Genomic DNA, 71691 nt, shown 5'->3' on the forward strand with positions numbered 1-71691 from the left:
TGCATAGATATACTGAACAACATCCAAAGCATAATATATAAAATAACATCTACCAGAGTTTTTTCTTTGAAAGAAGCTCTTTGTGTCCATTGTTGTGTTCATCAGTACGCAATTGAAACCGATTTAGAGAGTTTGTTTAGCCGTGGAGGGAAACAACTGAAAATATGAAATGTAAGCTGAGACTCTCTAAAAATAAACAGCATTGTTGTTGTTCGGCTTTTTATTTGTCCATTTGTTGATTCACTCGAAGAGCAAGTAACGCAACCAAGTGATCAGTTTGATATCAATCTTTTGTGATTCACCGTCATATTTACATTATTAGTTCAGTACGAATGATTTGCTTTGGTTCCTGGTCAAACTTAAGCTCTCCTCTGTCTGCAGCAAACTCGCAGGCAGCAGCTTCTCCCCCCTCGCTCACATGGGTGCTGTGCTCAGTCGCCTAGTGCCTGAGCTCGGATCATACCAAAATTAGGGGGAATTTACGACGGTGCGCTCTGTGCTTCGTGTGCTGTTTTTGTTTTATACAGTTGTCAGCCAGGCATCTAACTAACAAATTACACTCCAAAAGACCCCATGCTTCTGAAAAAATGACCTGGGCGTAAGCCCAGTATGCCACCCCCCCGCTCCGCTGATGGTTGACTCCAAATCTCACGAACACTATGTCGATTTGAGAACGCAGGACCGAGACAGCGAGACCTAGATGAGACCAAGACCACTCTCGAGTATCTTTGAGCTACAAGTCTGACAGTATGACTTTATTGAATACTCCCTCTTACCACACTGTTTTGATACAAAGTTACACCCAACAGTGTAACTTTGTAAACAGAATATTCATGCAAACTTCAGGCCACGTGAGAGTCCAGAGCTTCCCACGAAAATCCAACACTGTTAATGTCACCAAAGAGGTCGTCTGTGGGTGTTTTTGATTAGCACTCAACTCTTAATCTCCAACACTACGAATGATCAGTCAGCTCAAACAAGTTCTCAGTCTTGTATCATCAATCTGAAATCATGTTCTGTCTCCCATAGTGTACGTGATCCTTCAGCACTGCTTAAAAGACTGCTGCTTGCCTTTCAGAATGAGGAGTTGCTCCCAAATGTCACAAACTGTACACACCTTGCCTTTAAGTCCTGCAGTTTTTAGTTGTCTCGTTTGGAAGGGTCCTGCTGCAGTTATCTATATACCTAGCACTAACTAGATACCCAACTGCAACTTAAGCAGTGAAACTGCTCTCCTTACACAAACCCTCTTACACTAGAGTACAGTACCAACCTTTGTGCAGCGAAGCTCAACTAAACCAACATCTTCATTTGTACAGAGGCAGTAAATCACAATACTTCTGGAATCCAGCATATCTGGTTGTAGACGTGGTGTTGGCACAGATACTGTAGTCCTTTTTACTACCAGTTAAAACCTGTGAAATTCCACCTTTTCCAGGATTCCTGCTGTTCTTTTATAATTGTAATATACCTCAGTAGACCTTATATCTCAAGCCTCAGAGGAGGATGTGAATAGACTGTAACCAACAAAAGCCATTTTTAACTAGTTTAACATTTGTAAAGAGTGAAAGTAATGTGAATCCTGCTGTTCGTAGTTTAATGCTGAAGACACGCCCCATCTTTGCGCACCTGTGAACCTGACCCCTCTGTGCTTGAATCTTTCCTCTCCATGTGCCACTAACAGGTGAGCTTCTTTGGTTGCAGATTGTTCACTTTGTTATCGTTCCATAAAATAAAACAACCCCTCGGGGCCAAATGTGTGAGGTCTACCTGTTAAGCATGTAACATGTAAGTGTCTAATATATACAAATACAGTCAAGTCCCTGATTTAATGAATACTGAAATAATGATCAAATAAAATGCACTGAAGTGTTTTGTTTTGGGTTGTTTGGGTCTTTGAAAATCTTTTCTTAAAGTAGATTATTTATATTCACCCTTACTATCCTACGTTTGACTAAGAAAGACGGAAAGCTTTGGAAGGATTTGTTCTTTGGACTCGAACAGTGTGGACCGTTTAGAGACCAAACGAGGCTCTCCCCTGTAAGAAACAGAGATGATGAGGTGGTCTGTCTGAGGAGTGGGGAACTCCAGAATCCACCCAGGGGGTGGAGTGTGCCTGCTTAACCAATCCAGAGAGAATTAGTACCTAAACAAACCAGTGCAGTGAACTTGCCCAAGGACCCTGGTCACACATAGCATTAGGCTTTATAATCAGTCCTCCTCCTTCCAGAGACAACGCTACCATCCTAAAAATCACCATTTAATCAATCGGCCCCGTGAACGTCGGGGAAACTGTGCCAGAACATCGTGTTTTATGCCAGCTGGTGTTGGTGGAAGGAATCACAGTGTTACAGACTGCTTCCACCAACACCAGCTGGCATAAAACACGATGTTCTGGCACAGTTTCAAAGGAATGTGGCCTGGGCCTGTTGAGGAATGCACTCTTCCCACCTTTTTCAAGTCTACAGGCCCGACTGGAGGACAAAGGATGGTTGCCATGGTAATGGGAATGTCCCGACCACCCTGTAAACATTCATGCTTCTCTAACAGAGTGATCCAGGTCTGGTCCTCCAAAGAAAGAAAAAGGAAAAGTAGGCTGAACAAGTGACAGTGACAGCATCCTGATTTATTAAACGGCAAATTTAACATCTTAATGATGTTATCTTAACTAAGAGGGCGGCGCGAGCAGTCACAGCAGCCCGGTGCTCTCCACAACTTTGCGGCTTTCTTTTTATTTTGTGTGTTTTTGTTTCACTTTTCCTCCGACATGCAGGAGCACATATGCAGTACAGTAAGGCTGAACTGCTCACGCTTCTAAACCACAAAAACCTGCACACCTTCGCTGACAGTGACTGGGACTCACTCCCCCCAGAGATCCAAAGTGACACAGACTCTAATTTCACCATGCCACCGCTGAAGTGGCGTAGGCGACGGAGGCACAGGGAAGAGAGCAGGACTGAGGGCTAGGCTACGTGCTAACCCACACAGACCGGCTATTCCGAGTCTCTTCCTCACCAACTCACGCTCAATGAACAACAAATCAGATCACTTTTATTGTAGCATCACATGTGCAGGTACACTGGTACAGCACATGCGAGTGAAATTCTTGTGTGCGAGCTTCACAAGCAACAGAGGTGTGCAAAATACAACAAGAACAAAGCAAAATATAAGAATGGGAATCTGAGAATTATAAGAATAAATATATGTACAAGAATGTATGCACATTACTGAATATACCAAATATGTATATATGTGTGTGTGTGTGTGTGTGTGTGTGTGTGTGTGTATAAAATAAAATATACATTATACACCAACAACACAGTTAACAACACTGCTGCCCGGACACAGAGTACATGATGGTTCAGTGTAGACCCTTCTACTTGCCGAGAGAGCTCACAGCGATCACAATAATAGCAGTTTATGTGCCGCCGCAAGCTAATGCTAAGTCAGCCACCATTGTTCCAGTGCCCAAGAGGAACACAGTGAGCTGCTTGAATCACTATCGTCCAGTTGCTTTAACACCCATAATTACCAAATGCTTTGAGAAAATCATCATGTCACACATTAAAGCTGCCATCCCTGCAGACCTCGATCCACACCAGTTTACATACAGGGCAAACAGGTCGACAGAGGACGCCATAATAACAGCTCTTCACACAGCCCTCACACACCTGGAAGTCGTAACACCTATGTTAGAATGATGTTTGTGGACTTCAGCTCGGCCTTCAACACAGTTCAACCCCACAAACTGGTTAATAAACTAAGCAACTTGAGACCCAGCAGCTCACTGTGCAGCTGGATACTGGACATCCTGAGTGACAGACCCCAGAACGTCAGGATGGGAGAGCACACCTCCTCCACCCTCACTCTGAATGTAGGTGTCCCACAGGGGTGTTACCTCAGTCCCCTCTTATAGGGCTTTGGAGCGTGATGTCACGGGAGGGGGCGTAACCACCGAAGCGCCATTTTAGCAGGTCAAGCTTAGGGCTAAAGGAGCGAAAGCACACAGATAGCATCAGCAATAGCATGCACTTCGGGAAGGGAATAAGCTGGAAAATGGGCTCTCTTTTTATCATTTCCTCACCTGGAAGCAACGTGAGGCAGCTCATGTATCGGATGTTACCAAGAGAAGGCGTCTAGCCTGGATAGCAGCTGTGAGACCAGCTGATATCCAGTTCTCTATCATCCACAGATATCTGTTGGTGCTCCACACATTTTCATTCAGGTAAGATCTAAATAAGTTCATATCACTCTTTATAGCCCATTAGTTTTATTTTCAATGCGCTCTGAGGTCATAGCAAATTAGAACAAACATCCTAATGAGTGATTTTGCAGAACTACCTTCTATTTATAGAGTTGCTAATTGTTTTTCATTATTGCAGCAAACCAGCCGATGAAATGAATGAAACACATCGTGACTGAGTTCCGACGCTACACATGGGGCACTACGAAATCCCTGCTTCAAACCACATGCTACATACCAACATGCCAATCAGATTACTTCATCCATGTCGGGGTGAAGAGGCGACCCTTCTGATGGCAAAGGTTCCCAGTGTGGCAGTAAAACCAGGGAAAATGCTCTTTTTAAATACTCTTAAAAGTCTTGTGCTGTTTATGTAGTGACAGGTTTTCAAAAGAGACAGTAAATTACAGAACGCTATAGTGGGTGATATTATTTAAATGCTGTCATGATTTTATGTGAACATTTTGTCGTTTGTAAACTATACTTGACATTGATTCTACATTGTAACTGATGTGATGTTCTACAAAGTGGTTTTAATTAAAAATAGGCAAACATTTGTTTGTTTCTTCATTCAACTTTTGAACAGTGGTATTTAGTAAGTACATTATCAGTAAATGCAAATTATTTACATGCCCCCCTAAATTAAAACATGGGTTATTCAGAACAGAACTATGCTTGGAGAAATATTTTCCCATCAGTTGATCCAACTCCTCCACAGTAGCAGGTGGGATTTTTCTGTTTTGAGGACCTCTCCTTTTACCTGTCACTACAGATGGTCTGTTTATGTTTTGATCAAGAGCCTTTTTTTGGGCAGCTGAAGAGGAGAAGTCTATCTTATGGCCAACCTCTGGCTGTATCTTGGTCACATTACCCAGCAAAACCCAGTATGCAGGTTCATCTGTAACAGTCCTTGTGCCACAGATCCTCACTGTTGCTTCTACATTAAACAGAAGAGCAGTGACGTGGGTGCAGGTCTCCATGACTCCGGCCTTACAGGTGCAGTGGGCGGCTTCAACCTTCCCTGTGATGCTCACAGTGACTCATGGCTGCAATGCTGGTTCATTTAGTCTTAAAGAGTGCAGGACCTGAAACACACACAAAGTTCATTTAAAGACAAGAACTAATGAGCCAAGGCCGACGCAAATGTGTTGTATCTACTTTATCATAAATGTAACAAAGTGTTTAGAAAGTTAGCACATACATGTCATTTTTGATCTTTTTATGTATCCATCTATAGAACGCCGCTGTTATATTCTAAATCTGCCTGTTCTCTGTCAGAAACCCACCTGCAAAAAATGAACCTAAAGTATGTAATCAATCAAAGCTTTATTTGTCACAAGCAGGTTGCCCTGCAGTGAAATGGGACCCCCCGACCTTGAAAAACACTGAAAAGTACATAACAACGGGAAGGTACAAGAGGCAAAAGAGAGACCTCCACTCATGCTGTGCTTCCATGGTAGGACAGCACGAGAACAGGAAACAAAAAACTCCTCTGCACAAAAAAGCACATGAATGTCCACAGCACAACATTGTGCTGTGGACATTGTTGTTGTCTTCACGTTAGAGATGGAGAAAGCATAAAGTGACAATTATGAATCACTTAATATGATAAGGACATTCTGCAGGTCATTAATCAATGTATAAAACCAAAATAGAATATATTTTCAGTTACACAGGACAGTGTTGGTCAAGTTACTTGAAAAAAGTAATCATTAACTAATTACTGTTTACTTCCTGAAAAGAGTAATCCTGTTACTTTACTGATTACTTATTTTCAAAAGTAATTAGTTACTTAGTTACTTTTTAAAAACACGATTTACAACCTGAATAGGTGATAAAGCGATAGATCTTTCAGCCCAATTCTACTTTTTCTACATAATCCATCATACAAAATGTAATCAAATGGAAAAGTCTCTTTTTAAAACTTGTTTTATTAGTTTTAACCTTTTAACTTTATGCATCAAGCAAACATTAGATTATATGCAACATTCTCTGACTGGAAAAAATTAGTTTAACATTTAAACCTATTTTCTGCACATTCCAGCACATAAAATAAAATATTTTTTGTGTTTACACTCAGTCTTTCAAATAGATGCAAGTAAAACACAGCAGAAAATAAATAAAATCAAAGACTCAGCGGTCCTGTTGCTCTATTTTCACCTGTATAGCAGGAGTGAGGTAGGCGGAGGTTTACCCTGGTGCAGGTGTGCCGCAGCGGTCAGTGGAAGGATACGGCAGTTTCTCTGTGAAGTTCACATTCCAGCGGCAGCGTATTTGGCGTTTGCTCGGGAGTTCAGGGGTTTTTTCGCTGTAAAAAGAAGTTTTCTTCCCACACGGTGAACAGCAGACGCAAATGTTTTTGTCACTTTTTGCGGAATCAAACTCAAAGTAAGGTCAGTACTTCCACGCTTTAAACGCTGCACGCTCATACTATCTGCAGCACGTGTTATATGATCCATTGTTGATCTGCACACAGCTGTTGTCACGAACATCGCACACGCTTACGTCACTGTCATGAGACGCAAAGAAATCACGGTTTTAGTAACGCAGCGTGCTTACTGGAAAGTAACAGTAATCTAATTACCTTTTTTGTAATAGTATCCCTTACTTTACTCGTTACTTGAAAAAGTAATCGGATTATAGTAACACGCTACTTGTAACGCGTTACTGCCCATCTCTGCTCAGGACATAAACACGGAAGCAAGGTGTATAATTAAGAGAAAGAGGTCGCGTCCAAATTCATGGGCTGCATCCTCCTGAGGACCCGGTCTACATGGTCTACGTGGGCCGGGTCCTCAGAAGGTCGGGTAGGCCGGAAGTAAACGGCTGTGAAATTGGACGGTCCAGCCTTCTGATCTGCGTCACCGCTGTCTCGGTGGAGTTTAATAAACTCGGCCGTCGGGTCCTTGCGGTCTAAAATATAACAGGACACTGGAGTAAACTCTCGACCATCTCACACACTGTTTATCAGTTTTCTGTCTGACGTTTATTCAGCTGTGTGAAAACCAAGGAGGAACCCACCCGGGGATTAATAAAGTTTTGTTTTATCTAATCTAATCTAATAACTTTAATCTCAGCCAAACCGATTTACTCACGAACAAACAAAACACTGAAAAAAGCCAAACAATAAAATTTTTAGGTTGTCTAAGTGACTTATATATTACGTTTAACCCGAGCAGCGACAGTCCGTGGTGATCTGAACATGATGTGCCGGGAGTTGTGCCGTTCTCGGCCGCATCAGTGACCCTCGAGCTCCCAGCTAGCTGTCGAGCTGGTGGGTGGCAGACGTCTCTGAAAACGTCGAAGCACTTTTGCAAATATGCGATATATATATATATATATATATATATATAGATAGATAGATAGATAGATAGATAGATAGATAGATAGAGATATATATATATATATATATAGATATATATATAGATATATAGATATATGCTTGGTTGGCAACCAATGTTAAGGTGCATTACCGCCCCCTGGCTCACAGCTCAGTGGACATTTAGATGAGAAAATATATATTTGACACATTTAAGGAAAATACTAATAAAATAAAAATAAACAAAATAAATGTTTATTAAGCAATTTTGATAGGAAATTGCTTAATTTTAGAAATGTTTTTGCTCCTTTTTGCTCCATAAAATAGTTGTTGTTGTTTTTTTAGAATCATTCAACTTAGCAGTGGGATTTACATGAAAAGAGAAACAAATTAAGTTTGAGTGAAAATGTACATTTTTTTGCACTCTCTGGTCGACTGACTCAGTGAATCAAATGACTCAAAAACCGATTCAATTTGGTGAGTGACTCATTAAAACTCGATTCAGTAAAAAGAATCAAATTTACCATCACTAGCACTATGAATTCTGGGATATGGTAGGCCATGAAGGACACACCCGACCCATCCTTCAAATTCGGGAAAAAGGAGGACGCATTTGTCGGCTGCATTCGGAGGAGTCTACGAATTTGGACAGCCTTGTACCAACTGCACTGTGGCAGTGATGTGTATTCCTCTGATTGGGAGAAAAGAAAAAAGGAGGTGTGATTCTGTTCTGAATGATTCAATATGTTGCTTGTCTCTTTGAGACTGTCATTGTTTTTGTTCTAAATAAAGTTCATTTAAAAAAACAAGAATTTGGACAGCCTTCGGCGCGTCGCTGTGACGTAATCGGTCTACAAATGCGGCCTCAGGAGGACGCAGCCCATGAGAAGTTTTGGTTGGATTATAGGGGAAAAATAAATGAGACAGGAATTAGTAGCAAAAATATTAACCCAGCAGAACCATTTTCAATTTTACTGCCATGGATATATGACAACTCCTGATTTCATTTATTACACAAGGGAAAAGTCAGATATGATCATATACGGGAAAAGTGTTCAGAACATGTGGAGATAAATACTGATGCATCGTAATTGTTAGATTATAAAGCAGGTGTTGTGTTTGTTATTCCAGAAAGAAGCTTTGTGATGAATAAAAGAATTACTGATGACCTAACAGTTTATACTGGAGAACTGTAGCAGTTTTAATCACTTCAAACTGGGTAGAGGAGGCACCAGTAGGAAGTATTTGTGCTTCCTACTGTCACGTGGCCGGGTGGCCGGTACTGAACAGGACTCAGGTGCAGAAACCCAGAGCGGAGACAGCAGATGATGCAACAATTTATTAGGTTTAAGTGCAAGAGAAAAACGTGGCAAAGACAAAAAACAACGAGACGTGGAGTCTTGGTGCGGCGTGGCCTGGGGAACGTGGCTATGGCGAGGGAATGAGGCCTGAGATGCGGAACGGAGCTGAGTGGGGAACAGTCACACTGAAGGAAGAGGATATAGGAGTTAGGTAGGTAGTGAAGGCAGCTCTGCAGTGGCCAGTTGTAAGAGCAGCAATTCTTACTTGCAGTAGGGGACCTGGAGTGTTGAGAGGGGGGTGATGAAGAATCAGGGGAGGCTGAGTGGCGTGGAAAAGCTGGCCTGAGATCCGGGGCTTCAGATGGAGTGTGATGGCAGGAGGGCAGGCAGGTGAGGCACAGAGAGATTTCCAGAATGATTACTAGGTATCCTGAGTCCAGAGGTGGAGTGTGAGCCAAGGTGGATACAGCAACTGTAGCACAAGAGAGTCGTGTTAACAGGATGAATCACAGCAAGAACTTAACGTATACGGCCTGTTACCAACATGTGTTGATGACGAACTGGCAGTGAATGAACATCAACGTGTGGTTTAAATCCCTCTGGCTTGATTGCCTGCAATAGGCTCCAGGTGTGCGGGAGCTGGAGTTGGCCCTGCCCAGGGGCGGATCCCAGGTCAGTTCAGGAGCCTTATGGAAATTCCAGCCACCCACCGTAGACCATGACACCTACTGGAAGTACAAATATTTGATTTACTGTTTTTTTTAAATCAACTTTAAATCATGCTTTTTATTGTTTTTGTTTTTTAATGTCTCTGTAAAGCACTTTGAATCAGCTTGTTGTTGAATTGTGCTATATAAATAAACTTGCCTTGCCTTACTCAGACTCTAGTAGCGCACCATTGAGCATATGTGATATGTGTTTGGATTCTAGACACAATATTGTTTTTTGATATAATTCATTTGATCTGGGTGATCGTGGCTCAAGAGTTGGGCGTTTGTCATGTAATCGGAAGGTTGCCGGTTCGAGCCCCGGCTTGGACAGTCTCGGTCGTTGTGTCCTTGGGCAAGACGCTTCACCCGTTGCCTACTGGTGATGGTCAGAGGGCCCGGTGGCGCCAGTGTCCGGCAGCCTCGCCTCTGTCAGTGCACCCCAGGGTGGCTGTGGCTACACTGCAGCTTGCCATCACCAGTGTGTGAATGTGTGGATGATTGTGCAGAGTGTAAAGCGCTTTGGGGTCCTTAGGACCAAGTAAAGCGCTATACAGACCATTTACCATTTAATCTATAGAGTCAAACATACGGGAATAGAAATACATTTTCCGTGTCGGTTTGGATGAAAATGAACAGGCTGATAAGTTTGCAAAAGCTGCAACAAGAAAAAGTCATGTAGATATGAATATAATATACAGTAAAGGTGAGGTTAAAGGAACAGAGCAGGGAAAGGTATATTATTATAGTATACAGAGAGCAGTGGGACACTGTAGAAGAAGTCATAGAAGTAAAAGAAGATATCATTTCAAGAGTAAGATTTGGTCACATAGGTTTAAATAACACTAAAAAAGATGAACAAGAATGAGACAGGGAATTGTGAACGTTGTGGACCACAGGAAACATTTGAACATGTGATGTTGGAATATGGTAAACATAGACGGGAAAGACAAATGCTCAAATCTGAATTGAAGAAGAATAGAGTTCAATTAAGGGTAAAAGAAATATTTCAAAGGGACACAGGTGGTGTAGTTTATAGGGAAATATTTGATTTTTTTTGGTTTGTTTTTAATATTTTTATTAGGATTTTCTTCATAGTAACAGACAAAGACAAAAGAAAACCAGAACTTAGCTCAGGCTGTTTTGAGGCACATACAAGGCAGTTGAGGTAAACCACAACCCCTCCAGGAATCAAAACAAATCACAGTAAGACCAACAGTCAGGCAAATTAATTCAGTTTGGGAAAGCCCTGCAACAAGGAGGATGCCAGTACAGGTCCAACGTAGATATGGGTCCCAGGCCTGTGGAAAGAGTCCAAGGTGGAGTTGAGCATACAAGTTATATATTCATTGGGAATACAGTCCGTACAATGTTATGCCAGGATTTCTTAGTTGGGATGGCTAGCCTGCCCCAGAGGAGCAGGATATTGTTTCTGGATGAAAAATAACAACTGGAACAGCCTCTTGTGTTTGCCTTAGAAAACCAGATTGTCCATTACTCCCAGTATAAGACCTAGAGGGTCCAGAGGAACAGCAGGAATGAAAATAACTGAAAGCACCGTTGCAACATCAGACCAAAACCTTAGAATTTTCCCACATGACCAAAAACAATGCATAAAGTCCCCCCCCCCCCCCCATTCACATCTAACATACAGGGGAGCGGTTTACATCTGTTTTACTTTTTAAAGAGGGTGTGATGTATGCACAATCAATACATCACACAATTTTGAACTGAAACGATTTATCTTGGTTACAGACAGATATCCTAGAGACACAGGCCCAAATCTCCTGCCAGTCTGGACCATTTCTAGAGCGGCCTAGGTCTCTTTCCCAAGCCTGTTTAGCAGCCAGGAAGTGAGGGGCTGAGCCGGAGTATCCTTTAAAAGGAACTAATGGAAATATTTGGGTTTTTAAAGAGCAATAAGTATTTATATGAGACCATAGGTGTAAAACTGTTCCGATCCACACTCCAGCCCAGAAGGTGGCGGTAATGCACCTGAAGTTTGACAAGATAGACGAAGAAGAAGAAGAGAGGGGGGGGATACCTACCTTGGCACGACACCTGTCGGATAGTTTGCTTGTTACACTTGTTTGAAAAAAAAAAACCCTGTCGGATAGTTTTTTTGTGTAAGCTGATTGGTGAACAAGTCGAATAACCACTTCCTATTGGTTTACTATAGTGACATCATCGCGCACTTATTTGAATGACGGAAGGAGCATATTTTCTGCATGAGATGTCTAAAAATTAGCAAAGTGTACATCAACAGCTGGTAACTTAAACTAAATTAACCAGCCTTCTTTGTTCACTACGTTTGCTAAGCTAACGTTCAGGGCCAACGCTAACTTGTTAGCTACTAGTGCTGCTAACACAGTCTGTGCCTGTTTGCTCGATTACAATTATATTTTTAAGTGGACGTTTATTTATCGACTTTCTACAGGAAATACTTACAGTAAGGACTTAATTTAACCACTTTAGGGAGTCTAAGGTGAATGAATGTGAATGGCTGAGTAAAGAATACATTAAACGAAGGTTCCCGAGTTGTGTTGAGACGCCAAAAGAAGAGCTTTTCACTGAAGCCCTTTGGACACTTGTTGATTTCTTTCTGCAGACCGAACCGATGAAACAGGTAAGCTACGTGATTAAAACAGCATGATTAAGGTGGTCCGAGGCTGCTGGGTTGTTGGATCGCCTTTCATACACTGCTTAGCGACCGCTCTCCGATACACGAGCTGCATTGTTAATGAAAGCTGGGTTTACGTTGAGTGGGACGTTTTTACGCGTGGATATGGACTTCAGGACTACTTATGCTTTACAGTCAAGAAATCAAACATATGTTTATCTGTGGAGCTACAAGCAGTTTCAGGTAGAGCTGTATTTGTGTTAACTGGAAAGTGTTGAACTCCGCTGTCAGTGACGGTTTGTAAATGGCCTGTATTTATTTTATTTTATTTTATTTTGTGTGTGTTGCAGCAGGAACAAGTGGAGTGGGATGACGTGAACAAACGTTTACAACATCATGGTTTTAAACCGGTGTTTTTTGCAGATCCCGCTGAGAATAAGAGTCCTGCAGGTAAGAATTGTCACTACGAGACTTTATCAAAGGTCACGTGTTACGGTGGCCGAAAGTGAACAATCGTATCAGGCTGAAGACTGTAACAACTATACATGGAAACAAAAATCAGAATTGAAGACGGCTAAGGACAGTGTTTAAAATTAAAGTGGCTCAACAATATAGTTACTGTGTTAAATGTCAATAGATTTAATTTACATGCAACTTTAAATGAAAAGAATGATTTAAATGGTCTTTTTGTTGTTTACTTGTTTATAAATTCTACTTTGAGTTTTAAGCAAAATGTTTGGCTTGTCAGTGTGATTTGATGAGTAATGTATACGGTTGTCTGTGTGTTTGCAGATTTGGTCCTTCTGGATAAGAAGTCGGCTGCTGAGCTGAGGACAACTCTGAGGGTGATGCTCACAGACTCGGAGAGAAGGCAGGCCCTGATCCAGGAGCTTGTCATGTCCAACAACCAGCTCAAGTAAGTTCAGCACTGTGTAAGAAACATCCTAAGTGGTGCTGGGATGTTATTTAGTGATGTTTTCAGTGAAACATGTTTGTAACTATCTGTTTAAACATGGAAACTGTAAATAGCCCCCCACCCCAAGGACATTATTGCAGTTACGAATATCATCTTACTGGACTGAACCTCAGACTGTCCTGTAACGTGGCTAGGAGAGCTGGGGTCTGTTTCAGTGACACGTGCAATGCTACTGCTGGATATTAATAATGTATATGCAGTGTTGTATAGACCACCTGTCCTGCTGTCATTTAACCTCTCCAACATCAGATGAGTATCAGGAACACACATTTCTTGATCCTCACAGACCAGTACAGGCATGAAATGTGAGACTGGGTGGCACACTGCTGAGATGGAGTCTGTATGGAGCATGTATGCTCACCAAGTGTCGGGCAGTTTCTGTTGGTGCTTGGCTTTTCTCCAACAGTTCAGCTCTATTTAATTCAGTTTATGTTTATAGGGCCAAATGATAACAGTTTCCTCAAGACGCTTTATATTCTCAAGCAAAGACTCCAAATTAGAGCAGAGAAACCCCAACAATCATGTGACCCCCTATGAGCAGCACTTTGGCGACAGTGGGAAGGAAAAACTCCCTTTTAACAGGAAGAAACCTCCGGCAGAACCAGGCTCAGGGAGGGGCGGGGCCATCTGCTGTGATTGGTTGGGTTGAGAGAAGGAAGACAGGATAAAGACATGCTGTGGAAGAGAGACAGAGGTTAATAACAGATATGATTCAATGCAGAGAGGTCTATAGAAGAAAGCAGTCCTACATATTTGTTTAATATGAAGGACATATCCTGGTCAAAAATGACTCCAAGGTTCCTCACAGTGTTATTAGACGACATGGTGATGCCATCCAGAGTAAGAGTCTGGCACATTCTTCTGGCTACATGTGCTCTTCTTTTCTCACCCTTTGAGATTTTAACTTGTTGATGCTGTTTTAATAATTTTACGTAGAAGTTTGAAGTCATGTTGCCATAAAGTATTCAGCGAGCCGTTCAGGGCCTTAGGACTACACAAACTGCAGTCAGCAGGTGCAGACATGCTTTGCTTTGTATGTCGTCAGAATGGAGGTTCAGGAGCACATGAGCCGAGCAGCTCAGCAGTGTCAGAGGGTCACAGAGCTGGAGGAACTGTTGGACAAGGTGAAGACCAGAGTCCAGGATCTGGAGGACCGCTACCTTAGCAAGGCAGTCCAGCAGCACAGCCACACACAGCAACTGCAGAAGGAAAAACTGGAAGCACACGTGGGTCGTTCAGCTTTTTATTTCACTGTCTTTGAATTTCCCGTTAACAAAAGGGCATTTACAAAGAGTCAAAACAAACGGCACAAGCACTCGAAGCCACAGTTACTTCTTACAACTCGGCACCAAGTAAATTAAATTTCTTTTGGAAGTCTTAGTCATGCTGAACAGCTCTGTGCATGTAAAACACTGAAAAAACACTATAGTTCATATAAGCAGATGTCTCCAGGTGTCTGCTAAAGTTTACATGATGTGAACATATTATCTGTAATGAACAAAGTCACCAAAGTTAACACTGAACCTTGAGCTGTTTCCCAAACATTTAACAGGCTACCCTGAACTCTTTAAGATGAGTGTAGGTGTTTATTTTCATCGACTGCATGTTTTCTCATAGAGCACACATTTAAACATTAATGTTATGTTTCATGTTTCAGTGGTTTGCAGTTTCCGTGTACTGGTAAAAGAAAAACCTTCTGCGTACTTTCAGAGACGGTGTGAGATTCTAGAGCAAAAGCTGTCGAAACAGAAAGAGGAGGCAACCCAGCTTCAGAGGAAACTCCATTTCATCACCAAAAAAGAAGAGCAGCGATTGGCTTTGCAGCGTCAAGCCTCCCAGCAGAGGTCTCCTGCAGATCAACAGTAAGATATTTGAAAACCTCACACACAAGATCATTGAACAGTGTGTAAAGTCTGTTCTAGACTGTCTAGGGAGGGCAGTCAGCCATACTGTTGTGCAGATCTGTAGAGGAGGGCTCATATCAAATAATACTACAACAATACCAAGTCAAAGTGAGCGTATCCACATCAGTCAAACATGGCATGTTGTAGCAGGGCCCATGCTCAAAAGTCAGGCCTGTGCCCCAGACGTGCTCAGACATGCAGACGGGAACATGCTGTGAGTTTTTGGGGAAGTTTGACTGAGTCAGCGAGGCTTAATCTGACCTCAGATTGCCTCAAATTTGGCCTCATTCTACCCCTCTAAGTCAGAGCACCAGCAGAAGAACCTGGAGGAAACAGACCAATCTGACCCAAGGTCAGTGCACGTCACATTGTCAATGCGATGTCTCGAGAACAATGCGATGTAGGATTTTCAAATTGATACCATAGTTACATGTAATAAAAACAAATCGGAGACTAGTTTGAATCCTGGTGACCTCGACTTCAAGGTCAGGGGTCAGGTTTTCTGAAAATTCAGTGAATGCAATAACTTTAAAACAAGGCGATTCTGAACCTGTTAGGAGGCTGAGGGCTAGTACTGGCTGCTGCTAGCAGTTTCAGATCTCTCAAAAGATGTCTAGTTGGATTTGTATCTTGGTTCCGGCTGAGCCACTTAAGGACATATACAGACTGGTCCTGAAGCCAGTCCTTTGTTATCTCAGCTGTGGGCTTAGGGTTATTGTCGTTTTGGACGATAAACCTTTGCCCAGGTCTGAGCTTCAGAGCCATCTGGAGGCCACTGTGCTCATTAGGACCATCGGTGCTGCAGGGATTGTTCTGTAGTCTTTCCCAGATCTGTGCCTCGATACAGTCCTGTCTCTGCGGTCTGCAGACTGCTCTTTGGACTTCAGGACTTGTGCCCTGACATTCACTGTCAACTATAGGATCTTATATAGACAAGTGTGCTACTTCACAACATGTATCCAGTCAACTGAATTTACTACAGGTGGACTCCAAGTTGTAGAAACTAAAAGATAAGCAGTCTAAGGAGCTTGGAAAGAAAAGCTTCTGGACTTCTTTAAGTTTCTTGAAGGCAAGGCAAGGCAAATTTATTTGTATAGCACAATTCAACAACAAGGTGATTCAAAGTGCTTTACAGAGACATTAGAAACAAAAACAAATAAAAAGCATGATTTAAAATTGATTAAAACAAGCAAACAAACAAACTAACTAAACACACACATTTCACACCTGTTCGCGCGATCTGAACCCTTATCGTAAGGGGAGCTACCAGTCCTTCTGTGGACGAGCTACTTTCTATTTTAAATTCCCTGAATTTAAAATACTCTCTAGACCCAGTCTAGACCCAGCTGGGGAGCTACCCAGAGCTCTAAACCCACTTAACAAACAAACAAACAAACAAAACAGTATATAAAATCAAAACAGATAAAATCAGAACAGTAGATAAAATCAGTAGTTAAATGTAAGTTTTGAAATTTAAACTTAAAAGTGTGGATTTGGTGCTTTATTCAAATGCAGCTGAGAACAGGTGAGTCTTCAACCTGGATTTAAATAAACTGAGTGTTTCAGCTGATCTGAGGCTTTCTGGGAGTTTGTTCCAGATATAAGGAGCATAAAAGCTGAATGCAGCTTCTCCGTGTCTGGTTCTGACTCTGGGAACTGATAAAAGACCGGATCCAGATGACCTGAGGGATCTGGAAGGTTCATACTGGGTCAGGAGGTCACTGATGTATTTTGGTCCTAAACCATTCAGAGCTTTATAGGCCAGCATCAGAACTTTAAAGTCTATCCTCTGACGGACAGGCAGCCAGTGTAAGGACCTCAGAGCTGGACTGATGTGGTCCACTTTTTTGGTCTTAGTGAGGACTCGAGCAGCAGAGTTCTGAATGAGCTGTAGTTGTCTGACTGATTTTTTAGGTAGACCTGTAAAGATGCTGTTACAGTAATCAAGCCTACTAAAGATGAATGCATGGACTAGTTTTTCCAGGTCCTGTTGAGACATCAGATCTTTTATCCTTGATATATTCTTGAGGTGATAGTAAGCTGACTTTGTTATTGTCTTAATGTGTTTTTCTAAGTTTAGGTCTGCATCCATCACTACACCCAAATTTCTCGCCTGGTTTGTGGTTTTTAGATGTATAGATTGAAGTTCTCTGGTGACCTGTAATCGTTTTTCTTTGGCGCCAAAGACTATTACTTCAGTTTGTTTTTGTTTAGCTGGAGAAAATTGTGGCACAACCAGTCATTGATTTCCTCAATGCATTTACCAAGAGCCTGTACAGGGCCTCGGTCTCCTGGTGACATTGTGATATATATTTGTGTGTCATCTGCATAGCTGTGATAGTTTATTTTGTTGTTGTTTATAATCTGTGCCAGTGGGAGCATGTAAATGTTAAACAGAGGGGGTCCCAAGATGGAACCTTGGGGAACTCCACATGTGATACTAGTCTGCTCAGATGTGAAGTTACCTATTGATACAAAGTATTTCCTGTTTTCTAAGTATGTTTTGAACCAGTTTAGTACAGTTCCTGAAAGACCTGTCCAGTTCTCCAGTCGTTTGAGTAATATGTTGTGGTCGACTGTATCAAATGCTGCACTGAGATCCAGTAAAACTAGGACTGACATTTTTCCACTGTCTGTGTTCAGACATATGTGTTTCACCTCTCATCTGAGAAGCTTCTTCAGTTCTAAGAGCAACTGGTGTAATAAAAGCTGGGACTCTCCACTTCCTCCTCTTAGAACTGAAGAAACTTCTCAGATGAAACACCTTCAAAGTAGGGCTGGGCGATATGGCCTAAAATTCATATTGCGATATAATTTGAAGCATGTGCGGTAACGATATATATCAGGATATATTCTTTTCTTCTGTATAACGTATTTTTCACACTATAAGGACTTAAAATCCTTTAATTTTCTCAAAAATCGAGAGTGGGCCTCATGTATGATTTCTGGTTGTGCTTACTGACCTCGAACCGATTTTGGCAGAAATCTGTTAAAAAATGTTTTAGTACAACTTTGGTAAGCAGCACTGCTTGATGGATGTCAGAGCATTACGCTGCCGTAGTGAGGAGCTTCGCGAAGTAATCTGGGTCCAAAACTCCGTCAGTTCAGGTCCCAAAGTCAAACGAACACTGAGAGTTAAACTGTCTAAATTATTTCATCTTTAATTAAATCATCAGCGTTGCTGCTTTACCAGGTGTAACAATTAAGTTTAACATCCATGCAAACAGAATTTATTAAATTTAACAGAGTTAGAAGTTAACAGGAAGTTAGCTCGCTAGTTTCCACCTAAACATTTCATACCGTGTTCTGACAGAGATTTTTTTAACTAATTCAAATGTACAGCTCTGCTATCACTTCCAACATAAATGAAGACAGAAAACTAAACAGCAGTGGCGTTTGCAGGGTTACTGGAGTTGGACTAGCTGGTATATAATGTTGTGCTACGTGACTGCTAGCGACACAGCTATGTTAGCATAACATTAGCACAGTGAAGCTGGAGGATGAAGCCAACTTTTTTTCCACACGATAAAAGTTAACGTGAGGGATTCTGGTGGTCAGGGACAAATGCAGTCGCATAGCAGGATGCTGTACACGGGCCAAACTTCAGTCAGGAGAACAACTGAGATCATTCATCCACAATACGAGGTTAGTGTTTAATATACAGTAACAACATGGGAACAGAGCAGCTGCAGAGAATTCAACATTAATGAATCAATGTTACGGAAGTGGAGGAAGCGCAGTTTTTGGCTTCCCCCATATTTCAAAAGTGCTTCATCTCTTTGCTGTGACTGTCGGCATAATTTGCAGATGATAATGGCTGTAGCCGCTGCAACGCTTTCGGCCAAAGCCGGCGCAGCTTGATGACATCATCAACACGCGCTATCGCAATAGAGCGATATAGTCTAAATCTCTATCGTTGGCCAAATTTATATCGTTTCTATCGTATATCGCCCACCCCTACTTCAAAGAAATCCAGACCCTTTTCTTTCCGAGCTCCTTAGACTACAATGACCTGGATGACTGACAACCTTCACAGACTAAAAGATGAACACTTTTGTTAAAGTTACATTTATTTATTTTATGAATTTGCATTTTATGAATCCAGTTTCAAACAAGGCTGACAAAATGTGGAGCCAGTGAAGGGCAGTGAATACTGTAAAACCCTTGTAGGTTGTACTGTGAGGGGAATCGGGTGTAAACATCTGCCAAGTCAGTTATGTGGTAAAGAGCAGCTTGTTCTTAAGCAGCCTTGGGCCCTCTATGGCCCACTGTGAGTCCTGGTATCAGGAGGAAGTGTTGTTATTTATTTATATAACAGCGAATCACAACAACAGTCGCCTCAAGGTGCTTACTGTTGTAAAGCAAACACCCCACAATAATACAGAGAAGGGACGGAAAACCTATCAGCAACCGCTTTGCTGATTATTTTGATAGTTGACGAATTTGCCTAATATTTCTTCAATTAGTCGATTAATCAGCGATTATCTCAATAATAACCGTAGGGCCCAGGCCCACTGTAGGGCCCCGTGCCCACTGTAGGGCCCAGGCCCACAACTTAATTGTTGTGACACGTGTTAGAAACGCAGAGAGGTGTGCTCGATTTGCCACACGGAGCAGCGCGAGAGTAAAGAGATGATGAGATTTGTCAGTTGCAGGTCTTTTGCCCACAACCGAGATGACAGACCTTGCCGACCGTACATACAATACACAAACATCACATTGGGGAGACAGGTCAGGCTAGGTAGCGAGGAAAAAAAACATCAAAATGTGTAACACAGAAGGATAATACAGGAATGCACAGATATCAACACACCACAGCACAATAAACACAGACAGCAACATGGGAAAGAGTTCCAGTGTGTACATCTGATCTGGGACCGCTGCAATCTTTGACTGCGCCTCCAACTGACCCGATGTCCACATCAGAGGGGAGGTAAGCGTTGGAGGTGGCGTTGGATCCGGGGTAGGGAGGGTGATGCATCAGTGAGTGCTTATCAGTATCAGTATATGTGTGCGTGTCCATAGTAGGGCTGCCACAAACCATTATTTTCATAGTCGACTAGTCACCGATTATTTTTGCGATTAGTCGACTAATCAGATCATCATCCACTGGACGTAAAACGTACAGCTTATTGCACCAGCAGCATCTGCTCTTATATAACTATCATTAGCTTACAGCTTTAAGTGTTTAAGGTGCTAACTAAAAATAAAGCCAAGATGATAGTTTAATGAATTTTAATGAAATTTGCAGATTGTTTCGGTGGAGTTTAATAAACTCCTTGCTATCTAAAATATAACAGGACACCGGAGTAAATTCTCGAGCATCTCACACTTCTGATGATCAGCTGTCTGCTTGATGTTTATTCAGCTGTGTAAAAACTATAACTTTAATCTCAGCCAAACCGATTTACTCAGGAACAAATAAAACACTGAAAAAAGCCAAACAATAACATTGTTAAGTTATCTAAGTGACTCATATATCATGTTTAACCTGAGTAGCGAAAGACGGCGGTGGGTTTGAAAACGATTTGCCGGGAGTCCGCTGTTCTCACGGCTCTAGTTAGCCTAGCCCCCGGCTAGCTATCGAGCTAGTGGGTAACAGACGTCTCCGAAAACGTCGGAGCGCTTTTGAAAATATGTTAAACGTTTATTTTGTGACCCAGAAAGAATAATAAGAGTAATATTAAAACTAACTAGCTGCCACCATTATTGGAAACTGAGCAGGGCCGCGCTATGAATTCTGGGACACAGCTTCTTCTTCTTCTTCTTCTTCGGGGTTTAACGGCAGCTGGCATCCTTGTACATGCAGTGCTGCCATCTTCTGTTTCAGTCCGTTATTACACTCTTAAATCCTGCTACTTATTCCTGCGCCTTTTGGGATCTTACAAAGCTTCAAACGACGCGTCGACTATTAAATTAGTCGTCGACGATTTTGATAGTCGACTAATCGTGCCAGCCCTAGTCCAGAGTTCAGCTGAGACAGTGTCCTTCGCCCTGCCAGGCTTAGTAAACAGTCTTCCAGCCAACCCAGGTGGCCTTGCAGGGAAAGGGAAGGAACAGACTCAACACAGTCGTTATCAGGGAGTTGTTGTTCAGTTCCAGCCTTGAGCCCACAGCTGGCACCAAGGGGTAGCTGCATTATGATGGTAATTTTTCTTTTGCAACAACTCATGAGAATTTCAAGCTGTTCTCTAACACTCCGACACCGACACTGGTCTCTCAATCTCCTGTTGGAGAACCGTGAGCTTCCCCATGATGGTATCAAACTTGCGCTCCGTGGTGTTGTCATTTTTTGCTCGGAGAGCCGATTCTGAAAACTCACAACTGCAGTCAGCTGTTCTACGATGTAACCCAATATACGCTCAGAGGTGTTATTCTGAGTATTCACGGCAGCTGTAAAGCACGAGGGAGGGGCTAATAATCGGCTCAGTCATTTTTAATGATCGTTGAAAGCCCAGATCGTAATCAAGATTAAAATTCGATTAATTGAGCAGCCCTATCGTCAGTCACACTCCATTAGAAATGGTCATGCACTGCATTGTGACTCATGATAGACACAAAATCCAATTTAAGTAGAAACTGAACTCCCACTGACAAACAAAAAACCTCCAAATAGTGTTTAAATATGAGTCTCGTGAGTTTTTTGCTGTCCAGACTTTAACCGTGTGAAGAGGACCAAAGTGAATTTGACCCCTGTTCCTGAAATTAAACAGAATTTCTGTATCCAGGAGTTCATCTCATTTCTCATTCGCAGAGCCAACTTCCTGTGGCGCTCGCCAAAACAAGACGGCACAGCTGAGATTAGCGAGCTCATCAGTGACCCAGCCAAGGAAGCCCGACTGTGTGTCTACTATCATCATGTAAGTGTGACTTGATGTGGTCTTGGGCACGTACTGCTTTGAGCCTTTTTTCCTGACATAACAGAAATATTTCTTCTTTTCTTTCCTGAAATTTCAGCTGTTGAATGAGATCAGTGCAGTTGTAACTGATCATAAAGGTCCTGTGAGAGTGCACAGACCGGACTTCCAGGATGTCCTGTCTACACTGAAAGTGTGGGCAGAGCAGCTCGATCTGCTGAAGGTAAACACCAACAACCTGCCAAACTATCTCGAGCCCTCGGTTAGGTATGTGACGTTTGCTTTGAAGATGAACTTCCTGTGCATGCGTGCTTGTACGTAGGGTCTTCAGTGCAGTTTAAAAGAACTGTCTGTCAGACTAATGCCCTTACAACCATGCGATGGTGGTTATAACACTGACGAAGCAGCAGAGGTTGGAGACATGTTGCTGCTTGTAGACGCCATGCTGGAAAATGCCTCGGCTGATGATAAGGTACAAGTTTGTTACTCTTGTTTGTAGTACTTTATCAGGCTGTTGTGTAAATGACACTGCAGGGCGCGGTGGCTCACATGTCTGAGCGTATACTTCAGAGAAGCCTGCTTATTGCAGCGTTTTCTTTCCTTGTTAGGTCCTCAGAAGCCCCACTCGACACACTCTGGAGTCCATGGTGTCTCATTTTCAGAAGCTGTTTGACGTCACCTCTCTGAGAGGAGTGTACCCCCGTATGAATGAGGTCTACACTAAACTGGGAGAGATGACCAATGCCATGAGGAACCTTCGAGATATCCTTGATCTAGGTGACTTACACACAGTGCCTAGTTATGGATGTTATTTATGCAGTATGACAGTCTGGGCTTCTATCAGCATCTCCTGGACACATTTTCCTTCGTTTGGATTGAAACCCTGAAGTTAAAAGTAACTAAGAGTCATTAAAATAAGCAAACTCACTCCTGGAGGCAGAGTAGACCTGTACGAGGAGGTACTAGTGCTAATGCCATCCATCCATCCATTCGCTTCCGCTTCTCCTTTTCAGGGATAGCTGTCATAGGGCGAGAGGCGGGGTACACCCTGCCTCTCGCCAGTCTGTCGCAGGGCCAACACACAGGGACAGACAACCATTCACACTCACATTCACACCTAGTTTGTGAATAATTTGGATTATCCAATTAACCTATCCCCACAAGCTGCATGTCTTTGGACGGTGGGAGGAAGCCGGAGTACCCGGAGGGAACCCACGCAAACACGGGGAGAACATGCAAACTCCAGACCCCGGCCTGATGGAGGAATTGATTGAACTCAGGACCTTCTTGCTGTGCGGCAACAGTGCTAACCACCGTGCCACCGTGCTCATGATAATCCATTGTTTGACTGTGGATGTGAACTGCTCGTTCTTCACATCCAAGATATTCCAAAGTACTGCACAGTAGTGCTTAATTAAAACTCTTGGCAGACACACTGTCCAGAGTAAACTAAAAACAATGAGTGTTTGGAACATAAGAGCAGTGACTGTAGAGGCCTGGACCTGCCGAACACTGCTACTCCCTGCAGGTAGCATCACCTACACTTATCTGCTAATGCACGCCTTGGCCACTAGATGGGGCCGACTGACAAAAATGAATATTTGTATAACTGTATCGTCATCTTTGTTTTTGTGTGGTTAGATTAGTGTCATGTCTCCACTGGCTGTGACTCTTTGTTTTCGATTACTAACAAGCATCTTCCTCCTGACCTTGACCACAGCAGTAGCTTTCATGCTGCTTCCATAATCAGGAGAGTCTTCCATATTACACTGAGTGGATTACTGTCATTCAGCATCATTCAGCATGAGACTAACAGGGCTGTCTGTGGTTTTGTCAGACGGTGGCGTTTCTCCTGCTGAAGTTGTGAAACATGTGTCCAGACTGGTGTCCTCCATTGAAAGCATGGCGAGGTTCCCTGAGCTGCTGGGAGACATTGATATTGACAGGTTTGCTTTTCTCACACATGAGTTGGACTACCAGATGGCAGCTGCTCAGGCCTGCTTCAATCTTTGCTCCTGTTTTTCAGCATCATCATGAAGGTGAAACAGCACGAGGAGTTCTTCCCTGCGTTCCATGCCCTGGTTACAGGAATCTTACAGACTCTAGGTAAATTCAACCAACTCTATTTATTTTATTTACAAATGACTTCTTGGTAGAAATAAATCCAGGACTCTCATCCAATATTACTGAGGAAACATGAAGATGAACAGATCGTGGTGTTTCCAGGAGCTCGCAGTCAGAATCATTGTGGTGTTGGGTGCCTTCCGAGCACTGACTCGTTGTGAACTGCTCGTTGTCATGTGATTTTAAGACGATCCTGGGCTGGGATTGGCCGAGCTGACTTTAAGCCTGAGATTTCTACTGCTGCTCTTCTCTCTGTGTGTTACAGGAGTGAGCCACCTAGACGACATCCTGCCAGCTCTGAAGGCTTTGACAGAAACAGCACAGTGACCTGATCAGCTTTTTGTTTTTAGTCAAACCTCTATTTTATAAGCTGCCTGAAAGCATGGCTGATGCTGTTTTCACCTCTGTGTGGATGATGCCAGCAGATTTTTACACTTTTGATACTTACCATTGTAAACCTGGCAGGAGTAGATGAGTTAAAGGCACGATGTGATGGTGGTGGTGCCGTAGGAGGTGTGGTCTCTGAAAATCACGTCAGTACTGTCAGCACTTGTGTTTGACATGTGTACATAGCTGTAACAAAAGCAGGCCCCAAACATGGGAGGAATAAAGCATTTGTCAGTTACTAGCAGTTTGATGTCTGTGGCGTCTTCATTTGGTTTGGTGAGCGCAGCGTCCACACACGTCTCATAGATTTATACTCCCAAGCACTAAGAAGCAAAACTGTTCCAGCTGTAAACGGACGAACGCCTCACATGGAGCTGGTTAGCATACCGTGTTACTGAGGGAAGCACAAAATGTTGCGCTTTAACACTTATTGTGTTTTTCACAGATAACGTCTCGATCAGTAGGTTTAACTGGACACTGTTTGCTGGTTTACCATCAGAATGGTTTTATTTGGTGGCAGCAGCAACGTGTAGCTGAATCATGGTTAATCACGGACAATAACCATATCCAACTTCTTAATAGCACTGAGCTGGGCTGCATTGGTGCATCATATCTTTATTCTCTTTCTTAAATAGATAACTATCATATCTGACATCATATCTCACAGTACAATAATATTGAATGGGTTGCATTGTTGTACTTTGTCATGTTTCTCAGGTCTTTGTCTGAATTTCTTATGAACATTACTTGTCATGTTCTCATGTTGTTGCTAAGGATTGTCTTATTGCACTGGAGTCACACTGGGTTAAATATTTACACTTGGGTTTTAAGGGGTATTTATTATTTTCTTCATTATTTTATTTACGGGTTGTACGGAAGCCCCAAACGCAATTTCATTGTTCTCTGACAATGAAAATAAATACTTAAATAACATAAATCCTAATCAGAATATAATCAAACTCATGAATGAGAAATGTAGTCTGAGTGATGGAAAGGATTTGTAGGCCTGACCTTTTGACCCTGACTCCCAGGAGCATTGTTATCACTGCTGTGAGAGCGCAGCAGGTAGTGTGTTATATGTGAGAAGCCCCGACTTTACCATGTACGACTGAAAAGGGGATTTTAGATTATGTTGTGATTGAAGAGTCGTGAAGAGAAAAGGTAACCCTGTGAAACTAAGAGGAGATGTTGTGTCATATTCATGTGCGACTGATTCAAGAAGAAATCATGTTGAAGTAAACTAATGATGAACTCTGAGTCGTTCTACAATAAAATTAATTCCAGTAAGGAAGACTCGAACTTTTGGAGTAATCAATGATAGAGGGACAGTTTTATTAGCCGTACACCTGAACAGTTTCCCAGGAAACAAACTGGATTTCTGCAGTTTTGAATGTCGAACAGTCTGTCTTTATTCGTTTGAATGTTTGTGGATATAATGGAGACTCTAAGAACAAGATATTACTGGAGATGTTATTGGAGATCTAAAAGCAAAATACCCAGATGACTTTACATTAGCTGGTGTTAGTTGTGGCCCTGATGAATGGTGTGGTAGTCTCCTATTTATACCATGAACACAATCCAAAGATTCTTTTAATACGCATCTCAGGACAACTGTTGCTGTGATTTGGTGCTACATAAATAACATTGAATTTAATTGAATAATAATAATGTAATTGGTGTATGGACACATTTTAACCCCATAATAAGCTGGTTTTCATGGATCAGACCCAAATGAAATTGTTGATCAAGAATTAGTTTTTGGTTTGTTACCCAAGATATTTGTTAAATGTGTCGCAAGCCAACATCTCTGCAGCTGCCATTCATCTGAATCAGAGCACTTTAACTAAAAGTAAGACAAAGTATGGAGAGAAAAGCGGGAGCAACTGAAACAGGCTGCATGCCGGTTGACGCATGCGCACTCCTTAATATAAAAATTATTGATCATTGTGGCGTCACTATTACTTTCAAACCTGGAACAGAACTAACTCTCTGACACAAATGGTGGAAATTTAACGCATAAAGTTTAAATGATGGTGGGAAAAAATCCTGTTCAGGTAATGAAAAAGTCAACTTGTTTATTTATATTTACAAAGTGAGAGAATCCCAGAGGACAAACAGATTTTCAATTCAACTTTATTTATACAGCACCAAATCACAACAGCAGTCGTCTCAGGCGCTTTGTAAGGCAGACCCTACAATAATACATACATGACTGAAGGTGATTTAAAAACAGTTCCTACTTCATCGAATTACAAAAAAGGAGAATGAACAAATGTGACGGTAAAATTATGAGCAGCCGTAAAGAAATGTAAATGTTATCAGAATATTTTCATAGCTACTCTCAGGTATTGTTTTTAGAAAAGGTTAAACTGGTTATTTGTCTAACCTGACTTTTTAAAAATTAACTTGACTCAGAGCTGAAAACGGCTCTGAGAAAATCACCAGGACAAGAACGCTTCAGCATTTTGCGCAGATATCAGAGGTAAAAACAATAAAACAATGTATACAGTGAAGCGAGAGATAATTAGTTTAAAAGTATCCAACGGAACTATTAACATGATACACCAAATTACTATTTCACTTAAAATAATAACATCTCCCTCGAAAAAGCTTTATAGTAAAGTCGTAAGAAACAGGAGGTTAGACTGTAATACATGCTGTGAGTGCGGCACAGACACCCATCAGTTCTGGTTTAGTCCCAGTATCCTGTCCAGTAAACACTGGGTGGGGTCCAGTTGGACTCCTGCGGGTATTACTGCCTTGAAAAAAGCCTCTGCAAGAGATTTTCTTCTCAAACTGAGCGATAATATTTTCCTAATGTGGCTTTAACACTCCGTCGTGGGTTTTTACGCACACAGGTACACGTGTAAATAAAAAGTCTGCGAGTATTTTAGTTTCATAAGCGCTGCCTGTTTCAAAGAAAAATGGTGCTTTGGCGCAATCGGTACTTAACAAGTAGAAGTCCAGTGAATCACAGCTGTGAGTAGTTTTAGTGGATGCGTTACAGCCAGCCCGCGGAACAAGAAGTGAGGAGAAACACCTGGTTCAGGTTACGGAAATAACAGCCAAGTCAGAGTTCCGCATAATTTCAACACTGAAAGAATTTGACAGGACAAAGTGTCCTCGGTGTGTTTGTACAGAGGACAGCAGCTGGAAGGCGATGGGAAACTGGGAAAGCTTCAGACGAGACGACAGGGAGTCCAGAAAGGAGCCGGTTGGAAAAGAGCCCAACGTACCAGAAATTACAGTGGCTGAAGCGTCGCCGCTCGCTCCAGAGAGATCTTTCTTTAGCGTACCCGGGCCTGCACACACCGGTAGGACGGGGCAGGTACTTACTGCTGCTGAGCAGCAGGCTGAGTCACAGGAAAGCCTGAGCGCAGCAGAGGGGCTTAGTGTGACCATGTGCAGAAAGTCTGCAGAGTCCCAGCACAGGTCTCCCTTTGGCCCGCCGGAGTCACAGGAGGAGGAGCGCGTAGATACGCACAGTTTGTCTGGAAGTGACGATAACAGCACCCCGAGAGGGAGTCGCAAGCATTTCATAGAGGTCATGATGAACAGCTCCCCAGGGATTCGGCGCTCTTTTTACCTGTCCCCCAGGGCTGAAGCTGACTCCACCTCTATGGTTTCCTCCACCCTGGATGAAGACAGGACAGCTGTAGCCTTGGAGCCTATGGAGCACGAGTGGATGATGTGCGCTTCAGACGGGCAGTGGAGCAGCTTGCATCGCCTCCTCACCGCAGAACCCAGCCTCATCCTGAAGAAGGATTTTGTGACTGGCTTCACCTGCCTGCACTGGGCCGCCAAGCACGGCAAGCCTGAGCTCATAGCCATGATTATTAATTTTGCCAAGCTGCACAACATTTCTGTTAGTATTGATATTCGATCCAGCACCGGCTACACACCTCTGCACATCGCCGCCATGCACGGTCACGTGGAGGTGGTCAAGCTTCTGGTCAGAACCTACAATGCAGATGTGGAGATCAGAGACTATAGTGGGAGGAAGGCCTGCCAGTACCTCACCGACAACGTGAGCGTGGAGATACGGAGCATCGCTGGAGGCTGTGAGTGCTCTGCAGGTGAGAACTCTCATCTCAGGGACGGAAGACGCTGGAGGATCTCTAACATGAAGCCCCTCAGCCAGCTGAACTCCAACGATTGTGCTTCTGGGGACAGTGAGGGCCAACCCAGGGAAATGCCCCTCTGGAGGAAGTCCTCACTGAGCAGGATGAAGCCCAAACTGCAGAAGCTTCGTGACAGGACATCCCAGATCGTGCACAGCACTTCATTCAAAGATAAAGAGCAACAGGGAGGGTCAAAGAGAGCCTCTAGATCCAGAGCCAGGAGCCACTTCTTTGGGTCAGATCAGTACTGACCCAGGATGTGGTGGAGCACTACCTATATCTCCCAGCTTATTTTCATCCATCGTTATTGCAAACGACCTTTCAGTGCAGTGTCTGCTTGACTTGACTGAACATCGTGTTGATTCAATGGGAACGTGAAAAACATGCTTTACTAGCTTTGGATTATCAGACGGGAACTTCTCTGTGTGGTGAATATATGAAGCAGCTTTCATGGTTACTGTGGCCCGCTGAAGGTTGTGGGGTCAGTGGAGGTGGACATGAGCGAGTGTACTTTTAACGGCTTTTCTCTCCTTTTAGTTTTCTTTATGAAATAAACTAAGGGAACAGTAATGATCAGCTCCATGATGTACAACAAACGCACACTGTGTGTTCACAACAGTAACTGCTATTAGCCTTTAAATCAGATCACAGACGGTGAGACTCCCTCTGCAGGCCAAGCTGGGTATTTTTATCCATCCACAGCTGACACTAAAGCCCGTGGACCTTAAGTCAGTAATCCGCCTGCAGTGATCCAGCTTACTGTGTCACGAGGCTGTGAGGGAGTGTAAGGTGACAGAGAAGCTCTGGCAAAGTGTGAGCACTTTGTGTGACCGCTGAGCACCGAGTGCACGTCACGTGATCCGTTTGGTTTACTGTATGTGAGGACAGCAGTGCTGAGGTGGAGGCACAGCAAAGCGGAACAGAGGCTGACGAGCCACGCATGTACTAAACGCCCTGCTTCACCTTCTACTCACACCCGGCATCTCATTTCTGGGAAAACCTTCTCCCTGATGTTGTGTGGATGTATAGAAGTTTTGTTTCTCATCAGTGTGTAAAGAAGCACTTCTTCTCTTAGCTGCACGTTTAATCGTTAACAGCTTGCACTTCAGCATTTATTTTTGCACGTTTACCTGGTTTAATGACACCATTTGAATGTTTGTTTTACTTATTAAATAAAACATCTGATTTAACTCTTGTTTCAGCTCAGCTTGGGTTTCCTGGTCTGAGGAAATATTCGGCTGTCCGTCTTTGTAATGTTACCAAATCCGTTAAAGCAAACTGCTGCTTCAGTAGAGATGCAGATTTTTACAAAAGCCCAGTGAGTGACTTTGATTTAGACCTTTCTAAAAACTCTTCCCTAAAAGAGTACATGCAAGAAAAAGTACTTACAACAGTACTAAGCCACAGAGTAACAACACCAATCCTTGATAGACCGAGACGTGACTTTTATTTACCATTTCAGAGATCAAATAACAGCACAGACAGCAGAAACATGGCTACATTGGTCCAAAGTGCGTAAACAGAGCAGAATGTACATAGTGTCCACAGGGTGGCGCTGTGAGCCTGTGACAGCGTCTGAGAGTTAACATGTAGGAGACGAGTTCATTACAGCAAACCAGACTAAAGCAGCAGTGATCATTAGTTTTACTAACACTGACAGGTTCATGTTTCTTTTATGGAGTCACATTCATGAAGCATTACAGTTACACTAAGTGGTCCCGTCTGTGGGTGAAGCCAACTCCACCCATTTACAGCCCGAGTTAAAGGGACTGCTCTCAGCTCCAAGTCTGACTGTACTCACCTACTCTGCAGTAAAACACATCAGTGTAGTACTTTATTGTGTACCTTTACTATTTAGAGGTCACCACAGCAGATCATCCTAACCTGTCACTATCACCTGGCTCCCACCCTCCTTCACTGCATCCATGAACTTCCTCTTTGACCCTGGCAGCTGTGTTTGTCCAGCATATGCACGTCTCACCTCTAACGTTGTCCCAGCCTGAGCAGACAATATTCATTTACACTGGCATCCATCTTGCTCACTGCCAATGAAAATCACAGCGTACTGAACTCTGCCAGCTCCACCTCCGGCTCCACCTCCAGTCATTTCAGCGCCTTAAAGTGAGTGTTGTTGTGATTTGGTGCTATATAAATAAAACCGATAAAGCATACACCACTCCTGAGGCACGCTTTGCTCCTTTAGCAGCAACATCACAGCACACAGTGAAATATAAAGTGAAGAATAAATCAGTAAGAAGTCATTTACAGGCATGAACAGGTAAAGCTAAGGCACGAAGGCTTCATGTGAGCTCAGACCTTTCTACGTCTGTCTTTGTGTGGAATATTAATCATATTAAGGTGTGGTTTAAAAACAGGCACATGTGATGTCTGGTACATATGATGGGCCATGAGCTCGGGCCTACCACAGGCTGTGGATGTAATTGCTCCTTTGGTATAGTTATCTTTTTTGTCAGGTAAAGTTCAAATAGAGGTGGTTAAAATCATAACACAATGAACACGTCCATATGAGTAAAAGTTATATATGAAATCAAGCGTATTGTTGCAAAACTTTGAAATGTTTGGCTTCTGAAACATTGTTAGATAAGATTGTCCCAGTGAGGACTGAGGATGCAGAAGTATCCAGCCTTAAGGTCAGCTGGTGGGTCAGGCCTCCTGCAGACCCACCAGCTGGCAGCTCTTTTTCCACAGCTTGGCCTGTAGTTCAGAGTCGTAGGAAACACCCGCAGACTGCGTCTTCTGGCCGTTGTACAGGTAACAGCTACCCACCCCCTCCATCTCAGAAGCAGCTGCAGCATAGACGGCTGTAGAGGCTCCCTCTGCTGGAGTCTGAGCAAAGCACAGAACAACAACAGCTTCAAAGCCTCGTAACATCTCCAAAAGTGAGTGTTTCCTCTCATAAAGATGCTTTAGAATACTTCAGCTGCAGCATGTCTGATTTCTGTGCCTGTCAGTGAACACATCATGTCATCATAACAGCATCACACAAAGTTTCACAACCATGTGGTTCAAACTGAACTGAAGGTTTAGTGCAGAACATCAGCCACACACACAGCTGCTGACCAGCAGCTTACACCTGCAGAGAGAGAGAGAGAGAGAGAGAGAGGGTGTGTGAGAGTGAGTGTGTGAATGTGTGTGTGTGTGAGAGTGAGTGAGTGTGTGAGTGTGAGAGTGAGTGTGTGTGTGTGAGAGTGAGTGAGAGAGTGAGTGTGTGAATGTGTGTGTGAGTGAGTGTGTGTGTGTGAGTGTGTGAGTGTGTGTGTGAGTGAGTGTGTGAGTGTGTGTGTGAGTGAGTGTGTGAGAGTGAGTGAGAGTGAGTGAGAGTGTGAGTGAGTGAGTGAGTGTGTGTGTGAGAGTGAGTGAGAGAGTGAGTGTGTGTGTGTGTGAGTGTGTGAGTGTGTGAATGTGTGTGAGTGTGTGAGTGAGTGTGTGAGTGAGAGAGTGAGTGTGTGTGTGTGAGAGTGAGTGAGAGAGTGAGTGTGTGTGTGTGAGAGTGAGTGAGAGAGTGAGTGTGTGTGTGTGAGAGTGAGTGAGAGAGTGAGTGAGTGAGTGTGTGTGTGAGAGAGTGAGTGAGAGAGTGAGTGTGTGTGTGTGTGAGTGTGTGAGTGAGTGAGTGAGTGTGAGTGAGTGTGTGTGAATGTGTGTGTGTGTGAGTGTGAGTGAGAATGTGTGTGTGTGAGAATGTGTGTGTGTGTGAGTGAATGTGAGTGTGTGAATGAGAGTGAGTGAGTGAGTGAGTGTGAGAGTGAGTGAGTGAGTGAGTGTGTGTGAGTGAGTGAGTGTGTGTGTGTGTGAGTGAGTGTGTGTGAATGTGTGTGTGTGTGAGAGTGAGTGAGAGAGTGAGTGTGTGAGTGTGTGTGTGAGTGAGTGTGTGTGTGTGAGTGAGTGTGTGTGAATGTGTGTGTGAGTGAGTGAGTGAGTGAGTGTGTGTGAGAGTGTGTGTGTGTGTGAGAGTGAGTGAGTGAGTGTGTGTGAGAGTGTGTGTGTGTGTGAGAGTGAGTGAGTGAGTGTGTGTGAGAGTGTGTGTGTGTGTGAGAGTGAGTGAGTGAGTGAGTGAGTGAGTGAGTGAGTGTGTGTGTGTGTGTGAGAGAGTGAGTGAGTGAGTGAGTGAGTGAGTGAGTGAGTGAGTGAGTGAGTGAGTGATGATGAATATCAATGGACAACTCACTATTTATAACTGACAGAGGATCTCTCTCTCACACACACACACCCACACACACCCACACCAGCATGACCGTACACCAGGTCTTTATATGCATCATTATCAGTATCGGAGATAAGAATTCACTCGCTGGGCCCACGTCCTCATTTTGCGGTTTGGGGAAGGCCTCGAAGGGGACTGGTGACGGCTCCTGGGCCTGGCAGATCCCCGTGTACTAAATAGAAGTGAAGAAGTTAAAGATTTGAGAACAAGGAGGGAGGGAGGGCACGTAAAGGAGAATGAACAGCTTGCAGAACTGGGGGAACCTCTGTAGATGACAGCTGGAAGGTTTGGAGGCCTGCTCCTGCTCCTGCAATTCCCAAACATAAACTCAAAAACATGAACAAAGAGTAATAATAACGGAGGAAAACCTTCCAGCTGAAGACGATGAATAACTTGGTCCTCACCCTGAACAATATCTTGGCTACTGGCTTCTTGAGCAGCTGCACCAGAGTCCACAGGTTATCGTACAGCGCCGTGTCCACCATTCCCGGGTCCACAGCATTCACAGTCACAGAGCAGCTGCTGGCAGTCAGCTGCTCCTGCAGGTAGTAGGTGAACAGGACCAGACCCAGTTTGCTTTGGGAGTAAGCACCATGGGAACTGTACTGGATCCTGGGAAGAAGAGGGTGAAGGGAGAATCAGAGTTAACCTGGCTTTTTTATATATCCCAAACTTCCCCAGAGTACTGCAGCCGGTACAGAGCTGAGAGCAGCTTTCTCAGCATCCAGGTCAGTGCTGCGTTCATGAAAACTCCGACATCCTATTATCACTCTCGTTATCTCGGGGTGAGAACATGCACTCTTCCCAACTAGAACACAAACCAACAATTCCTGTGAACAAAAACCTTAAATGTCTGAAATTCAACAGTTTTCTAAAAGGCATCGTTGCTGTGAGAGTGCTGCTCTCAGTCCTGTCTACATGTTCACACATCATCCCAGCCCATTATGTAACATACATCACAACCATGGAAACATTTAACACCATAAAAACACTTCAAAGAGTGTGTTGGAAATCATTTCCCTCGGGATGAATAAAGTATTCTGATTCTTTTAACTTCTCCAGATTCTATAAAATTCAGTCCATAGACTGTTATGCACATGGTTTTAAATGCAGCCTTCAGCTCATAACCCTCCTTTGTCTCTGTCTGTGAACCTTATTTTGTTTCCTGTCCATTATTTGACCACATCCACGAGTTTGTGTGCTCCACATATTCAGCTTATCTAGTGTGCCTGTGTGCATTACCCCGTATCCTCACACAGTAATCCAACTAAGATAAAACCTTTGAACACGTGTGCCTCGTTTTTCCTACTCAGGAGCAGTAAGAGATGCTCCAACAGGCCCGCCGCTCTGTAGGCATGCTAAGAATACATGCTGGCTGAAATCAGGAAGCACAGTCTTCAGATGTGTCTGATTAAAGTCTGCAGCTACGCTGTGACCTGCAGCAGGATGTACCTTCTGTAGTTTGTTTTTAGTGGTGTGCAGGAGCGCTAACAGTGCTAACGCTGGGATCTAGGGGAATGAAGATGACAAAGTGTTCCAGTTTAAACATGACAGTGAAGTTGCAGATTTCCTGTGTGATTATTATAAAATGTAATCACTCAAACTTTTTGTATTCTTTCAGACTCAGAGGGTTTCACACCCACTGATTGATCTTCTCACCTCCTGTTTAAGTCCTCCATGTCTATGACTCCTGCGTAATGTGTAGCAGAGGACATGTTGATGATTCTAGAGCAGCAGCCCGGTTTTCCTGACCTCTTCAGCAGATCAAGCAGCAAGTTGGTCAGCAGGAAGTGGCTCAGGTAATTGAGGCCCAAGTGGTACTCAAAGCCATCCTCTGTCTGTCTGTCAGGAACCATCATGGTCCCAGCTACGTGAAAGGAACAAGTTTAATATGTAGTAAACCGGTGCGTGACTTTGCAAAGACCATCATCAGTGTGCGTTTGTATAGCCTACCGTTATTAACCAGGACATGGAGGGGTAGACCTCTGTCCCTGAACAACCGCACAAAGTGTCGCACAGATTTCAGTGACGTCATGTCCATGAAGACAAACTCAGCTGCAGTAAGAAAAGAACAGCACTGAATCCTGACTGTCATCAGGTAACAGCAGTCAGTAGCTGCAGTGCATGTGACCTCTCGAGGTCACTGTGCACGCCACATCATACGCCCCACCATCAATAGGCAGAAATGATTGAGTTTGTCTCCCAGAAGTCCCTAAAGGTAGCAAACATCTCAACAAGTGAGGACAGTATGGAACATATGTACGACGAAGGGCTTTATACTAGTAAGCATTAGCACACATGCTCATTTCTTTACGTGTCGTTACACAGCAGGAGATGCTGGTTTGTCAGGATTTACATTTTGTATTCTGAGGGGAGGTCATGTCCGAGGTCAAACTGGTTTTAACACCCTCAATGTTGCCATGGTAATGGAGAAGAAAATGTGACATACCTGGTCCATAACACCGATTATTTACTGTTAAAGTATCATTTTTAGGAAGAAATCAGGATTATTGTCATTGACATTATTTTAGATTATCACTTATGTTTTGCTACAGGCTGGGATGACTGATACTCACCATGTGTAGGGATAAAAGGTGTGTGTGTTTTTCTGCACTGTATTTTTTGAGTTTCCAGTTAGGCTGGACTACACTAACAGTTTATTTTAACTTATTTAAGCCTGTGCCTGGGTCTACAGTCGGCTTTCATTTGCTCTCTGTGTCAACTCAGATGTGATCCTGTTATTTAGCTTTTCAGAGAGCAAGTATCACAGCTGACATTATTTCATATATGTATTTATGATGTAAAGCATTGCCATGGTATAACATTTTTATCTGAAATTTGAGCTTTTATTTTGGAAGACCCACTTCCTGTTTCATAGACAATACTGAATGAGAGCTTCCGTGTTACTGGACTTACCGGTTCCTTCGGTCCCTTCTTCGTGAATCTTCCTAACAGCTGCTGCACCTTCTTCTCTCTCATTCCCAGCTGGAGATGATGAAGATCAAAGAGAGGCTTGGTGGGCAGATATCCAGCAGCTGATCCACTCAATGCTACAGCCTACACTCGCTAACAAAACCTTTGGTACGACTGATACTAATGAACACTGGAGAAAAAGCCAATCACAACGCGTCTATCAACAGGGGAAGGTAATATTCTGGTATTTTAGTCCGTCGTCATCAGGATGATGGAGGTAATGAAAAAATAATCTAGAGCAGGGTTGTCAAACATGACGCCCAGGGGCCAGAATCGGCCTGCCAAAGACTCCGATGGGGCCCACTGGATGGTTTTGGAATATGTTTAGGAAGTTATAGATTTTGGACTTTTAGCTGTATTTTCATGGGTTTTACAGCTTTTCCTGCTGATGAACACCAGTACCATGACCATTCATAGTACACCACAGTAATTAGATAAACAATAATTAAAAGACAGAAGAATTCATGTGGATTACTCTCCTGGGCGATGAGACAGCAGAACTTTCTATAATTTTACACATTTATTTGTGAAACAGATTTCTTTCAATCACTACAGCAGCATCTTGTAGTAAAAATGAGACGTACTGTTGAAATTGGACTTAAGGGGGTTAAAGGTGTAGTTTAGCGTATTTACGCTGACTGAAACGAGGGCATCACTGATTCAGCCCACTTAAGATCAAAATGCTGTACGTGGCCTGCAATATAAAATGAGTTTGACATCCCTGCTCCAGAGTTAGGGTTTGCAAAGTTTGTATGTTAATGTCTTTTCAGAAAGAATTTATTGTTGGAATTCTCATTTTGTAACAATCTTTAATCAGTAGTAAGGTGGCATGCATTGACACCAGGAACATTTAGTTAGCCCTATTGTGCTAGAAAAGTTAAAGATTTTAAATCCAAGTAAAGCGCTCAGTTGGTCCTGCATGAACTGTAGATTCATTCTACAGGGTGGCCATTTATAAGGATACAGCGTAATAACATGGGAATGGTTGGTGATATTAAAGTCCTGTTTGTGGCACATTAGTATATGTGAGGGGGCAAACTCCTCAAGATGGGTGGTGACCATGGTGGCCATTTAGAAGTCGGCCATCTTGGATACAACTTTTGTTTTTTCAATAGGAAGAGGGCCATGTGACACATCAAACTTATTGGTAATGTCACAAGAAAAACAATGGTGTGCTTGGTTTCAACGTAACTTTATTCTTTCATGAGTTATTTACAAGTTTCTCTTTGTTCACAGCCATTGACATGTCGAAGAGGTTAACACGTGAGGAGCGGATCGAAATTGTGTTGATATCTGGTGAACGCAGTAACCGGGTCATTGCAGCAGGTTTCAATGCAAGACACCCTACGAGACCACCCATCTCCCATGCTACAGTCAGCAAACTGCTTGCTAGGTTTCGTGAAACTGGTTCAGTGTTGGATTTGCCAAAATGTGGACGCAGGAAAACTGTCACTAATGAAGATGTCTGTGAAGGTTCTCAGTCATCCAGGTCATCGTAGTCAAAGTTGAAGACGTTTCACCTCTCATCCGAGAAGCTTCTTCAGTTCTAAGGTCAAATGGTGGAGAGTCCCAGATATAAACCTAGTGGGAGTTTCCCCCCACAGAGGGAGAAAAGGACCACCTGATGATCCTCTAATCACCTGAGCCAAGGTGTGAAACTGGGCATGGGTCCCAATCAGCCAGAGTTTCGGGTGTGTTCATTGTGAAACCTGGCCCCACCTTATCATGTGATTTCCTGAGGTCAGATGGCCCAGGATGTGAGTGGGCGTTAAGGCGTCTGGGAGGGATCTCAAAACTGGATTATAGATGACAGAGAGTTGGTGTCGTAAGCCCCGCCTCTGTTCAAAGATGGTCGCTCACAGTGGACATAGATGCTTCTTTCACTCCTCTTTCAAACCATCTGTCCTCTCTGTCCAAAATGTGAACATTGGCATCCTCAAAGAGTGACCTTTGACCTTTAGATGCAGATGGACTGCTGAGTCTTGTCCTGTGGAGGTGGCTCTTCTGTGTTGTGCCATGCGCTTGTGAAGTGGCTGTTTGGTCTCTCCAATGTAGAGGTCTGGGCATTCCTCGCTGCACTGTACAGCATACACCACATTGTTAAGTCTGTGTTTTGGAGTTTTTCACCTGAAAGACAAAACTCCAGACTTAACAATGTGGTGTATGCTGTACCTCCACTTGAGGAGTTTGCCCCCTCACATATACTAATGTGCCACAAACAGGACTTTAATATCACCAACCATTCCCATGTTATTACGGTGTATCCATATAATTGTCCCACCCTGTAGATCACTTCATTTTCATTAATACATTTAGCTGGCCTGTGGGCTACACTTTGAGAACCTAGGATCTACTGCCAGTGCAGATATGAAGCATTCAGCTCCATATATGGAAAGATTCCAGTGCTGTTTTGTGCAAGTCATTCAATAAATGAATATAAAAGGTCAAAAAGTTCATATTAAACACAGCTGCTGTTTAGTTCCATAGACAACATACAAAATATTTATAGCTCAAGTGGGCAGTAGGTTCCTTTTTACATAGTTGTACACACAGTTTTTGAGACCAGAGTCCCAGCCTGCGGGACATCTGAAACAATGCAACTTTAAGGCACTGCCACAACTAAGAAAAAGTATAGAAAGGGGAACTGACTGAGTGAAGGCATGTGATCGGACATTAGCCTACCTATGATAACATGCATGCCAAGGCTTGCCAGGTGTCTTGCTGTTTCAAAACCAATTCCTCTGGTACCCCCAGTCACAATGGCAACCCTTCCATTTTGCTTGGGTAAGACTGTGTAGGAGGAGAGAGGGGACCACATAAGAACATTGCACAATCTTTCATTTAAACTCTGGCGAGGTTCAGTAACGATGAGGTTTAAGACAATGCTGGGACAAAAGTCTTCCGTGACTGATCTATTAACAGTCATCTGTAAATATGCAGCAGCAACACAGCATTCGAAGAATCAACAGAACAGAATTACAGTGAGTGCAGATAAGGCTATACACACTTTTGTAAGTCAGGTGATTTACAAGAAGCTTTTTCTATAGTTACTCAGCTGGTTTTGTATAGAACTTAGAAACATATCTGAACTTAATTATGAATGCAATGACATGTCATTCTACTTGACTGCCACTGGGAAATACAATGACCAATTACCCAGGCCAGTGACTGACATTTTTTAATAGTGTAATGAAGAGCATGACATGTGGATTTCTTAGATCAATTTTCACAGAACCTTTCTTGTAGCGCTCGTTAAGAAATAAATACCAGTTACTCTGCTTTGTTTTGCTTGTAACCCAGGAAAACAGCAGGAATATATGAAACCTATGAAATGCACCGCTCCAGAACAGACTGGTGAAATCCGTTTGTATGACTGCATTGCATTTTCAAATATTGAACATTGTTCCCATGCAAAGTGAAGACATCAAGCAGCCAGACAAGCAAAACCTTTACTCACATTTATTATCAGTCAGTTCTGCAATATGTGGACAAGTATTTACAAAGTACATAGCCTGAATGACACTTGAGGGGACAAAAGGACAACTAAACATCAGAGTATACTAGGAAGTCACAACAACTGATCGGTGAGGTAAGATGCGCCCAACTACTATCAAAGGTTTCTGTAAGTCTGCCGAGGCATTCGTCCCCCAACATACAAACCGGAAGATTTTCACATGGTTAATGAGTTTAAAATATTCTATTTTAATCTGTACCATGATCTTCTCCTAACCATTGCAATGTAGTTTTGGTACATAAATCTCAACAGCAACTGAAAATTAAATTTAACAGCAAATAAAACATTGTTGTTTCAGACTGTCTAAACTGATCACCCTAGTGGTATTTCTTAAGAGATATTTATGAACCAATAATTCAAACGTTTCCTTATCACATAATATCATGTTTAAATGTATGAAGTTTAAAGAGATATAATTAATCATTCCAACATTGGCTTGTGGTACATGCAGTGTCACTTCACTGGTGGGAAAGGAGTCTGATCGTAAGCAAGCGAGTGACGGCGACTAGATAGTTAGGCTCACCTCAGTGCACAGCTTGGGCACTGGAACCAGTTTCCTGGCCTGTACTCTGTTCCACTCTGTACTTACTCTAAATGAAAAAGAGGATGGCAGAGTGTGCTTGTAGCCCTTACTGTGGAATTTCCATGCCCACATGGGCAGCAAATGTTTTACCTGGAGAGGTGTGTTTGTGCACTACGCTCCCCCACCGAGATGTGTACAGGTGAGACCATCAAGCAAGACTTTGGGAATGGCCACAAATTTAAAAAACAAAACAAACAAACAAAAAACAGCTGACACATTTATAATAAAGACAAAACACAATATTGCTACATAAACGATAAATCTTTCTTCTGTAACCTTCCACTTCATTTTAATACAATAGAGTTTCTGTGCAGATTTTGAATGCATAAGGACATCCGCTCTGTAAAGGAGAAATGTGTTTACAGCAGTTAACTTAAAAGCTAAAGTGTCCCATATGTTATAAAGGCTGAAAACGTTGTCCCTTTATGCAACCAGTGGCTTTTCAGCCTTTAGAACCTCAGCCTTTAGCAAAGTAAATAAAGTTCTTTCAAACCTCAGTCACTTTAGTGCTGAGCCAAACTAGAGTTGGTTTCCAAAACAGTTTCAAATTCATCCTCACAGGGTTCAGGCTCATAGTAGCTCCGAGAGTTCTCATACAGGAAAACCTGCATATCCACTAGAGCTGAAGGTATGCGGTTTCTTTTCCCAGAAAGAAAAGTACCTGATGAGCTGAACAACCTATGACAAGGAACACTTGTGGCAGGAACGCACCAATACTTCTGGAGCACCTTAGGAAGTGTGGGGAACAAAGGTGCATGGTTCGACCACCAAAGCAAAGGGTCTTCATTCAGACCTAGAACCCTCTGTGACTTGTAGTTGCTCAGCTCCTCTACTACTTGAGCATGTAGCTCCTCCTGGCTCTGGTCTGCATCTGACTGGCAAAATATGGCAGCCAAAGGGTTGTCTTGAACTGAAGTGCTGGCAGAAGATTCACCCAGAAGTCCCAGTTTTTTGCAAGGTGGCTCATCAGACACCAAAGAAGAATCATCAAGGCCCGATCGCTCCGAAATCTGCTTCTCAAGGATTGCTTTGGCCTCTTCAATAATAATACTCTCAACTTTGGAGCGTTCTTGGGTGGAAAGAAAAGGCAGTTTCTTATAACGAGGATCCAAAAATGTAGCAATGTTGAGGAATGTTGCGATCTCTTGGGATAACTGTGAATTCTGTGAATATGTGCTTGACAAGACCTTGGAGATGAGCTCTTTGCTCATGCTGATCTCTTTGAGATCCCCTTCCTTAATTTTGAGGGTGGTGTTCAGCAGCATATGAAGGACAGGTCTCACCATGCTAATGGTTGGATACTTACAAGAAGTGATCATGTTTGCCACAACTTTAAAGGGCTGGAGGACTTCAATCAAGCCCTCCAACAAGGCCCAGTCAGAACCACTGAAGGTGAAATGATGGCTACTGGAACTCTCTATAAGTGTCATACTTATAACAGCCTGTTGCTCTTTCAGTCTTTGTAGCATTGCCAATGTACCAAACCATGACCTGTCCTGGTCTGTGATGAGTGTACACTGAGCAAGGCCATGTTGCTTCTGCTTTTCTCGTACTGTATACATTGCAGATTCTCTATAATGATCGACAAGCTTGCGGCAGCATCCCAAAAAGCCACTCACTCGTGGCAGCTGGAAGGCTTCAGCCATTGCATGATTGATTGTGTGTCCAAGGCAGGGCATTTCCACTGTCAGATCCAGGAGGGAGCATGCTTTCACCACATCCACCGAACCATCTGTGGTAGCCCCAATGACTTTATGAGTTATCCCCCACTTCACAAAGGCTTCATACATGGCTCTGGTGATATTCTCAGCTCTGTTGTCCTCTTGTACTTCAAAAGTTTTAAGGCATTTGTTGGTCACCGAGAAGCCAGATGCACTGTTGTAATTGATTGAATGCACAGAAAGTGAAATATACGTTCTGTTTTGTGTTTGGCTTTGCCACAGATCTGTAGCAATGCCACAATTCATAACTCCACTTAGCTCATTAAAGACCACATTTTGGGTACGGCAGTACATTTGAGGAACCATTTTGGCTGCGAGGTCACTTTTGCTTGGAGGAGAATATCCAGGGTCGACAATACCGATTAAATTCTTGAACGTAGGCTCTTCAACTGTACATACAGGATATAACCCCTCACAAATGAAGTTGATAATAGCTACTGTCAAATCATTGTGTCGTTTGTTTTCAGAGTCTAAGCTCTGCCTTAAATAGGTTTCCTGGGACTGCTGCTGTGAAACTGTAGGCTCAGTCTTTATCCGAGAAAACGCCGTAGCAAAAGCTTCCCGCATCTGATCTGTGTTGCTTTTCACAAACTCACTGAACTCTATGGGATGGTTCTTTTCAAGGTGGTATGACAAGTTTGAGGTGTTTCCAGAGTAGGCAATTTGGCTCATACATACACGACAGTAAATCCTTTTCCAGTGTAATATGCAGCCATCTGCATCTGTGTCAAAGCCAAAGTACTTCCACACTTTGCTTTTGGCACGTGGGTGTGCGACCAGATTGAGGCCTGAGCACGAAGGTCCTGAACTTTTACCCTCCATTGGCTCCTTAGGTATAAAGTCCATCAGGATGGCTTCTCTTATCGAGAACCTAACAAGAACAGTGAAATAAACATTTGATTTTGGTGATAAAAACATTTTAAGTGTTTGAGAACTGGATTTTACAATTCTCCCAACAAGTAACATGCAAATGAGCAGATAAAATATCTGGCTAAGATAGGAATTTGCATGATGGTTACCACTGATACTGAGGTTTGCACAAGTAACCCTAACATAACAATGCCACATGAGACACTACATGTACACTATGCAATCCTGCTCTCAAAACTGACAGATTTAACACTGCCTCTGAAGCTGGATTTAAGAAATAACTGTTTAAAAGTTCACATTTTTAGAACTGGTTTAGCACCATCTTGAGTTAGTACAGAATATCAGGTCACCAGGTTGGTTGGTTATTTGCAATTGATAGACCCACATTAGATTAACAAAAACTCGTTGTTGCAGCCAGGAGTAATTAAAAAAATTACCCTTTGAACACATTTTTTAGTTTTAGTATTCTTGTTTTCGTCACTAGCTTACATAAACTTATAGAAGTCTGTTAACCACAACCAACCAACTCTGTGATGTCACATCCTGTACTGGCACAGGATAGTGCCAAGCATGTTCTAAAACCTTTAAGCACTTATTCTTATTTAAGTGTCACATCTATGTCAGTTTTTGACAGCGCATCCTCCATAGTGTAAATTAACCTTTACACAGTGTTTCATGTCCACTTTAAACCTACCTTCAATAAGTCGATTATGTTGCTGCCCTTTTAGGTCGCCACCAGAAATATTAGTCAATTAAACAAATTACTCATATCTAATTTGTTTACCACATCATTTAACTGCTGGTTTTACTATACTACGGTTCCACCCACAACTATTTGGCAGCCACAACTATTTGGCAGCCACATCGTATCTAACTCAAGACCAATAACAGCCAAATGGAGCTGCAGTTCTCCAATATTTGGCTGTACAAAATAAATGTTTGTGAGTCAGAGTACTCAGACATAACCATTTAATTACAGGAATGACAAATTATAAACAGGCATATTAACATTAACCTTAAGGAATGAAGGCTATCGGTTGCAAATACTGCTAAAGCATGGCACATTTAATGTGTGTGAAATGCTGTTCACATTCCAAAGTGGCACATGTGACGTGACACGGTCAATTCACACGCTCTTCAGCCGAATCCTTCAACTACGTTCACGTTCTTGGAACCAAATTTCAAGTTTGTGTAATGGTTGTTTAGCCCTGGTGAAAATGACTGCCACAGGTCGCGCTAATTATATAAACACACTTCTCAAACAAATTAAAGGGACACTTTTTAATCAGAGTACAGCACTAAGTCAATTAAACTTCTGAGACATTGATATGGTCAGTTAAGTAGCCGAGAGGATTGTCAATCAGCTTCAGCTGCTTTGGCATTATTGAAATTAATAACAGAAAAAAATACTGTTTAACTTTGTGGCCTTCTATATACTTCCTCTTCTATATACATTTCCTGTTGGTTACTGGGACACTTTGATTGCACTACTTTAGTACTGATGACTTTTTATAAATTGAGCACAATATACACAGTTTTTTTTTCTCATTTTTGCTATAGTTTATATATAAAAATAAATACATATCAAGAACAAAGTTATGAAAACAAAAAATTAATTTTAGGTGGTTTGAAAGGATTTTGTGCAACCTTTTATTTATAAATTGAGGTCTACATCTAGAAAAATGGCTTTCAGTTTCTTTGTGGTTTTATTGCACTTTTTAGCAATTTATTTAGTTACTATGAACTAAAGTTGATAAAATTAGGATTAATAAAAAAAAAAATGTAATACTGATGTAGAACAAATTCCATCCATCCATTCGCTTCCGCTTATCCTTTTCAGGGTCGCGGGGGGCGCTGGGAGGAAGCTGGAGTACCCGGGGAGAACCCACGCAAACACGGGGAGAACATGCAAACTCCACAAAGAAAGACCCCGGCCTGATGGTGGAATTGAACTCAGGACCTTCTTGCTGTGAGGCAACAGTGCTAACCACCGTGCCACCCATGTAGAATAAATTGAAATGCTTAAATAAAAAAATAATTAAAAAAAACATAGCACTACAGCGTGTAACAATGCAAAGATAAGCTCTGGTGGCTTTTGGTGGTGGTTTTATCGTAGATGATGAAGAGTTAACTAGAGACTAACTGACTGTTGCTGTCATCAGTAGTTGGTACCAGACACACTAGTTGCTTAATTTAATTGTTAAAATTTTAATTGATGCCCAATACAGGTAAATTATTGTGTCCATCTGCCATTTGGTGGCAGCCATTTGTCACCAGATGCCACAAATGGTGAAATGGTTAATATTGGCCTGATGTTTTTGTCATATATAGCGAATATTAGCTTCCACCTTTCCTGGATGGGCTTTCAGTCATTTGGGAAGGGTTCAGAGTATAGCTGCTACTAGGGCTGTTCGATATAACCATATATATCGGATGACGATATAAAAACGTCCATCGTTTCATTCTACGCTATCGTTTGTTTCGTGGTGTCGCAAAATAAACTGTTTACGGCAATATTTTTTCATGGTTTTGATGGTCACTGTAGGGGCTGTATTAATTTCTTCTTTCTCTTATATTTAATATCACCACACTACGGACGGAAAAGCGCCTGTTTTTATGCGTTGTCGTTAGCAACAACGACGGTAACAGCATCGCATGTCCGCTTGTTTATGTTCCACATAAACCTTTCACAATAAAGCTCAAGATCCTGTTGAGACTTTTCAAAATAAACTGAATCACGTGAAAGAGCAGATTATTTACGGATGAGAAGTAAAAAAGACGCCAGGTGCTAAAAAATAAACCTCAGACTCAAACGTTAGAACAGGCTTCTCCCCGCAGCACGCCGTGTAAGAAATACAAAGAAAACAACAGCTGTTACAAGTTATGTCTAAAAACGTATCGTTTCATGCATCGGTTAAAACACTCGACTCCAGCTACACGCAAGTCGAGCTGCTCGAGATTCACAGAATTTACAGGAAATGTTACATTTCTGTGATTTATATCGTTATCGGACGATAGATGTCTGATATCGGGATATGAGGTTTTGGTCATATCGCACAGCCCTAGCTGCTACTGCTCCACATTGAAAGGAAACAGCTAAGGGTGTCCTCTTCTGGATAAGGTGTTCCAGCCCTGCATGTCCTACTGGGAGGAGGCCCCGGCGTAAACCCAGGACACACTGGAGAGTGTGTATCTGTTCCCTGGGAACATCTTGATGTTCCTTCAGATAAGATGGAAGAAGTGGCAAGAGGGAGGTCTGGGCTTCCCTGCTGCTGTCCCTGGGACAGACTTCATGAGAGTGGCCTGAGGGTCCGAGGTCCTCCAGCGGATTATGTGCTTACTGTTTGGCCCTGTGGAGCCTAATTAGCATTTGCCATAGAATTTTGGAATTGTCACGTCCACTAGTGGGGCTCTGTGGTTTTCAAAGCAGCAGCCGTAGTACCTGCAGCACTCAGTACACGTGAAAGATGTAAAAGGGTCTGGAAATACTGCGGAGAACGTGCAGCATTCGGCCGTGGGTCAGTGAGAGTTTGGTAGGGTATATCCATGGAGCAACGCACCGATCTCTACAGGCTGGATAACAGCACTCAGACTACCCTAGACCCACTGTCAAACCCTATGCAGTTAGTTCTAGGTCCCACCTGCTGCAAGGAAATGCTCAGTCTTGTGTCATTTCTATCAACCCACTCCATATCAGTATAGATTTATTTCCCCATTGAGACCTGATGTGTTTTCAAAGTGTTCCTTTAATTGTTTTGTATCATTATTATATTATGATGTAACAACAATGAGCTGAAGATTAGAAATATACATTCCCTTGAATTTTTTTAATTGAAAATTGCCGATACATTATAACTACATTTAAAAAAAGAATAAGAAACAATATTTATATTGTGCCAATATAATCTGCCCTGGTCACTCCATCTGTGACCAGCTGAGCCGGAACAATTCTTCTTCTATCCAGCTACAGTTTGCTAGCTGCCACAGCAATGATTACCCAGCAATTACCTGATAGCCACTGAACTAATAGTTAAGTGTCTAATGTTAATGTGTGCATCATCCAGGTTAACATTTATGATAACTTCAATGTTGCTGAAACGGGAGCTTTACAGACCTCTAACATTCCTCTTAAGCTGTTTGTATCAATATTGATGCAAAGTATCGTAATTCTGTATTCATTTTCGTATCAATAAATACTGGAGTAACATTTTTTTCTTGACAATCCTACTGTGTAGATGTCTAAAGCCCCGCCTCCAACCTGAGCAGTCTCTCAGATAAACTCATCTCTAATCTAGCACACATGATTACAGATGATTTATTGCAAATATCCAACAAATCTTGATTTCGTCACCAGTAACACTGATGTTCAGAACTACAATAAAAGTCTGTTTTTAAAAGTGAATATTTAGCTCATTAAATCAAAGGCCAATCAGTTTTGATCTTTTGTAATGCTGCTGGATATTCCCAAAAAAAGGAATGCAACAAATCTGTCATTAGTCACGCACTCAGTGAGATTATGTGGGTATAAAACCCAGATCTGCATCTCCAGAAACACTTCCCTCTTTGTCTTACAGTGTAATGCATTAGTGATTTTCCACTCTATGGTCACATGCTTTATTCACTAAAATTAAATTACTAACACTGCTCCTTTGATAAATGGGTTTTCAAAAACCTCTAGCTGTAACTCCACCTGTCTACATACTTTTGCTATGATTTTGAAAAAACAAATAAAAACAAACATTTTCTGGCGATGAGAAGTTCACCTGAAAAACCACCTCAGTGTAGGGAATGGAAAAATGAAACACTGGGTTAGATCATGGTGAAGTCAGCTGTGTAAGTCCACTATGGAGCAGCAGTGGTCACACGTGGCAGCTAATCACAGGTACACAAAGATCTGCTGGAGCTCACAGCACGAATCACTGGGATCCTTTCAGATATGTTAAAGTACTACAGCTGATGTTCCCCTGCCTGCTGAACTCCACTTTAACCCAGGAGTTCTGTCTGGGTTAAAAATAAAAGTTTGGATTCACATATACTATTATTTCATTACATGTTATATAGTGGTGCAACGGATCACCGTTGATCCATAATACGAACCGATCCCACTCCACGGTTCGGTACACACATGATCCGAAGATAGGAAACAGAAGAAAAACAAGTATGTGTAAGGTGGCGTGGTGGGTCTGTCAAGTGGTAGTTATGGTTAGCGCTAGCAGTCCAAGTGGAGGAGCAGAGGAGTTTAACACCCGCCGGCCAGCCTTCTACCTTTCTACCTTTAAAAACCCGCCTTCCAGCCAAATGGCTGGTAGGCTTTTAGCTAAGCTTTAGCTTCAGCCAAGTGGAAGCTAAATTGGCTAGTCATTCATATGTAAATTAGGTTGTTACCTGGGAATTCTGGAGGGAGGGGAGTGGGGGTGTGTGATTGAGGGCGTGGGGGAGCTGCTAAAAGCTGTGAACTTCCTTTTGTGTTTCATCTTGATGCATTCTCAATCATCCAGGGAAATAAATCTCCAAAAGTCACCAACTTGGAGTGTTTCAGTTTGCCATCTTAGGGAGAAATCAACACACATGGGTGTATGTCCTTTGTTGCTGAGATTTATTGATAAAAACAGTACAAAAAACCAACCATTTGTACACATATTTACAAATAATAATAAAAAGTGAGTGAGTACATTTCAACATTTTCAGCAATCACTCACAATCCTGGCACTGCCATGGTATCTGTAGTCTGCATTTACCACATGTGTATCTGTTGCAGTGAACACATCGCACAGTGGCATGATTGTTCTTGCAATTGTGTTTGACCTGACACATGGCTCTTTTTCCAGGGCTCGGTGTGGAGGGTTGTGTCCGAAGCAACTGTTCTTTTCTTGCCCTCTTCGCAGCTACATGAGAGTGAGCCAACTCTCTTGCAAGCTCCACCAGGAAGTCCACCCGTCTTTCCTTCGTCCCGGAGCATGCTTGATACAGCACATGTGCATTCAGTGCTGCCATGTCAATCATGTTATAAAACACGGCAACTGGCCAGCGCCGTGTTCCTCTGCGGACAGTGTACTCCCAAACCATCTGGTCCATCACATCCACGCCACACTTTGTTTTGTTGTAAAGGGTGACCGTGTTTGGCTTCCTTTTGGTGGTGTTATCAGTCTGAACCACGCTGTGCATGCTGCTAAGAATATAGACTGTCTTCTTCCATTTGGCTACAGATACACATGTGGTAAATGCAGACTACAGATACCATGGCAGTGCCAGGATTGTGAGTGATTGCTGAAAATGTTGAAATGTACTCACTCACTTTTTATTATTATTATTTGTAAATATGTGTACAAATGGTTGGTTTTTTATACCGTTTTTATCAATAAATCTCAGCAACAAAGGACATACACCCATGTGTGTTGATTTCTCCCTAAGATGGCAAACTGAAACACTCCAAGTTGGTGACTTTTGGAGATTTATTTCCCTGGATGATTGAGAATGCATCAAGACGAACACAAAAGGAAGTTCACCGCTTTTAGCAGCTCTCCCCCCCGACAAACAAAGAGGCAGTTGGCAGTTAGAAATTAGCAATCATTCACACACCCCCACTCCCCTCCAGAATTCTCAGGTAACAACCCAATTTACATATGAATGACTAGCCAATTTAGCTTCCACTTGGCTGAAGCTAAAGCCTAGCTAAAAGCCATTTGGCTGGTAGGTGGGTTTTAAAGGTAGAAAAGCCCACTGGCTGCTCTCGGGGGCTCTAAGTTTGAGCAGCCCTTTGCTGCCCAGCCCGACCGGGCTAAAGCTATTACAGAAGCTGTTGGGGTGTTTAGCTGCAGACGGGAGGCCGTATTCTGTTGCGCAAAACAAGGGGTTTAAACTATGATGGACGTGCTTGAGCCACGCTGTGATATCCCGTTTGCGTCCACTTCAGTGGCAACATCGTTCCAAGCATGTATGAGCAGGAAAAGTTTAAAGTTATGGCTGAACTGTCCCAGGCATCTTCTGTTACCCAACTACTACAAACGGGTGGAGCTCCAGGGCAACGGAAAGCTACGTGACCGTGACCGCTCGTTATATCACAGCAGAGTGCGATATAACGAGCGGTGTGTATTACTGTAGGGTCGACCTTACATTATAAAGCGCCTTGAGGCGACTGTTGTTGTGATTTGGCGCTTTATAAATAAAATTGAATTGAGTGGTAGATACAAAGACTGTACTGCCCCATATTGTACCATCATTTTTTTTATAATTGCGTGGAATGAGTCTTGAGCTGAATGTTTTTAACAGGCAAAAATACTTCAATAAGTAAATGTTACATTTTTGTCTTTTTTCGCAGATCCGTAAAATTGATCCGAACCGTGAGATTTTGGATCCGTTGCACCACTAATGTTATATAAATATAGTTTAGTTCGGACTAAAACAGCTGGTAAAACATGCTTCAGAGAGCCACTTCTTATGACCTCTGTCACAGTTTTAATGGGCCCAGGCTGTTACAGCTCCACAGGTTTTTCTTTGCATTTGTAAAGACAAAGCGGCTCTCATGTCACACCTTTACCACAGTGCCTATGAGCTCAGTGGGGTATGAAGCTTGTCCCTGGGGACATTAATGCACGTCAATAGAAAAAGCATAGAAACGTGCGTGTAAAGGTCAGTGCATTCACCATCACAGGAAGTGTACAAACATGAATCAGTGTAAGAAATAAAAACAAATGATTGATAATGAAAATTAAATGAACCTCCTTTGAAAACAGGATTACTCTGATGCGATCTGAGTCCCCTTTGTGTCACAGCCCGCGCAGGAGCCCACGAGGAGACGGACTCACCGTAAGAATCATCTCAGTTTAATCTCATCCCAGCATAAAACCGTTTGCGAGTTAGAAAACGCTACTTTAACTGCTGTTCAGCCGCAAACACACGCACCGCACGGCTCTGGCTGAAATCACATCTTCCTCACACTATCGATCGGAATTACGGACTAACGAGTACTTCAAACTCTCCGTGTCCTGTTCTTGCAGCTGACCGAGCAGTTCTATACCTGCAGGCGCTTCTGTCGACGACGACACGACATCAGTACCGCACATGGTGACAAATATGCATCAGGCACAAACCAGCAGACACAGAGCTGTGTAAGAGAGAAGCGGGACTGACCTGGGAGCGTAAAGGAGCGGTTGAAAATTTGGTAGAGAAGAACTTTAATTCCGCATAAGTACAGTTTGAAGAGAGGCACCAGCACCGACTGAAGAGACATCCTTCTGCTTCCCACACCGAAACGCTTCCGAGTGCGCTTCCGTTAATGAGTCCGTGTGGACGCCTCACTGGGATAAGTCTGTCAGTGGTTCCGCCCTCAAGAAGTTTTGACGCAAAGAGGGCGGAACCAAATGAGCTGAAACGCATTTTCTCCGCTAAAGCTGTGAACAGTGTTTAGTTTGAACAGCCACGTCAATGCATCTGCTGTCGTTATGTCAACAATAATAACAGTATCGGTACTTTGTAGTTTCTGATGAAGAGGCTGTGAGCGGTTTGATGGCCTTATTCAGACGGTATATTTATTGGGCCATAGCAGCGGGGTTAAAGTAGGGGCAGAGATGAGGTGCAGACCCGCCACATGTCTATTGGTATCAACATTAACAACAATGAAAATAGAATACACAATAAAACAATATGTCCCAGTGGGGGGACAGGGGTACCTTGACACAGAGCCTCTGAAGCATAGTGTGGTTTGTTTTTTGTCACATGCACTGGAGCTTCACAGACCATCACTACTAATAACTAGGTTACACATCAGCTGAATGTCAAAGTCATATTTTCCACCAGCTTAACCAAACTCGCCATAGTAACCGAAATTTCTATTCCTTGGCAGACAATAACCAGCTGGAAGAAATACAGACAATAAAAACATGTAAAACTTGCTGTATTAGTGAGGCTCAGATATTTTCTGTTGTTGCTGAGGGAGCTTTACTGTGACACAAGACTGTAATCTATCACATGATAGTTTAGACTGAAACATCTTTCTGAATGACTCAATTCTATTCAATTTTATTTAAATAGCACCAAATCACAACAACAGTTGCCTCAAGGTGCTTTATATTGTACAGTAGATCCTACAATGATAGAAGATACAGAGATATTTGTTTTATAAACGCGAACACTAAACATGGACCAATCCGATATTACGTATCGGTATCGATCCGATACTGACCTAAATTACTGGATCGGATATCGGAGAAAAATAAAAAATGTAATCCGATCCATTAAATATCACGAAAGCACCTCACAAAACTTGCAACACGCCGTAACTCGCCTCAGAACGTTAGCACGTCGGAGTAGTATGCATCACGTGATAGAGCGGCTGTGGCATGCGGGACCTGTCGGTGGTCTGGATAGCATGTGGAGCTTCGCTAGCAACCCGGCATTTCATCTCCGACAAAGTTATCCCGAGAGAAGTAAAGCAAGTGTGTAAGTCCATCTCTGAATGTTTGTAAAGCATTCCTGCGTTAAGCTTAACAAACGATATATGGAGCGACTGCCTCTCCTGCTGCTACTTCAATCATGAAACTGCTTAACGATCAGCTGATCGGCTTTTCTGTCACGAGTCTGTCTCTCTGGTTTGTTTTTGGCCCACTTTGCACCAGAAAGAGGAAACCAGCGGCTGAACAACAGCAGCACGTTTAAGCTTGATCAGCTGTTGTTAGAATGTATTTATTATTACTTTCTACTCGAGGATCTTTTTCTACGTAGCTGACGCTGGTAACTGTGCAGGGGCGGATCTAGCAAAGTTTAGCCAGGGGGGCCGATAGGGCATTAACAGGGAAAAGGGGGCACAAAGACATACTTTTCTTTCTTATTCTCATTTAAAATGTCTAGCTTTTAATAAATAATTATCTGACACCCAAAGTTTTAATTTGATGCAAAATGAATAGAAGTCCATTACTGTATATAGTGACTATTAAGTCTAATATATATACCCTAGTAAGCTATAGTACTTTTTCCTTTGGGAAGGTACCATCTGTGCAGTCTGCAGTTCTGTTGAAGAAAGATGTTGAATCTATTTAATATTTCTTGAAAAATAATTGATTTCTGTGCATTTTTTTCACACTGCATCAAATTAAGGTTGATTACGTCGATTAAGCATCATGAGGTGGAGCGTGAGGGGTGGTTCCCTATTTTTTATTTATTTATTTTTGTTGTTGCTGGGAGTTGGAACCCTATTAGTTAGGTTGCTTAATATTTATGCTAAGTACTCTTTAAAATACCAGAATAGGGAGGATGGTGTAGGTTTAAGTTTATTAGATTGATCAGTATTGCTGAACTATGAAATATTTTTTTTTGCATACAGGTATAACAGAATAGCTTTAGTGTAGTTGTTGTTTTAAACTTGAGTATGAACTTATACAAAATGCAGCAAGATATTTAAAAAAAACAGTTTTGTTGATTAAAACACACACTATATCGGATTCATATCGGTATCGGCAGATATCCAAATTTATGATATCGGTATCGGACATAAAAAAGTGGTATCGTGCCATCTCTAGTTCACACAGAAAAGCCTCCATGGACATCTAGTTTATCTCTCAGATAAACTCATCTCTAATCTAGCTCCTCCTGGTTCGTTCCAACAAAAGCACACATGATTACAGATGATTGATTTATTGCAAATATCCAACAAATCTTGATTTCGTCACCAGTAACACTGATGTTCAGAACTACAATAAAAGTCTGTTTTTAAAAGTGAATATTTGGCTCATTAAATCAAAGGCGTAAAAGGCCAATCAGTTTTGATCTTTTGTAATGCTGCTGGATATTCCCAAAAAAAGGAATGCAACAAATCTGTCATTAGTCACGCACTCAGTGAGATTATGTGGGTATAAAACCCAGATCTGCATCTCCAGAAACACTTCCCTCTTTGTCTTACAGTGTAATGCATTAGTGATTATCGACTCTATGGTCACATGCTTTATTCACTAAAATTAAATTACTAACACTGCTCCTTTGATAAATGGGTTTTCAAAAACCTCTAGCTGTAACTCCACCTGTCTACATACTTTTGCTAACAAACAGACATTTTCTAGTCTTCAGCAGATTCATTCTCCACATTTTTGGCTGTAGTTCAGCAGGTCACCTATTAATCACATGCTTGGTGTTTAGCCTACCACCTACACTACAATAAAACTGAAATGGCTATTCAGTAGTGATGGCCTAATGAAGCTTGAGTTAAGTTTTCAATACAGTCTGCTTTGGTGCCATCATTTTGGCAAAAACATGAAACGCAGCTTGAATCTACAAGTTCAATGAACTGCCCGCTCTCAGAGCTCAGTTAGCAGGTTCTGTTTGATATAATGTGACCGTTCTGAGTGATCATTGAACATGGATTTGATTGAACAATGATGTGATGTCCACTCGACTAATGAATCATTTTAAAGAAGAAACCTTCCTTGTTTGATCAGGTGTCTTGCTGTGTTCTCCCTTTGCTTGATGAAATTTGTAAAGATAACAGATAAATAAAACATTACATATATTACAGTACAAGACGCTGTTATAATAGGTTGGGAGTAATGCTTGTGCTGTGAGGTCCTTGTAATCGTTACAGTTACATTTATATATAACATATTACAGCTTATTTAGTCTAGTTCTTCTTTATGTTTGTGACCTGGGAGCAGAATTGCTTATGAACATATAAACGTTCATAGAATTTATTTTTTAAATTCTAATTATAATCAGCTTCAATCTGAAGAAAAAGAAGGAAAATCTATTTCTATTTTCTGTTGCCTACATTGTAAAATATGTACAGTCAGGAGGGATTCAGCAGGCTGGGGTTGTAATGTCTCAGTGTGGTGAAACAAATCATAACAGAGCTCCAGCAGATTTTTTTAGTGTACAGGCTGTGATCAGCTGACCTGCTGCTCGCTGTGGATGTACACAGCTGAATTCAACCAGATGTGAGCAGATGTTTCATAAGCGGTCCTGGCTGATTTCATCCTTTACACTGACTGTTTACGCTGTCTTTATATTAGACACTATACAGTTGGTGTGAAGGTGGAATTCAGTCAATGGATCTCAGCATCATCAGCTACAATGTATATGAATCTCTGCTACACTTGAGGTAACCTAACGATGAAACCACAGCCACTGTGCACCAGTCACACACTGTCCTTTACTTTAAATCCATCACAGTGCAGCAAACTAACCTGTTTGTCCTGCGCTAACCTGCAGAGGATTTTCATGCAGCCTTTACAAAACTGTTATTCTACCTCAGTTTGTTTAGCAGCAGGTTTCACAATATGAAAAAACATAATGTCACATGTACAGACCCAAGAGCTGATTTAAAAACATGACGACTTACATGTGAGCTTTACATTTCTCCTGATCATCCTTCCCTTTAAATCTAAGCTCTCTTCTTCCTCTCCTGTCTTTCTTATCTTTCTCCATCTCTGAGTGAGGTTAGCTCTTTCTTTTCTCTTCCTGTGAAATAAGCAGCTGGACCTTTTAGCTGGCAACACACTGTGAGACAAACTGCACACAAACAGTTTGTGTGCAGTTTGTTGAGCTGATAGAAACGTTGCATCTGAAATTACTTGCCACTTAAAAAAAGTCACTCCCTTTATGGTCGCACCTAAGGTGGGTGTCATCTGCATAGCAGTGTAAATTAGGGCTGGGTATCGTCACTGATTTCTAGAATCGATTCAATTCCGATTCACAAGGTCCCAAATCGATTCGATCCACGATTCGATTTAATTCGATTCGATTCGATTTAAATCTGGGAAATTTTGACAGTCAGAAGTATAATTCAGATCAGAACATTTACATATTTTTGTATCTATAAAAAGGAAGCTGACACTCGCAAGACTTTATCCAAGGTGTGAGCATCACAGCAGATGCCTTTGTGTCAAAGTAGCTGAAGATAAAACACAGAAAAACATGAAGGTGATTTTCCTGGCCTGGGATTTTATAAAAATATTCTGCAGTACATCAAATGGTAAATGGCCTGTATTTATATAGCGCTTTTACTAGTCCCTAAGGACCCCAAAGCGCTTTACATATCCAGTCATCCACCCATTCACACACACATTCACACACTGGTGATGGCAGCTACATTGTAGCCACAGCCACCCTGGGGCGCACTGACAGAGGCGAGGCTGCCGGACACTGGCGCCACCGGGCCCTCTGACCACCACCAGTAGGCAACGGGTGAAGTGTCTTGCCCAAGGACACAACGACCGAGACTGTCTGAGCCGGGGCTCGAACCGGCAACCTTCCGATTACAAGGCGAACTCCCAACTCTTGAGCCACGATCGCCCCAAAAACGAAAGAAAACCATTAATTAATGAACATTGCCTCTGACGTTACAGCGGTTTTATTAGACACACGGCTAAGCATTTTGCATTTTGAATAATATTAAAAAGTTTAAATTTGTTCAGTATTGAACAGCAGAAATGAGGTTTTCTTTTCGGAAGAATGTAAAAGGGAAAAAAACAGCGGCCGACAGCGCTGTAAACAACAGTAGACTTGTGCGTAACAAGCAAGCGAATAATGAAGAAAGCGAAACTGTTCGAGAGAGAGAGAGGGTGGGAGGGAGAGAGGGGGAGGGAGAGAGGGAGAGAGAGAGAGAGAGCTGCGCATCGCAATGGAAGCAAAACAGTAAAAGAGTGAATTCATGACGATGTTTATGTGAAGCGTTTGGATCTTCTTTAGCTGCTGGTTCGGTCAATATTGTTTGGAGAGAGATCAAGCTTTAGAATCAGCGCATAAAGGGCGTGAACACAAAGCGCGGACCCGGATCAGCGAGCTGTCGGCTTTCAGCCCCGACTGTGAGAAAGGCGACATCTAACTGATTCTGATCCGCGGGTCGCGCTGTGTGTTTAAGTCTATGTGCAGAATCCCTGTACCTGCTCTCATTTACTGTTTGGTGGTTCTTGAAATTTTGTGAGATGTCACCAGAGATTCTGGCATTTCGGACAAAATAAATTTATATTAAAAAATCGATTCAGGATTTTAATGAATCGATTTTACGTTATCCAAGCCAGAATCGATTTTAATCGATGAATCGATTATAAAAACCCACCCCTAGTGTAAATGTATGCTATGTCTTCTAATGATGCTGCCTAAGGGAAGCATGTATAATGTAAACAGAATTGGTCCTAGCACTGAACCCTGTGGAACTCCATAATTAACCTCAGTGTGTGAAGAGGACTCTCCATTTACATGCACAAATTGGAGTCTATTAGATAGATATGATACAAACCACTGCGTTTAATAACTACAGCACGCTTAATCACTGCAATAATTCATGTTTTCTATCACACACACACACACACACTAATCTTATTAAACATTTTTAGTGTCAAATTGGTTTGCACAAGTTAGAATGATTACGTGCATCCTTAAATGAAAAATATAGTCTTCACTTAATTCAAAAACATCACAGGATTTGTAGTTCCACTTTGTGATAAAGGCACAGTGTATAACAGGTTCATGCCGATGAAAGCTTGCATCATGCGGGCCCTTGCAGCTATGTGGATAAGAAGTATAACTCTATAAGTCATAAATGCTGCCTTGTCTTTACTGGCATTGAATCCAACCTTTTCTAAGCACCTTTAGGCGACTGTTGCTGTTATTTGGCATTATATAAATAACATTGAATTGAATTTAAATGAATTTTCTCTAGCATGGATGTCAGGACTAATTGTTCCACTTCAAACTTTGAATGTTCACGCCAACAACTAAATCTCTTTGGACAGTTGTTTCTTTATTAGAGGGAATTAAATGGATCTTAAAATAGAAACACAGTTTTTAGAGTAGTTTTTTGGGAGGTTATATCATTTTGAAAAGAAGTGACTCATCGCTTAGCAGAGCACTAGTGATTTCTACACACAAAGTGCCAACTCTGTAACTTCATGCTGAAGTTGCTTGGGTTTCCCAAATCCTTTGCAATAATGTCAATTACAGTTCATTATGGAGGGAAGATGTCTTGTTGCAAAGTTGGCATGCTACTACAAGCTAACACCTGAATTTAGTGATCTCTTTAGAATGACCCTGTAACTCACCTGACACTGGGACGTCCTCTGTGTTTTCCCTGTATAATTGTAGGATTTTCACCATAGAATATAAAGTGCCTGAAGCAGCTGTTGTTGTGATTTGGTGCTATATAAATAAAATTGAATTGAATTCAAGGTAACAGACCCAACAGCACTTTTGAAATGGCCAGCTGGTTTACCAACTGGCAGCCTGGTAAACCAGTTGCACAGCCCTCCTGCCAATAGAATCAGGTCATAAGTTGATCCACAGTTGATTCATACTCCATGTGACCAGCCATCAGGCTATAATGAGCCACCTGGGAAATTAATTCCTGAGGGCTTTTTGGCACCAACAACTGGGTGTGTTCTTCTCTAGTGCAACCGTCACGAATCATTTGGTACAATATGCCCCTAATAGTGATGTGTCGGTCGCAAACGAAACGGCTCTTAGAGCCGGGTCTTTGACGTGAACGACGCGAGCCGTAGGTTTTTTTTTTCTTTCTCTCTCTGTCTCTCTCGCACTTTTTCCCGCTTCACTCTGCACGCGAGCCTTGTGCTTTGCGCTGGGCAGAGGGGGGAGGGGCGGTAGTTACAGTCAGTAGCACAGGAACAGAGCGGGAGGGAGAGAGAGAGAAAGAGAGCAACGTCACATTAGAAAGGTATTGTTGTAAAGGCTCACCTTCTAGCACATTCACTTCACCAGATGCACCTTGTTTCTTTTCCTCACCTTTGATTGGGTGTGGTGCTTGGCCTTAATTGCACTCACCTGTCACACATTATATGTCACACAGTATATAAGGACTGCACTCACCTACCCCTCACTCTTTCTTCACTCCCACATGGGGCGGCAGCTGAGGTGAGTTTCTCTTTGAGTCTCCTGAGTTCATGTATCATTTTGAGTTACTTAAATCGTACTTTATGTCCTTTTTAGAGAGAGCAGTCCATGTGTCTTTCTTTCCTTTACCTGTTATACAATAAAACGACAAAACCTGCAAATGATGACTGCTTATTCTCATTCTAATCCGATGAGCCCATGATGATGACTACTGAAACCCTGAACCTTCCTTCCTCCAAAACAGGTATAGTAATCATCCACAACTATTTTCAGTTGCAGATGATAAAGGATTCAGAAAGTTTATTCATGCAGGTCCATATGACAGAGAATGTGCATCTTCTTTATGTTTTCATATTATAATTTATATTTAATTGTGTTGTGGTTTGCAGTGTTTTGTGTTGTTTCACTTTAAATTTGTTTAAAAGGAAAAAGCTGAAAGTTTAAATAATTAAAAGTTGAAATGTGAATAGTTGGTTTTTGTATTATATGATTTATTTATTACATTTTATATTTACAGTGGCCCGGTGGACTGGTGCCAGCTGAACTACCTCCACATCAACACCAGAAAAACCAAGGAGCTGGTCGTAAACTTATGCAGGAACAAACATCCTCCACTGCAACCACTGAACATCCAAGGTATGGACATTGAGACTGTGGACAGCTACAGGTACCTTCGTGTTCATCTGAACAATAAATTGCACTGGACTGTTAATTCAGACGCCCTCTACAGGAAAGGGCAGAGCAGGCTGTACCTGCTGCGGAGACTCAGGTCTTTTGGAGTGGAGGGCCCACTCCTGAAGACCTTCTATGACTCTGTGGTGGCCTCGGCCATCTTTTATGGTGTGGTCTGCTGGGGACAGGAAGAGACTGAACAGGCTGATCTGCAGGGCCAGCTCTGTTCTGCCCTCTGGACCCAGTGGAGGTGGTGAGTGACAGGAGAACGGTGGCTAAGCTGTCATCCCTGTTGGACAACATCTCCCACCCCATGCAGCAGACTGTGACAGCACTGAGCAGCTCCTTCAGTGGGAGACTGCGGCACCCACGGTGTGGGACGGAGAGATTTCGCAGGTCTTTCCTCCCCACTGCTGTCAGACTCTACAACATGGTCATACATGCACACAGACACACACAAACACCCCATACACAATTGTAACTCTCCCACTGATGCGCAGAAGGAGATAATAATCAAGGAGAGCACTCTCCGGCTTGAGTGAACGCGCCGCCTGGCTACCGCCGCGCCTGGCTACCGCCGCGCCTGGCTACCGCCGCGCCTGGCTACCGCCGCGCCTGGCTACCGCCGCGCCTGGCTACCGCCGCGCCTGGCTACCGCCGCGCCTGGCTACCGCTACTCACCAGTACATTTTCATTTTCGATTATTTGGCTTCAGACTTGAATGAACAGGAACATTCACACTCAGGACCAGATCGATCTCTGCCAGGGATTGATTTGCAACGCTTGTCCTCAACATCTGCTATTTCAGCTGAATGTGCTCTGACGTCTTCTTCTCAGTGAGCTGCACTAGCTTAACTGTTTGAGCTATTTTAGCCTACCTGTTTGTTGCTCCGGCCAGCCCCTTTTCCTCCACATAATTCAACATGTGGGCCAAGATGTTCTTGAGCTGGTCCACACTATTTTGGATTCTCCTGACGCTCGTCTACCATCCTCACTTTCCAGCCTCGCCGGAGATACATCCATCGCGGGTCCCGCATGGAACTAAATCGTTCTGGTCTGCTACTCGCCGCCCTCGCAGGAACCCTGATCGGGCTGTCAACCATCGATCTCTAGCCCACCTGCCCAGGGCGCCCACCACGATTAGCAAAAAAGAAAATACTCCACTCAACTTCGGTCTTCTAAACATTCGTTCATTGACAAGTAAGGGACCTCTCATCCAAGACCTCCTATCTGACCGTAAGTTTGACTTTTTCTGCTTAACTGAAACCTGGCAACAACCTGATGACTTTTCTCAGCTAAACAAATCTACTCCTCTGGGGTTTGTTTACTTTTCTAAACCCCGCTGCTCAGGTCGTGGGGGTGGTCTCGCGATCTTCTTTCACCAGCACTTGAAAGTCCTGCCAGTTAACGTTGATACCTTTAGTTCTCTAGAGGTCCTTGCATGTGAGCTGACTGGACCCATTCCCACCATCATAGCTACTGTATACCACCCCCCACCCCACCCCCCAAACCTAACCCTGTCTTCCTCAGTGACTTTGCTAATCTACTAACCCATCTTTCATCTCTCTCCCCAAATGTGATCTTGGTGGGAGATTTCAACATTCACATGGACAATAATGACCTTCTGCTCACCAGAGACTTTTCCTCCTGTCTCGAAGGCTCTGAATTTCAACAATTTATCGACTTTCCCACTCACTCTAAAGGACACACCCTGGACTTGGTCTGCTGTTCTGGTCTCACTCCCTTGAATCTTTCTGCTACTGAAATCCCCATAACTGACCACTTCCTCCTTTCATTTAACCTCACTCTCTGCTGCTCTTCTACCAAGCCAACCCGTCTCATCTCATTCCGCAACATCAAGAACATTGATATGGACATTCTCACTACCAGTTTGGACAATGTTCAGATTCCAATGTTCAGCGTCTTTCTTTTTGCAAGTGTTTTCTGAAGTTGCAGTCCGTTTGGCCTCTCAGGGCCACTGTAGTAATGGCTTCATGAATTTTATTTTACAAATAAACCTCACAAATGTACATTATGTACTGTAACAGGGTGGCCCTTAGCGGCTGGAAACACAGTGAGATGGACCGAGGCAAGAGTAGTGGAACAAATTATTTATTTGCTATACAGCTCTCCTTACAACAATTAACTTGTCGAGCTTCTTCACAGCACAAAAAAATCCCCCTCTAATGACAACTGGCAGCCTTAAATATGTTCAGCTGTCACAGACTAAACCATTATTCCACTCTCAGGTAAATTCTTAAATCCCAACCTTCCACCACAGTATACAATATATCAATAAGAATAAATAAATACATTTTCACATTAATAAATATTTCACACTTAATGTTACACCAAACCCAATATTATAAAAACCCAGAAACCCAAGCACAAAGATTCACCACACTCTCTTTACCCATGGTCTCTCCCGGAACCTTTAAATGGTGTCTGGACCCCCGGGGAAACATTTGCCCAAACACCTTGAAGAGGACACAGGCAAGAAAGGTGAGTAATCATTAACTTACAAACACTTATTTGCACCACTTTTATCCCTAGATTTCACACACACATTTGCATTAGTTTTCCTTACTGGTAAACCTTAATCACAATCTCAATCACCATTCTTCTCTCCTGACAGACAACCACCACATTCCTTGACGAGGAGCAGCTGTGCAGGATCTGAAATAAGGCTACCAACTGATTTTAAAATTCCCAATAAATAGTCAAATATTTAAACTGCTTGTGTGCAAATCCATGCTTAAAGTGCCATGCTAAATAAAGTGCTTGATAAGGTGCTTTTAATAAAGTGAAAGGTGTGCTCCGAAGTGCTATACATATAATATAAATAAATGCAGTAAGGGAGTCCTCTTCCTTACATGTACAGCTACTGTAATCCATCAGCCAATGTTGATAATTAAAGAAAAGATATGATTGTTCACAGCAGAAAGTACAAGAGCAGTAAAAAATTAAGAGAAGAGAAAAACAATAGAATAAGATAAACAGAATAACATACTATACAAAATAAAGAATATTATATACAATAGAATAAAATCTGCTCTCTGATGTATTTTCTGGCAGAAACCTTGCTTGTTGTGCCCGTGTGTGCTGTGAGTCAGCCACAAACCTCTTAATAGTGAGATGATCATGCTTAAGCTTTTGTGAAACATCTGAGGTTTTCATTACGTGTCCAAGGTATTCAACTATTTCACACTTTTCAGCAGCAGAGAGAACCTGCTTCTTTCCCATATTGCTTGAAAATGGTGGTCTGCTTAATAATGTGGAACACCCTTCTTTAGTTTTTCCTTTAATTGGGCTCAGCTGGCAAACTGATGATCACAGGTGTCTGGGATTGATTTCAGTCATCCAAAGAGCTCTGAGGCACAATGCTCTCCATGACTTTAATTGAAAAACATATTTAATCTTTATGACACTTAAACACAATTTGCATAATAATTTGGAACGCGGTATACAACATGCCACATTAGCACTGTTTTCTATTCTTTTAAGTGCTCAATAACTATCATTCACACTCCGATGGATGCATCGGAGAGCAACTTGGGCCCCAAAGACATTTGGCATGCAGACTAGAGAGCCAGGGATCAAACCACCGACCTTGCGATCACTAGACGACCTGCTCTACCTCCTGAGCTACAGCCACCCCCACCGCTTTATTTGCATGTGAAGATGCTCCCCAGAGCTTAATTGAGGCAACAACAAACTTCTGAAATGCCACAGAATTTCAGTGAGGCCTTCCTTAGGAATGTGTTTGTTTTGCTTCTTCCTCCAGCTTCAATAATACAGGCAATTGCTCAAGAGATGCAAAATGTGCACGAGTTGGGTCAGGATTATGCTTTAGGTAAACTACAGTCACTTTTAAAAAATGATTTGTGCCTAAGAGATGATGCTATTGCTAAAATCTGTGATTGTATCAAGTCCACTGAGAACAACATACTGAAGCCTAAAGAATTAACGTCAGGAAATGTTGGAAATTTGACGCCAAGGATTTCCTTCTACATACCAAAGAAACAAACACAGCAGCTTATTAAAATCAGAATTATGGACGAATTCAGTGTCACAGCAGTCTGGTGAAACTGACTTGGATGCTTTTGGAGACATACGTAATGGAAAAGTCTGACAAGTTTTTCATTGAAAATCCAGGATGCCTGAAGCTAATTCTGTCCCAGGATGTATTTGAAATTGTTAATCCTCTTGGCTTTGCTAAGAAAAAACACAAAGTGGTTGGAGTCTGTCTGTCTGTGGCAAATCTGCCTGCTCATGTGTGGTCCAGTACTGATCACATGTCTCTTATCTTCCTATGTGGAGAGAATGACCTTAATAAAAATTTGGAAGAACAAAGGTTTTCTCAAAAATGTTAGAAGATTTAAGAGATTTGGAGGAAAGTGGTATCATTTCTGGTGATGAAACAGTCAAAGCAGCTTTGTCTTGTATTTCTGGGGATAATTTGGTTTCACACAACGTTGGTGGGTTTACTGAGAACTTCAGTCGCGCTGAATACAGATACTATGAAATCACACAAAGTGAGTTTCAGAGTTATGATGTAAATGCATGTGATCCGCAGCGCACATCTGAAAGCTACAATTCTGTTGTGGACAATCTACAAACTGAAGGCAGTCAAGAAATCAAAGGGATAAACTCTGTTTTTAATACTTTGAAATCTTTTCTTGTTTGCCAACCTGGTTTAGGCCACGACATGTTTGAGGGTGTCTTAGCCTACGACATTGCAGTGTACCTGAAGTATTTCATTAAGGAAAAGAAGCGACTTACATGTGCACTTTTGAACTGACGCATTAAACAGTTCAAGTACAAAGGAGCTGGTGCGCTAACAAAGCCGTGTGCTGTCAACCCATTTTTAACCAAGCTTTCAGGTCAAGCCATTCAGAACTGGAGTTTGTTAAGGTTGCTGCATGTTATAAATGGTGATAAAGTCCAAAACCCAAAGGATGACGTACGAAAGTTAATGCTCCAGCTTAAAGACAGTTGAAATGATTCGTGTACAAAAGATCTCACTGTCACAGGTAGCTTATCTTGACCTTATAATCCAAGAATATTGAGATTCAAGAAAGTGTTTGTTTCCAGAGAGTCTACTAAAACCCAAACACAATTTCTTGAGCCACTATCCTGCACTTATTTGTAAATTTGGCCCCTTGATTAGGTGAGCTATGCATTTTAAAAGTAAACATAGTTACTTCAAAAGATGTGCCAGGAATCTGAAAAACTTTAAAATCATGTGTCAAACGTTATCGAAAGCCATCAAATGATGTAGTTGTGTATTTTGTGGATATACACAAAGCTGAGTATCTTTCTGAATACCACGTGTACTCGGTGACAAAGGATAGTACAAGGTTGCAATGTCTCAACTAGAGATGGACCGATTCAATATTGCGTATCGGTATCGGTCCGATACTGACGTAAATTACTGGATCGGATATCAGAGAGAAATAAAAAAAAATGTAATCCGGTCCATAAATATCACAAGAGCACCTCAGCATCTGGGGCTCTCCTCAGCTCTTCCCAGGAGGGTGGCACGGATGCCCCTCCGGTGGTCCTCCTTGGGCTCTCGCCCTCTGGGGCCTCTGGATGTCTGGAGCCTGGATCTCCTCCATGCCTGCTTCATGCCCTGGGGGGCGGGGCTATGGCTCTCTACATCCTCTAGCAGACCATTACATGGGGAAACCATTTGAATACAAGCGTGCTGATCCACACAGGTGTGCACACGGGTGTTCACTGTTCATAGACATAAACTACACCTTTATTGGTGCTATTTCCAAGCATATTGTGCACTGTCGGTCCTGCTTGCTGCACAACAACATTCAATATTTAGTATTTACTGCTGTTTACACTCAGCTAGATTAACGTGATGGTGTTGTGTTTAGTATGTTGCTCTGTTGTTTTTGCTTGTTTTCTCTTCTTTCTCTTTTTAAGTGCCCTTTCTCACTGTCCCTCTTCCCTTCTGTTTTTCTTTTCCTTCATCGTTCTCTCTCCCTTTTCTATCCCTCAGTCATGTCTGTCCCGTCTGTAACAACTGAAAATAAAATTAAATAAATAATAACAACAAAGGTCGATCAAATGGACCAATAAGCAAGGCCTTGATGATCCATTTGGCAAAGTAAATCCATTGGGTCTCCTTGTTGGTCTTCAGACAACAATTCTGACGGCTAAAGAACCAAATGGGACAGGCACAAAGGAAAAAAAAAAAGAGTACCTCAGAAACTTGCAGAGGTGGGACCAAGTCATTGTTTTGCAAGTCTCAAGTAAGTCTCAAGTCTTTATCCTCAAGTCTCAAGTCAAGTCTCAAGTAATGTCAGGCAAGTCAGAGTTGAGTCTCAAGTCACTGGTGTAAAAGTCCGAGTAAAGTCACAAGTCTGAAATTTTGAATTTCAAGTCCTTTCGAGTCTTTAAAAAAAACAACGAAAAAATAATGTTGCAGTTATGCTAAATGTAAATATTAGACCATGTAATTTTAAAATCTGTGTTTTTCTCAACACATACAAAATAGTGAACTTAGAAAATATACACAAATTGTGAAATTGCACCTCTTTAAAATGCAGCTCAATTAAACCTAGCTCCTAGAATAATTTTCACCGACAGTTCTGAGATAAGCTGCATGTTATTCTTGGATGCGGTTGTAGGACCGGCTTTAAAATCGCATGACAAAAATATCATACACATTAAAAAAAACTGCATCACCAACGTAGCCTGGAAAACATTTGCTAGTTAGATGAAGTCAGCTATCTCATCGTAGCATATTTATATGCATATTTATAATCATACGGTTCTTGGAGTGAGTGCATACACTCATGAAGTTTAGTAACTTCCGGTCACTGCAACAAGCCCAGGTACAGTTTACCGACGGATGGGTGCAGGACCTTGAAATGCACCGTGTAGAACGAAAGACCATCGTACGTATCATAAGTTTACCAGTCTCACAAATCGTCTTCATAAATACACATTCGTTAACCGTTTATTAATAGGACCTTTGAGCTCAGCGGTAATTAATTAGTAGTGGAAATAATTTCTGGTAGCATCACAGAAATGTAGCAGTGACAATAATACTGTATGCTGTAATCGTACTGGGCAATTAGTGATACAAAAAACCTGTTTTATCCTGTGAATAAAAGTATATGTTTTTGTCAATGTACCATAATAACAGAAGCGAAACGCAATATTGTGTCAGGACAATTCACTATTTATGCACAATAAATAAAGGAGCATAGCGCCACAATTTCTGTTCAGCGCCAGACTTGCTTGTAACCTATATCACCAGTTATGTTGTGAAAATGACGTATTAACTACAACAGCAGACTGACCTTCGTGTAAATGCTTGGAGCAGACTAACCTGTGAGCTGGAGGGTTCTGGGACGTTATATTTGGTCTTTGAATGGCTGCAATCCAGTCGCCTCTTTGTTACTTTGGAAACATGGCTGAACAATTTCTCTTCAACGACGTAATCCGATAACAACCGATCTCTTTACCTGTCGGCTTCCCGTGGCTGTCATGCGACCGGCTGTTGCAGTTAATAATACAACGGCTTCTTGACATTTTTGTGTTTCTTTTTATCGCTGTGTGACTGATTTTAATTGAAAGCCTGCGTGCGCTAGTACCGCTTGCCACGCGTTCCCAGAATCCTTTGCGGTTTTACCCCTGAATGACGTCACATTTTCAATCTCTATATAATATGCATGTTAAATTTTATATTTGGGGTAAAATATCAAGTCTTTTCAAGTAAACCGGTTCAAGTCCAATTCAAGTCCCAGGTCATTGGTGTAAAAGTCCAAGTCAAGTCACAAGTCTTAGAACATTTTTTCAAGTCAAGTCTAAAGTCATAAAATTAATGACTCGAGTCTGACTCGAGTCCAAGTCATGTGACTCGAGTCCACACCTCTGGAAACTTGTGACATGGCATAACTCAGCTCATAACCTTAGCACAGGGGTGCCCAATCCCGGTCCTCGAGAGCTACCGTCCTGCAGCTTTTAGATGCATCCTTGTTCCCACACACCCGAATCAAATGAATGGCTTGTTATCAGGCCTTTGCCAAACACGATGGCATGCTGAAGAGGTAATCAAACCATTTGATTCAGCTGTGTTGGAGTAGGGATGCATCTAAAAGCTGCAGGATAGTAGCTCTCGAGGACTGGGATTGGGCAGCCCTGCCTTAGCACGTCGGAGCAGTATGCATCACGTGAAAGAGCGGCTGTGGAGTGCAAGACCTCTCGGGGGTCTGGTTGAGCATTTGGAGCCAAACCGGCATTTCATCTCCGTGAAAGTGATCCCAGAGAGAAGTAAAGCAAGTGTGTAAGTCCATCTCTGAATGTTTGTAAAGCATTCCTGCGTTAAGCTTAACAAACGATATATGGAGCGACTGCCTCTCTCTCTCCTGCTGCTACTTCAATCGCGAAACTGATCAATGATCAGCTGATCGGCTTTTCTGTCGCAACTCTGTCTCTCTTGTTTTTTTATCGCCCACTTTGCACCAGAAAGAGGAAACAACAGCAGCAGGTTTAAGCTTGACAAGCTGTTGTTAGAATTTATTTAATATTACTTTCTACATCAGGATCCTTTTCTACAGCTGACGGCTGTAACTGTGCAGGGGCGGATCTAGCAAACTTTAGCCAGGGGGGCCGATAGGGCATTAACAGGGGAAAGGGGGCACAGAGACATACTTTTCTTTCTTATTCTCATTTAAAATGTCGAGCTTTTAATAAAAAATTATCTGAATCTTACACCCAAAGTTTTAATCTGATGTAACTAACGGTACAACACAAAGAAATCACAAAAGACCATGAACTCAAAATGATGGGTCACTGACCCAGGACCCTGATATACTGTTTTCCTGGCTGCTAAGAATAATCACCCGGGGGAGAGCTAACAGGGCCTACGCTACCTTCAGCTGCACCAGCTACAGAGGCCTGGCTAGCTACAGTTTTGTTGAAGGTGCGAAGCCAACTCTCAAATTCAGTGATCCTAGCCCAAACTGCAAACAGGCTACATTCATTACAAGTATCATTACTGCTAGAGGAGGCTGAGGAGTAATTAAACATCTGACACACTGAGCAGGAAACTGCAGGAGGGACAGGTGAAGAGGCCGTACCTCTAGCAAGTCAGCTTTGAGGTAAGCTAGCAAATCACAAAAGAAACAGTGAGTGAATACTGTGAATGTAACAGAGAGTGTACTTTGGATAAAGCACGTGAAAATGACACTATGAAATAACACACTGTCTATTATTTCGTTTTTAATTAAATTGACTACGCAGATAAGCTACACAAAAGCACCACTGTGTGTTGGAACAGGAACAGAAAGGGATACTCTACCGCAGTGAGAGTCAACACCAAGCGCGAGCCTCATTACATGGCAAAATATAATGGCACAAAAGGAGGGTGTGTGTGATGTTTGGTGATGCATGTTGTACCTTCATCCCTGACAATACAGCTGCTAATAGTTCTTTTACATAAACAGTCAGTAAATTAGAAACATTGGCTGATGGATTTAAATATAACATTTGATAAAGATGTCTCACATAAATGAACAACTTATTTAAATAAAGTTTTAAAGCTCTCTTTATGCAGTAGAACAACTAATGCTAATGTACTATGTGCTAACTAATGCTTTGTACAACGAATGTGAAGACGGGAAAAGAACTGACTGTAAGCTTTGCTCAAGACCATGACAAACTTCATTATCAAGCTGGTGTCATGATGGTGAGAATTTCACTCCCAGTTCCTTCCTCCCAGTTGAGGAAGGAATCTTGTCTTTTTCTCAATGCTGGTACAAACCCCATTATTATTATTATTATTGATCACTTTGCAAAGTTTTTAACGTTCGTTCAATAAATCTCAGAAAATCAGTTTGGTTTCGATTCTCAAATTATTTTTCCACAACAGCCAACATGAGCGTTGAAGTCCTGTTCTTAAGCGTGCTGTACCTGCTCGATGTTATCGTGCTTTTGGCTCAGATACCGCCGAGCGGTTCTCCATATTGTTTGACCAATTTATTTCTTATCCTCCTGAGTTGTCCATCTCAGATGGATTAGTTTCTTGTTAAGATTCTGCTTGTAAATCTGTCGCTCCTTTTATATTCAGACGATGCAAGCCAAAGGCTAGTCCTTGGCTAACTGATTTTACCAGAGTCGCTAGAAAAGAATGTAGAAGATGTGAAAGACGGTGGAAAAAAGATAGGCTGTGTGTCTCTATGGAAGCTCTTAAGACTAGCTGGAAAGTCTATCAGGGAGCAGTAAAGGCTGCCAAGCACTCCTATTTTTCTCAACTTATTGCTGCCAGCTCGCATAACCCTCATGTTCTATATAACTCTATAAATTCTGTACTTAATCCAGAAGGCTATATTCTTTTGCACTCTTCTGCGGTTATGTGCAATAAGTTTCTTAATTATTTTGTGGATAAGGTTGCTAGTTTGAGACCTCCGACTCTACCTATTGCTGACCCAGCCATGCATGGTTCTTGCTCAAGTCTGTTCTCTGCTTTTCTACCAATTGTTTTATCTGATTTAGAGAAACTTGTGTTGAATGCTAAACCGTGTGGCTCTCCAAAGGATGTTGTTCCTCCCCGTTTTCTTAAAAAGGTATTTCCTGTCATTGGAACACACATTCTGAACATCATTAATACTAGTCTTTTGTCTGGTCAAGTACCTAGGGAATTTAAGCAGTCATACATCCTTTACTTAAGAAACCAGGCTTAGACAGTTCAGTCATATCAAATTTTAGACCCATCTCTAAGCTTCCCTTTCTTAGTAAGATTCTGGAAAGGGTTGTTTATACTCAGTCGATGGACTACTTGAATGACTCTAAATTGTCAGAAATCTTTCAGTCCGGCTTTAAGCCATTCCACAGCACGGAGACAGCCCTCGTAAAAGTTATGAATGACATCCTGATAGCGACAGACCGTGGTAAATAATGCAGTGCTGGTCTTGTTGGACATGACTGCTGCATTTGACACAGTGGATCACGATTTGCTGATCGCAGCACTGTGTGGGAATTTCTGGTTCGGCACTTTTGTGGTTAAAGTCCTATCTCTTAAATAGGACCTTTTGTGTTAAGTTGGGGTCGGCTTCATCCTCTGAACAGAAGGACACGCATTCTGAGGGAAAGGGGTTACCCGCACACGCAGGGTGGATCTATGAGAAAAAGAAAAACGAAACTTTAGGGGGAGATGCCAAACCACCGATAAGAAACAGCAATAAACATGGGGAGAGTTGGAGAGCTCACTTGTCACACTCGGGGGCGAGGGTTAGGGTTAGGGTTAGCCCGAGCCCTGTACAGGCTCGGGCGAGGATTCTCGGGATGTGGGAGAAACGCTGTGATTGATCTCCGTAGTGATCCCGGAAATGCGGCTTCACAAACAGCTGACAGGTAAGCGGGTGATGGATCCGGCTGAGGATACAGGACAACAGGTAAGCGAACAAAATCCCAGACATATGTAACGTGCGGTGGAGATGAAGCCAGCCGCGGAGGTGTGCAGGTGGATAGCGAATGAGCAACAGCTTCTGACTTTCCAAAAAGTACTCATTTATTTACAATATCAAAAATAAGTGCTACCTCTACCACACATTACTGAAGAGCACACTAGTCCGCGTACACACGGGAGCATCCATTACAGGAGGAGTGCGAAGAAGAACAAAAAAGGGGGTGACACCAGTCGTGAGACAGGAGGCTCCGCCATGTGGTGATACAATGCATTACAATAGCAACTGTTACACATAGGTTGGCCGTAATGCACACCGCGGAGAATTAACAAACACGTTACCACTCGAGGAGGTGGCAATACTCCGACACCAGACGTCAGTCGCGCTGCTCCTGAGTAACGCTTCATCAAATGACGTCTGATGCACCGCCGGTGTGTCAGCATCCTGTGACACACCACCCCGCCTACCTGTGCTGAAAACAGAAGCAGACCCCGTGACACCACACCAGAGAAACACCACCAACTCCTAATAGTTATTACGTGAGTTATCATAACATAAAATACAATATCATTGTATTGAAGCAATCAAGTGATGAATGACTGTTTTCCAGTACGATGTTTTGCAATGTTGTTGGTTTTTTGTTGCATTGTTGATTTGTCTCCATGCTCCATGCATGTCACAAACCGGGCCGCACGGCCATGACAAAAAACCCAGACATGATTAGGAAGGTTTCCAGACTACTTTATTTATTTATTAATAAATAAAACAGAAGAAAACCTACTGTCAAAAAACACAAACTGTGGTGTGTGTAGTCAGTACCATCAGCAGAGTGAGGGAGTGCATGGGTGGGAAAATGGCGCATGTAATGGTGTAAAAAGCCAAACCAAACGCCTGGTGGCATTTGGTGTCACTGATTGTAAATGCAAACTCCGCCTCTCCAACGCCTGCAAACAAGACACACATAAGCCAAAAGGGTCGTCACATATGCAAGCAGTTATTAGTTAAGTTACATATCAAATACTTTTGCACACTAGCATCTATTTACCCCTTCTGAGGCTTTTACACAAAAACACCAATACACAATTTTGTTAACACGATTCAAGAGACAATTAAAAAAAAAACTCTGATAAACTTTGTTGTTTTTTCCCTCTTTCTTCCATAACTGGTAAGCTCCAAATTTGCACTCCTATAAAAAGGCTTGGAATCTGCCACTTCCTGTTTGACTCTTTGCAATAAGTGGAATGAGTCCTTGATCAGTGATCAAAGCCCACTGATCAATAACCATGAGTACCATTCACAGAGAGTTGGGGAATGGCT

General features: G+C 42.4%; 5 protein-coding genes and 1 long non-coding RNA gene across 8 annotated transcripts in view; 4 read left to right on the forward strand and 2 right to left on the reverse strand.

Moving 5' to 3' along the window:
* The window catches only part of LOC308393506 (double-stranded RNA-specific editase 1-like), a 20551-nt gene extending 20284 nt beyond the window's left edge, over nucleotides 1–267 (forward strand). Inside the window, exon 8 of the mRNA XM_080877313.1 lies at nucleotides 1–267. This exon is cut by the window's left edge and continues 3225 nt beyond it. The gene's annotated coding sequence lies outside the window, so the exon portion shown is untranslated.
* Nucleotides 268–3961: 3694 nt separating this feature from the next.
* Nucleotides 3962–4799, forward strand: LOC308394254. Its single transcript, XR_013971146.1, has 2 exons — nucleotides 3962–4225; nucleotides 4383–4799. It is a non-coding gene; the product is annotated as an uncharacterized lncRNA (long non-coding RNA).
* A 6844-nt stretch (nucleotides 4800–11643) lies between these two features.
* Nucleotides 11644–24682, forward strand: cep70 (centrosomal protein 70). Of its 2 annotated transcripts, XM_080877874.1 has the most exons (12): nucleotides 11647–12196; nucleotides 12541–12640; nucleotides 12983–13106; nucleotides 14212–14392; nucleotides 14877–15028; nucleotides 21825–21930; nucleotides 22028–22150; nucleotides 22250–22399; nucleotides 22536–22704; nucleotides 23765–23873; nucleotides 23954–24033; nucleotides 24317–24682. In XM_080877874.1, exons 1-12 carry the CDS (start codon nucleotides 12188–12190, stop codon nucleotides 24376–24378), a joined length of 1365 nt encoding a protein of 454 aa, XP_080734000.1. In that variant the 5' UTR covers nucleotides 11647–12187; the 3' UTR covers nucleotides 24379–24682. The 2 variants fall into 2 exon arrangements, with proteins under 2 accessions (XP_080734001.1, XP_080734000.1); XM_080877875.1 differs by lacking the exon at nucleotides 22250–22399 and having other exon boundaries at nucleotides 11644–12196.
* A 1909-nt stretch (nucleotides 24683–26591) lies between these two features.
* Nucleotides 26592–29722, forward strand: LOC308393848 (ankyrin repeat domain-containing protein SOWAHC-like). The gene has a single exon (XM_080877867.1). The coding sequence runs from the start codon at nucleotides 27599–27601 to the stop codon at nucleotides 28808–28810; it is 1212 nt and encodes a 403-aa protein (XP_080733993.1). The 5' UTR covers nucleotides 26592–27598; the 3' UTR covers nucleotides 28811–29722.
* Nucleotides 29723–29980: 258 nt separating this feature from the next.
* Nucleotides 29981–50728, reverse strand: dhrsx (dehydrogenase/reductase (SDR family) X-linked). Of its 2 annotated transcripts, XM_080876890.1 has the most exons (7): nucleotides 50573–50728; nucleotides 38437–38544; nucleotides 35698–35766; nucleotides 34735–34836; nucleotides 34441–34648; nucleotides 33186–33393; nucleotides 29981–31406 (listed from the first exon to the last, which is right to left on the reverse strand). In XM_080876890.1, the coding sequence occupies exons 1-7, from the start codon at nucleotides 50670–50672 to the stop codon at nucleotides 31224–31226; spliced, it is 978 nt and encodes a 325-aa protein (XP_080733016.1). In that variant the 5' UTR covers nucleotides 50673–50728; the 3' UTR covers nucleotides 29981–31223. The 2 variants fall into 2 exon arrangements, with proteins under 2 accessions (XP_080733016.1, XP_080733015.1); XM_080876889.1 differs by lacking the exons at nucleotides 29981–31406; nucleotides 33186–33393; nucleotides 34441–34648; ... (1 more) ...; nucleotides 35698–35766; nucleotides 38437–38544 and adding an exon at nucleotides 39199–42443 and having other exon boundaries at nucleotides 50573–50709.
* On the reverse strand, nucleotides 31415–32691 carry LOC308393875 (uncharacterized protein; the record flags this gene model as incomplete). The annotated part of the gene is made up of 1 exon (XM_080877892.1): nucleotides 31415–32691. A coding segment is annotated over one exon (1044 nt), but the record flags the coding sequence as incomplete, so codon positions are not given.
* Nucleotides 50729–71691: the final 20963 nt, after the last annotated feature.

This window comes from Rhamphochromis sp. 'chilingali' (assembly GCF_963969265.1).
Source record: "Rhamphochromis sp. 'chilingali' genome assembly, chromosome: 3".
Taxonomy (NCBI): Eukaryota; Metazoa; Chordata; class Actinopteri; order Cichliformes; family Cichlidae; genus Rhamphochromis; species Rhamphochromis sp. 'chilingali'.

Bases quoted from the DNA above. Each gene is read 5' to 3' on its own strand.
- dhrsx (XM_080876889.1), bottom strand. From the start codon at position 42,418: ATGGACTTTATACCTAAGGAGCCAATGGAGGGTAAAAGTTCAGGACCT.
- cep70 (XM_080877874.1), top strand. The intron at 14,393-14,876 runs GTGGGTCGTTCA...GCGTACTTTCAG, and splicing joins AGGAAAAACTGGAAGCACAC to AGACGGTGTGAGATTCTAGA. The intron at 21,931-22,027 runs GTAAGTGTGACT...CTGAAATTTCAG, and splicing joins TGTGTGTCTACTATCATCAT to CTGTTGAATGAGATCAGTGC.
- LOC308393848 (XM_080877867.1), top strand. From the start codon at position 27,599: ATGGGAAACTGGGAAAGCTTCAGACGAGACGACAGGGAGTCCAGAAAG.